General features: G+C 42.3%; 3 protein-coding genes across 5 annotated transcripts in view; 2 read left to right on the forward strand and 1 right to left on the reverse strand.

The window, feature by feature from the left end:
* The window catches only part of WFDC1 (WAP four-disulfide core domain 1), a gene marked incomplete at both ends in the record, with an annotated part of 11,345 nt that extends 11,074 nt beyond the window's left edge, over positions 1-271 (forward strand). Inside the window, one exon of the mRNA XM_080637239.1 lies at positions 213-271. Within this exon, the coding sequence (XP_080493365.1) occupies positions 213-271 (59 nt within the window). The remainder of the gene's footprint in view (positions 1-212) is intronic.
* An 8,531-nt stretch (positions 272-8,802) lies between these two features.
* On the forward strand, positions 8,803-36,217 carry ATP2C2 (ATPase secretory pathway Ca2+ transporting 2; the record flags this gene model as incomplete). Its single annotated transcript, XM_080638758.1, has 27 exons — positions 8,803-8,907; positions 15,540-15,650; positions 16,610-16,726; positions 18,609-18,698; positions 18,780-18,815; positions 18,900-18,961; positions 19,886-19,994; positions 20,071-20,220; positions 20,316-20,384; positions 21,019-21,094; positions 21,323-21,389; positions 22,973-23,097; positions 25,498-25,595; positions 26,348-26,449; positions 27,261-27,350; positions 28,740-28,841; positions 29,416-29,572; positions 30,974-31,144; positions 31,765-31,862; positions 31,942-31,992; positions 32,412-32,578; positions 33,229-33,297; positions 33,380-33,496; positions 34,138-34,285; positions 34,876-34,971; positions 35,276-35,417; positions 36,105-36,217. The coding sequence occupies 27 exons, from the start codon at positions 8,803-8,805 to the stop codon at positions 36,215-36,217; spliced, it is 2,838 nt and encodes a 945-aa protein (XP_080494884.1).
* A 2,130-nt stretch (positions 36,218-38,347) lies between these two features.
* Positions 38,348-51,991, reverse strand: MEAK7 (MTOR associated protein, eak-7 homolog). 3 transcript variants are annotated; one of them, XM_080637781.1, is made up of 9 exons: positions 51,952-51,991; positions 51,466-51,560; positions 50,187-50,363; positions 47,325-47,555; positions 45,670-45,814; positions 42,618-43,058; positions 41,268-41,386; positions 40,994-41,173; positions 38,348-39,941 (listed from the first exon to the last, which is right to left on the reverse strand). In XM_080637781.1, the coding sequence occupies exons 3-9, from the start codon at positions 50,352-50,354 to the stop codon at positions 39,813-39,815; spliced, it is 1,413 nt and encodes a 470-aa protein (XP_080493907.1). In that variant the 5' UTR covers positions 50,355-50,363; positions 51,466-51,560; positions 51,952-51,991; the 3' UTR covers positions 38,348-39,812. The 3 variants fall into 3 exon arrangements, with proteins under 3 accessions (XP_080493907.1, XP_080493905.1, XP_080493906.1); XM_080637779.1 differs by lacking the exons at positions 51,466-51,560; positions 51,952-51,991 and adding an exon at positions 51,561-51,811; XM_080637780.1 differs by lacking the exon at positions 51,952-51,991 and having other exon boundaries at positions 51,466-51,811.
* Positions 51,992-71,673: the final 19,682 nt, after the last annotated feature.

A 71,673-nucleotide genomic window follows, 5' to 3' on the forward strand; every position in this document is an offset into this window, starting at 1 on the left:
GATATAATAAGATTTACAAACAGCCAGATTTGTCCAGTTTAGCTGATAAAGCTATGAAAGGATTTCCTTTCCTCTGTCCAGTGGGCTATCACTTCTATCCTAGAGAACTGCTAAATGATGAGAACAGTAAAACTGTACTGCTTAGGTAATCTTGAGAAAACATTTGCCACAGAACAGCATGAAATCTAACCTTGCTGATATTTGGTTTCCAGGGAGCAGTTCCAACAACGTGGTCAGCTATGTGAAAAACCAGCAGAAGCATTTAGGCTAATCAAAGGTGTGCCAGGGTAAGTGTCCTGTGAATAAAGGGAAAGCTGGGTGAAAATAGTTGGTGGTTAGCATACAATTATTTCAAGAAGCAGTTGTTTGAGGGTGAAATTACATCTCCTCAAAATGCCACTGTAAGGACAGCCCCTTAAAACTACATATAGATGCATACCTTGAGCTCCATGAAACACCTATGCTGATAAACAGACCGTGCTGTAGAAGTATCTTGAGAACCTGTAGCATTGCAGATTGAGCTCTCCAAAACATTCCATGGAGAAGCTAATGTCTTTCCCAAATCCTGCTTTCCCTCCTGCTTTTTATTCTAACTTCACAAGATGCACCTGATTCCTTTGAAGAACCTTCAGGGTCTTTAGAGGATGAAGTGATTTTCAGGATGCTGCAAAACTCTGTCTACCTTAAGATTTTAACATTTCTGTTTAGGGGGCTTCTTCTAATGTAGGTCTAACAGCTCCTGCAGGACAAATTAAAAAGCTCTTTATTTTGGACTGATTGCAATAAGGGCCAGTCTTAAAATACTTAGGCAGATGGGTGATTTTGTGGGATAACTTTACGTGTGTGAACAGTTGCTCTGAGCAGTGTGACCCACTCATGTGGGTAAGTGTACATGCATCTGGCCAGAGCGAAGCCAACTGAAAAAGCTCCAGTCATTTTATCAGGCTTTGAATTAGGTAAGAATGAAAATGTTTATTATACCAAAGGTTCTGTCCCACAGTAGTTTTCTCAACACTTTAAAACTAACTTGAGCTTAACTGACAACTATGGAAACAAAGCAGCTCAGTGTGTCTTCTACGTACCTACGTCAGGCTAACTGTTAGGATTGCACAGCTACATAAGGACAAGTTCTGTGCAAACATCTCAGGAAGGATAAATATTTTAATTCCTCTTTTTGTTTTGTTTGATTTTTATCCAGCTGGACCGCTCTGTTAAGCAGCTGTCAAGGAATGCTTTACCCAACAGTTTTCTAGGTTTTGGAAGAACTCTGGTCCCAAATCTCCATGACCGCATCTCCAGCATTACCCTGATCCCTGCTCATCCATGATAAAAAGACTTCACTATCCAAGGAGCACAATGAATCTAGATTTTAAGCCTACCAGAAGGGGGAGAAATGTGATCCTCTGAAAGAAACCACACTGTTTATGAGCTGCCCTTCTACCAATGAAATGCAAATACCTCCAAGTGGATCCCTACAAACCACAGTGCCATTGTCAGGCTGCAGGAACAGAGCCTGCCCTTTATGTACGTGTTATGTGACCGATTCAGATTTCACGACCACAAACATAACTCAGGATTATAAAACAAAGTGACGTCAGAATTGTACCTAAATATCGTATCTCAGTTGCATTATAATAGGCACGAGTGTAAGACTAAAGGGGATCTCTGGATCCAATCCAGTGCATGCCTATCTTGAACAAGTGCTTTACATGAGCCTTTTCGTAAGCTTAAAGTTTGAAGAAACGTGCAGGTTTCTTCTTTTCCACCCAGGGTTCACCAGGTTTGACACCCAATCCACAAGCCTAAACCTGAAGTCTTAAGAATTTGGGGAACTCTGGGTTAGGAGCAAAACCGGTTTTATAAATTTATATTTAGTTACTTTCCTTTAGCTTCTCAGTCTGGTGAGCTGCAGATCGAGAGCTAATGATGCAATAGATTTCTCTCTACAATGTCTAAGCAGACACACATATGTGCCAGTCTTTTTAAGTTTTCAGCCAGCACAGTTAATACTCACAAAGTGCACATCTGCTCTTTTGTACCCACATAACCTCAGCAAAAGGGCAGAAGTCTGGATTATTTGATGCATATATTAAAAAGGCAAATTGAGGATATGTTTGTATAATTAAAAGGATTGTCTGGCAGATGGGCAGCTGCTCTTTAGAAGTCCTGTACCTTTATGTTGACTTCCATAAATCCTTGAGGTCAAGTTATTTCTATTAGGCCTCACAGCTTCTTTTAGCATTATAAAATGGAAAACACATCTTCTATGGATGTTTTTGTTTCCAGTGGCAGTCCCAAAAGGACACTTGTATTTAATTTCAACTATTCTGTCAGAATTACTAAGCAAAAGAAGCCGTGTTTGCTCCCTTGTTTAGTACATGTCCCTGTCTGCATGCATAAAATTAGCATTTTAATATGCGGAGTAGTAGTGGTAGATATAAATACCCAGTTCACAAATACAAGTGCCTGCTGCCACCCACAAACTAGGGGATTTTTTTTTTCCACTCACCAAATGGTTTAAGCCAAAGCTAAATCACCTATAAAACACTTGATGCTTCTTACATGACATTTGCAGCTGGAGAGAAGAAAGATGCCAAACTGCTCTTCTGTTTTCCATCAGTCATAAGCACGCACACTCCCTGATGATTTATAGAGCAAAGGAACAGACGAAGGGCTCCAGATTTTCCTGAATATCTTGGTTTGTTGAACTCCATTCACTTCTTTGAGCTTTCGCTCCAAGTTCTAGGTATTAAATGCGACACCATATTTGCGGAAAGATATATTTCTATGATTTTATCATATTCAGCTTCATACAATGATATCTCCTGTTGAGATGCAGGAGTCCATCCATATCTTACAGTTCCAGTCTCAGTCTGGGCTAAAAACTTGCCGCTTTGCCACTGACATTACTTGACAACTTAAAGCAACGCAGCTCATAACAAAAGTCCTAATGCGGCCTCACTTCTACATGCTGCTCAGTGAAACAGATTGAGTTTTTTCAGCATTGCTTTTTGCAGAGAAATCAAATTCTGATAAAGTGAGCAAAGCCCTTCGTTGGTTACTGCTGAGACCCAAAGGGGCAAATACCAAATAGTTCTACTTTAAAATTAAGAATTCAGCGTCTAAAAAGCTATGAGGATCTAGATGAAAAACTTTAGCAAGTTTAAGCATTAATAAATTTGCAAGATCAAAACTTCAGATCTCAACCTAATCTTGCAAAGCATCCAAAAACATGCTTTATTTGAGCGTACACACTCACTTCAGTTGCTGCTTTTTTGTAGCTACAAGAGCACATACCTGACCATCTTGCTGGGTGGAATGGTGAGGATATAAGGATATTTTCTACTTGCAAAAGGAAATTTTAAAAAATAAAATTGACAAATTAATACTTTGTTGATTAATTTCAGTTTACTGCGTGTTATCAGAGACATCGCCCTTCCTCATGGTGCTAGAACGGCTGGGGTTTGTTTCAAGTTAATTCTTTTCGAGTTATTCATTGTCAAACTCAGAAGCAAGAGCAACAGAAAAGACTTGCCCAAGTTCTGTGTTTTCAACACTGGCATCCGTTGGATGTTGAAATGAAAACATAGACCAAATGAGTTGTCCTCAGCTTGTCTTCCCTCCAAAGACAAATGGCTTAACAACAGTCCTATGGAGCACAGTAGGAAATCACTGGTGGAGGTTGTTCTTAATGTTTCCATGTACACTTTAAATCACGTCGGGTGCTATAATAAACTTCATGTGTATTACTGTGTGCTAGCAATGCTCATGGCCTTCCAGATCCTTGACCACTGCCAGGGGAGCTGCTCTGCCTTGCAGCAGACCCTTCCTGGTTTGTGTCCTGGTGCTTACACATGTGCAGGTTCTGCCACTTTGGTGCTCAATAAAAAGTGACCAGTATATTTTTGAACTCTGCCTTGTTTCATTTGTCTGTTCTTGACATGGCTTTGAATTATGGGAAAAAGGGAAAAATCTTTCAAATGTTAGTTGGAAGAGCTCAGGAAGAATAGGCACAGGGAGAAAAATGTCATTTTGTCAGCTGGAAGGGAGGTAACAGACCCTCAAAACACATCTACCACCAGTGACCCCTTCCAGAGAGGCCACCTTTGTGGGTCGGACACTCAGTTCTTGGTGCCTTCACTTCTACTGCCCAAGCTGAAGCTGGTGGACAGTAGTGTAAAGAGGACAGTGATGGTGACCTAAGCAGATGGTGACTGATTTATTTGACCAGGCATTTTCCTTGTTGATTCAGAGCTGTTGCTCACTGCCAGATGGCTTTCAGCGGCCATCTCGGGCAGTTTTATGGGAGGCCAAGGCTTGCTCCAAGGATGGATAGGTAAACCAAGTAGAGGTCATCAAGCTGCCCACTGGAGGAAACTAGAGCAGAAAGAGAAGCCTGGTACTGAGTGTTTGGGCTGCTGAGCACTGTTTTGCCAGGAGCAAGCAAGATTTCATCATCCCACCAGCTCCACCCACACTGGTCTTGCTCTACCTGCTCATCAGGAGTGGGCACAAGTCCATCTGCGTTGCTTCCCTTTTGCCCTGCACTGACAGCAGAGAGTGAAACTGCTTGTGATGGAGCCAAGGAGGGAACAGCAATGGGTTTCATTGCTCTGGAAAGGTTTTCATGGGTTGTGTGAAGGCACTGGCTAGCGCTAGGTGTCAGGGTAGCTCTTCAGTCTGTCAGTGAAGTTAGCCTTGGGATCATTTGAACTCCTCATGGCAATGGTCATATGGATTGTTGGGATGAGGAGATCATGGATGTGTGTGCATAACTCATGCCTCCTGCTGTAAAGTAAGAATAAGCAAGACTAGGTACCTTGGCTTGCAAGAGAAGAATCTATTTGGTGAACACAAAATTATGCTTGGATCTCAACTTGTTTCCATGTTAATGCATGCAAGTATAACTGCTGTTGATGTAATTGGCTTACGGTATCCATGCGAAGAACACTGTGTAACCTAAGACATCATCTGCAGATGGCACTGAAGTGCTGTTGGTGCGTCCCTGAAACCAACACCTGGAATCAACAGGAGAACAAACATTATAAGAGACCTTCAAGGAGCCAGAGGTCTGTATTAAAACCCCCGCAGGTCAGCAATCTCCCCAAGTTGTAAATGTGAGAATAATAATAATAAATTACTCTAATTTTGACCTGTTTAGCTCAGAGCTCCCATGAGTTTTATGGTCCAGAAGCATTTTGATTGCCTTCAGGAATAAGTACCATTGTTTTGTAAGCACTGAAGAAGCCTACGACAATCCATAGGAGAGTCTTTGGAAACTGACAGTTTCTCTTTGCTCATTGCATGGCAGGGATTTGTTCATACAGGGGTTGTGTCCCAACTTACTTTGTCTGCACAGGCTGGATCTTTCTCTGGAGGTGGTGTGAGGTGAGCAATGATTGTCTGTCTATGGCAAAAGGATTTACGGCATCATTTGCCATCCTTTAAAGATAAATAAAAAAGACACTTTTGCTGGTGAGTCTACAAAGGTAAATCCTGTTTCTTCCCCTTACTTTCTCTTTCTGGTTACTTTTCTATGTAGACACAGAAGCAAGAACCAAGGCAGAAGCTGTGCTAAACAAAAAAGACCTTTTCCGAGGTTCCAAAAGGTCAGTTTCCAAGACAGAGATGTGGATGTTGGGGCTCATTTCACTCAGCCTGAGCTGCACCATCAGGTGAGACTCTCAGAAAGCCAGAAACCAAGAGATTGAACTAAATCCCCCCTTTCTTCCTGGTGACACACTGAGGGACAGACCTAAGGCTTTTATTGATGCTGTGTCAGTAGCATTGACAAGATAGAAAGAACCATGGCCCAAATCTTTGCTCTTTGTTTTTATAACCAGGGCAGTGGATGTTCTGCCCAGAGGCCTGGGGAAAAAAGCCCCCCTGCAAGCAGAATGTTGGGATTTTTGGGTAACAGCAAACATTAATTTCTACCCATGCACCAGAGGTTTTTTCCCTCAAGGTGGCACAAGAGGAATGAAAGTGTGGCCAGCCCTGGTTATGGTGAGGGAAGCAGATAAAGGAGCTGTGAGTTTTGAACTGAAAGCAGCCCTTTTGGGCTCACATGATCTCAGGTTATGGCTGCTTTACCGTATGTGTCTTCATAACAGATATTTGCTATTTAAAAGAAAAACAAAAGGTTTCCCAAATAACCTGCTTAGAACTAGAGTCTAATGATGCAACTTTTTTATCCAATTGAATAGGAACTACCATGAAAATGCAGTAATTGGGCTGTGTGCTATGTTTTTATAGTGTGAAAATTATGTTTTACGCCAGAATGAAGAAGTAAAACATGTATGAGTGTTATTTTCTTTACAATATAATCTCGATTCAGTTTGTTCCCATCATTTTCTGAGCCACAAGACAGCAAAATGCATGAATTTTCCATTGGATTGCCCAACAGGATTTACCCCAAAGCACCAAGAAAATGAAACTTCAGTCTGCTCAGCAATTCTTTGGAATGCGTGGCAAATAGTCACAACAACTACATTTATTTTCTGCCTTTATTCAGTTTCTTTGGTGCTACAATGTAATTTCATGTTATAGGACTGAATGGACAGAAAGATGACAGGTCCTGAGCCCAAACCACGGTTTCTCTGGAGCTGCAGGTCTGCTGGGTAATAAACCACAATGCATTGATTCTTATGGTGTGTTATATGCTCCTCAACCCATATTTCTCCTATTTAGGTCCTGTTTGTCTGTGTTTTTGCCAAAGCCTTCACTGCACCAGTCCTCATCCCTGTGTGAGGCCGGGAGGGAGCTGGGATGTGGATAAGCCCACACTGCAGACATTCTGGATCTTGTTCCCTGGTTGTGTACACACACCGAGATACACGTGTTTCCACAAGCAGCAGCTTTTGGCCAAGAGGAGGAAGTTAAACAAGGAAAGAGTCAGCGAGAGCCTGTTGCTCAATCAACTGTATGGGAGAGCCATGCACTCCCATATGAGAGAGGCTGCACCACCTCACACAGCACAGAGACCCAGGAGGACTCCCCTTTGCCATGTGCTGGATGATGGGAGAGAGTTTAGGATGAGAAAAGCAGGAATAAACCCAAGGAAATTTCGTGGATTTATGGGTGAGGTTCTGGGGATGAGACAAGGAACACCAAGAACAAGGAAATTCTTTTTCCCACCTCCCTAGAGAGGGGGAAGATGATTTTTTTACCACTTTTCTATCAGAGACACAGGGATCCCAAGGCTATCACTACTGCCAGCACACTCAGAGGAACAGAGGAATGTATTTCCTTGCCAGGCAGTGCCTGTTTTGCCTTATCAAGACCAGGGCAGAGCCAGCTGACTGTGCTCCAGATCCTTGCAATAGTTACAGAAGGAGGGGACCAGTTGGGAAGCGTTTGTGAGCTCAGAGATGTGTAACCATCGAATTCCCACACATTTTGATAAGGTCTAAATCTCTCCATACCCCTGGAGCCTGGGCAGCCTTTAAACACCTTCCCTGAGCCCTGAGAAGGGCCTGGATGGGAGCTGCTTGAAAATCAGTACCCAGTGTTATCCCTGGGTATTTTCCCATGGGAAGGAGGGGTGTTGCAGCAATGCAGGAACTTCCCTCATCCGCCTGACGCATCCAGTTGGGGTCATTAGGAGAGCATTTCTCAACCAGGAGCCGAGGGAGTTAGGAGGCACCAGCTGTGCTTTACGAGAGCCTGGATATTTGCAGGGTGTTTCCCTATTGCTTCATTTTCTCCTCGCTGTGGAAAGAAGCTGCTCCCATGTGTTACCTGCAGCTGCAAGCTCCATTGTGATGGTGAGGTGTCCCACGGGGCTCTTCAGCTTTTCCTAGAGCCAATGGGACCTGGGAGATGCAAATAGGTAACAGTGAAACGCTCCATATTTAGTGGAAGCTGGCCAGGTTTCGGGTACCATGGGCTGTCCCATAGGTGATTGGTCCCGTCATGGTCCAGACGTCACCTCCACATCTCCAGAGCTGTGAAGCCGGCACCTGGGTGTCCCATGAGAAAATTGTTCCCCTGCAGAAAGTTGTTGTTTTCTGACTGGGAATTGCATTTAATTCCCTTGATGCAGTTTTTACAGTCAAAGGAGGACCTTAATCTCATACTTTACACCTTAGAGACAATTTAAGCCTCAGTGAATCCCACAGTCACGATGCCTGCGGGAGGACGTAGGTGTCCCGGTGCAAACCGGAGCACAGCGCTCCCCAAGAGGCAGCTATACATCTTCAGAAAGGATGTCACCGCATCTGTTGCATACTGAGATTCACCATGGAAGAGCTCCCCTCTGGTGAATGAACAAATGAGCACCACCGATTCACACATTATACCCTCTCCCTGATGTGAACACTTCTAAATACCAGCGTTGTGCTGACTGGAGCATTTCTCAAGGAGGATTTGCCCAGCCTGGAAGTTTACAAACAGGCTCTGCAGTGTGTGCAACCTGCCCTGCCTCTGCACGCAGCGGCCTTGGCAAAACACCCTCCCTATCTGCCTGCTGTGCTGGGGCACCTCCCGCATCACTTCTTCAGAGGGTGGGGAGGAAAACACAGAGCTGCAAGCCCTCAATCCGGGTGCCGCACAGGGACACCTCACTCCTGTATCAGCCACGGTGTCAAACACAGCTCCTGGCAGGGTTGGATGGGCGAAGCACCCTGCATCGCTGCCGAAGGGTGCGCAGCCTCCCGCCGGCACCTGCGGCCGAAGGCGTGACTTGGCAGCAGGTAAGCCTGCCTGCTCTCCCTGCCTGTGACCAGAGCCTTGTGCTCACAGGGGAACCAGAGCCAGTGCTGCCGGCAGCGGGTGGCACTGCCCCACCGCTGCGCTGTGAAGATGGTAGAAGGGGGTTTCGCCAAACTCCTCCAGAAGAAGCTGTTTTCCCACCTTGCACAGAAATATCAGCCCCTTGGAAGCGGCGAGCCGGAGGAGGAGGAGGAGGTGAGGATTGGCAGTGCCTCTTGCCTGGACCTGCTGCATAGCTTTTGTGTGATTGGAGTTAATTCTGTCTACTTAGTCTGCTTTGTCCCACCGGTAACTTGAGAGTGGTGCTGCTGCGCTCTGCACCGACCCCTGTACAATGAGGGGTGTGATTGATGATGTTTACCAGGCAATGGGGTGCGATGGGGATTGTCGTTCCTAAGGGATACTCCCAGGACAGACAGTTCAGGCCAGGGTTGCTCAGGAATGTTGTTCTGTGCACTGAGGAGTTTCAAAACGGACAGAACACGTAGGAGAGAGACTGCCATGCGGCTCGTGGGAGCTGTGGGAGGGTTTCGGGAGTGCTGGTGCAAAGCACAAACGCTGTCTCAGCAGAAGAGTAGATGGAGAGCGAGGATGATCCCGTCTCCAGGGGTACCACAGGGGATGTGACCCCTTGGGCTCTCTTCTGTGTGGTCTGTGCAGTCATTACTGTAACGAATGGCTGGGAAGACCTGCAGAGCCCACCTCAAAATAACACTTCCTTTCCTTGAGAAGTGCTGGTGTGTGAACGTTCACTTCCCCCTCGATGCTTTCACTACCTCTCCTCGGTGCGGACGGACCAAGGGGTGGACGGTGGTTTTTAGGTGGCACAGTTGCTGTTCTCCTTGCATTTTCACCCCAAAACCTTCAGCTAAGGGATTTTTATTACCACGTTTGCTCAGCACAGGGATTTCCATTGCTTAAGCCCCGTGTTTTCTCTCACATGAGAGATCGGTTGAGCGCCCTCCCATGTAAGCACAATTCCTTCAGCATGTGGGGTTAGCCCTCAGCCCCATCCCAACAAGCACCATCCACACCCTACTAGGTGTTCATGCTCTCTTCCATGACTGTCAGACTGTTTTCTCAGATGGCATTTCAGCTAATCCTCTGCTCTCGTCTGAGTCTCATCTTTCCAGTATGGGGGTTGGACAGTGCTACAGGGAGAAGAAAATAAGATATTGAAGTCTTACCTTGTGCACAGCACAGCACGTTGTGCAATGCTGCTCTGAGCTAGTCAAACATAGCTCACAATACCAGGAAGGGAAGATCTTGATGAGGTTGCAGGAGGTATCTGTAATCTCATTTTGATGGGAAGCTGAGATTTCTGATAGGCAGGAGGCCACCAGCAATTAGTCTGCCTTGTTCTTTGTCAATACCACTTCTGTTGAAGCACAATAAATAATGATACATATTTAATTCCAAATATAAACCCTTCTTAAATTGTTGTCTAGTCCATGCTGCGTGTGGGATGTTTTGGCCTTAAAGATATGAGTCCAGGTCATCTAATGGGACTGAAGCCAGGAAAAACACACCAATCATAGAATCATAGAATAGTTAGGGTTGGAAAGGACCTGAAGATCATCCAGTTCCAACCCCCTTGCCGTGGGGTTGTGAAGGAAAAGCCCCAGTGCTGATAGCTGCAAGGTGCTGGTGTTATTTGGAGGTGGCAGAAGAGTTAACTTTCACACTGAAGCACAAGTACAGCCTGTGTCTAGACTCTGCTGTATTCAGTTTCAACTCCTTTTCTACAGCGGCCCATCCAGAATAACAGGGAATTTTTGTGGTGCCAGTTCACAGTTTGTGAGAATCATGTGTTTCCTGCAGAAATCTGAAGAACAGCCAAAGATTTTCCTTCCGTGCATCAAAGGATGCATGTGTGTGCTCACATATGTGTGCATATACATGTGTGTGCACATCTTTGAAAGAGAGAAAAAACTATGCATCACAGAGATCACATCACCTCTGCCCTTTGACCATGTACCAAGGTAATCCCCAAGCACTCAGTGGACCCAGTGGGTACCATCAAAAACAGTTTTCCTGAGGGCTGCAACCCTCCGCTCCCAATAGCTTTTAACGTGATGAGCTGGTTGGGTTTTGTCACACCATTCAGGGTAGTTCGTCTGTTTTCGTACAGTGGGGTGGCCTCTGTTTCCACACATGGTGCCACTATGAGAAAAATTCATCATGGAGATCTTCAGCCAACCCAGAAGAGACCTGCTGTGATTTAGGAGCTTTTTCTGTTGTTGGCTCTAGTGGTAGATTTTAGTGCATTACAGTTTTACTCTTTCTTCAGAGCTGCCAGGACTTTTCCTTTGCCATTGTTCCATTTCTCCTCCCCAAAAACCTTTTGGATCCTTTCCCCCACAACACATTCAAGATTCAGCAGCTACAGGATGGAGTTCAGGTATTTCCCTGCTCTGTCCTAAAAAACTACTATTCCAGTTTAGGTTGAGGCTTTTTTTTCATTTGAGGTTTCATACCAATGATCATTTAGATAATGAAGACTTTCATAGGCTCCATATCCTCCTGAATATGCAGACCATCCTTATCAGAACAGTTTTGTTCTCCTGCAGGTACCTGGGGTTTTATATGTCCTTAGACTAAATGGTGCAACTTGCCTTCCAGGTGAAAAAACGAAGGCCATTGGATTGTGTCTGTGCAGCAGTGACAGACTTCTTCCTTTCCCTTCCCTTTCCCTTCGCTTTCCCTTCCCTTTCCCTTTCCTTTTCCTTTCCCTTCCCTTTCCTTTTCCCTTTCTCTTCCCTTCCCTTTCCCTTTCCATTCCCTTTCCCTTTCCATTCCCTTTCCCTTCCCTTTCCCTTCCCTTCCCAACCCTCCCCTTCCCCTTCCCTTTCCCCTTCCCCTTCCCCTTCCCCTTCCCCTTCCCCTTCCCTTTCACTTTCCCTTCCCTTTCCCTTTCCCTTTTCCTTCGCTTTTCTCCAGCTTCCACAGGTTTTTGGGCTCAGGGCTGCAGCACCCTCTTCCCAAAAGAACCCATGTATGAAGTTGACTTAAACTGAGGCTTGGTTTTGGCCTGAGTGGAACTTGTTTGGGAGGGCGAGGAGGTTCCTCAGTTGGATTCACTGTTGGATAAGGGCTTTCCTGCAGCTATGTCAATGCCATCATTCAGTTCAAGGGGTTTTGCTTTAAGGTTAAAGGGAGCTGCAAGATTATTTTTCCTTTAATTAGGAGGGGGAAGAAAAATGTCATGTTTGAAGCAGAGGAACAGAGCAGAGGTGGCAAAGGGAGTGGGATTTGCATCTGGGGCCTTGCTCCCAAGGCCTGTGCACTGCCCACACAGCCTGAGTCAGCCCTCCAGTACCCTCAGCGTGACTTAAAACCCAGGGAATAGTTTAAAAGCAGCTTTTCTGGAAAACCCTTAGCTTTTTTTAACAATTAAAAAGTCTGTTTTGAGGCTTTTATCTGCAAGCAGGGAACCAGAGACTGCATTTCAAGTTAAAAAGCTTCAATGCTGCAATAGACGTGGGTATTAGATGGGGGTGAGGAAACTGTATGAGAGGAGCTTAAACCATGGTTGTGGGTAGGAAACAGCTGGGGGATCATATGAGGAAGCCCAGTCAGGCAGCCCCTCATTTGAAGGGCTGTGATTTGCTCTGGGTTGGATTCGGCATGCTGCCTGTACCTCTCAAATACAGTCTGTTGCCCTCCCTGAGCACCAAGGAGAGCAAGGCAAAGGGCTTTTGAGGGAATTGTTTGATTTATTATATTTAAGGGGGTTTTAGCAAGGATGAAGAATATGCAAGAAAGGGGATTCTATTTAACGTTTTTAAGGGCTTCTTGTAGGGCTAAGTAACCCAGCCCACTTAATACCAGATTGCAATACATCAGCTGCTCCAAAGTAATCTAAGACAGAGGGGAAAGAACCTTTAAGACCTCAGTAAAGGCAGAGGTGGAGGGATATCCCAAGCACTGATCTGTTGGGCTGCTTGCCAGGGTATACAAAAAGGGCTATGTATTCTGCAGAAACCACCATCCTTTCTTCCTTCCCACATGGGCTGCTTGGTGGGACAATTGATGGATTGTTTCGGGATAAGGCATGCAAAAGCAGCAGTACAGGTATTGGCAGCACTGAGCCTGCTCCCAGCCACAAGAAGCTGCTCTCTACATCCTCCAATATCACCTGCTCTTGCAAAGCAATAGGTAAACTAACAATTCAGTTTGTTTTACTTCTTCCTGCCCTGCTGTATGGAGTTGTGAGCTCTTGTGCTTGAGCTATGCCTAATGGACAAAGGTTAAAAATGTAAATTGGGAATGTTGACAGCCCACATCTGTTTTACAGTGTAAATAGAAAGCAGTGAACCAGGAGAGGTTATGTTAAGAGGTTCGCTCAGGGCACTGGCTGGTACCTAACAGACATGGGATGGGATGCGTTTAGGGGCAAAGGGGGTCCGCACCAGCAGCACTTTGTAGAGCAGGAGGGAGATGGTGCTCCCCTGCTGCATTTCCAGATTGTGCATGGCTAAAGCTGTTCATCTGAACACATTCGTCAGGGGAAAATCACAGGCGTAAGCTAATCAATGCAAATTAATGAGTCCCAATAAAGCTGTTCATTTCACAGCAGCCCCTGGCTGTAAGGAGCACAGAGTTGTCAGCATTCCTTTCCATCCACAGCCAGCACTGGCTGCTTATGGCACAGCACATCCATATGATTTTGTCATTCATTTCCTCCACGCCTTTGGGAAGGTAAATATCAGTGAGGTAAATATCAGAGCTGAGCCCTGGCTTTCCCCACTGGCTACAGGCACTGCAGGCATGTTGCTGTTATGCCTGGGTCTCTTGCTATCCTCCAGCTCCTTTAATTACCATTTAAACTCCTTTAAGCAAGGCTGTACCTTGACATCTGCATGTGTCACCAGCAGCACAGAGGAGCCTGTAAAAGCTGTGCTAATCAAACCAACACAGTAATGAGTGCAAGGTGTGTGTCTGTATGTGACAGCCAAATGTTTTCCTTCCCAGCGAGTCCTTCCATCTCCTCAGGTTCATGATTGGCTCTCGGTCTTGCAGCATCTGGGTGTCAACAAAGTTATGGGAAACTAATGAATTTGCACAAGTAAGATGTACAAGTAGGAGTAAATCATCAGTTTTAAGCATGTAGGGACTTTTTTTGTCCCTTCTAGGGATGTCTGTTAAGGAAACGTTGAAATAAGGGTGATGTCTGGAGGCAGTGTGCTTCAAAACAGCAGAGAAATACTGCAGCTTCTGTGGGCAAAACGTGGTCACTGGTGTGAGAAAGCAGGAAAATCCTTGGAAATCTTGGACATCAGGCTGGGATTTTGGAAGGACAGGTTGTTCCTGGGGCAAAATGGCTCCTCAACGAGACAGGGAGCCAACTCTTTTGTCTTTCTGCTGGGAGTGGGCTGGTGCTGGTATCCCATGTGTTAGCAGCATTAGCAGCTATGCTGTAGACTAGGAAACAGCAATGAAAAGAGGGTTGTAATATATGGAAGTGGCAAAAGCCCATTTAAGAAGCAAGGCTTAGAGATACTCATATCTCACATACTACAAGCTCTCCAGAAGGCATCAGACAAAAACCAATTCAATGTACCAGCATAAACAAACAGCCAAAGAGGTTTTCTTCATTTATCTCCGGTTTTAGATTGAGAACACTGGATCCTTCTAGAAACTTCCTGAATATTCAGAGACAGGCTAATTTTCCAAATATCACTACAGGCACTTCTGAAGTCCTCCAGACCCTTGCTCAAGTGCTGATGAGCCGTATCTGAATGCTTTCCTCAGCAAACACCCCAGGGTGCTGGTAGCTGGTGCCAAATTCCTCCCATGCGGCAGAGCTGAGCTCTGCTAGGGGCTGACAACTACATGCTCTTGGGATCTTTTTCTTAATGAGCACACTGTCTTGTGCTTTATGAATGAAGGTAGATGGGAATGGATTTTCCTGTCCCTTGGGAAGGGTGAGATTTCTCCTTTGTACTCCGCAATAGTGGTCACCCTGCTTCCGTTCAAGTGCCTGGCTAAGATTTCAGGGGATGCTGCTGGTCTGGGAAGAGTGGTTTGGAAAAGGAGAGAAGGGATCTCAAAAGCTAAGAGAGGACAGCGCAGGTGCTGAGGCACCAACTGGAATGGGTTGCCCAGGGAAGTTGTGAATGCTCCATCCCTGGCAGTGTTCAAGGCCAGGTTGAACAGAGCCTTGGGTGGCATGGTTTAGTGTGAGGTGTCCCTGCCCATGGCAGGGGGGTTGGAACTGAATGACGTTAAGGTCCTTTCCAACCCTAACTATTCTATGATTCTATGACAGGGTACGGGGAGCTAGGCACAGACCTTGGGCTGCCTGGATGGAGCAGGAAGGGTTTGTCCTGTTCACAGGTGTTTGCCCCAAAGGAAAACAGCCATGGAGATGGGAGAGGAGACTTGCTTTTTCTGTCTCAGAGAATTTTCTGCTCACTTTTTCTGTTCATTTATGATGTCTTCAACAAGTGAAAAAGGTTTTTTTTCCTGCTCTGAGCACTTGGCTGTGAGACACTGGCATGGTAAAATGCCCATTTTAAGCAGATGCCAGCAGAACTCGGCACACTTTTCTGACCATGGCTGTGGTACGTGCTTTTCTTTTTGGTAATCAGTTCCTTACAGCCTTTCTTCCACTACAGGACTGTGCACCTGGCTTTGAGGCTGTAATAAGGATTAATTAGTGAATGGTATAAAGTGCTGTGGTTTAGGAAGTGTTTTAGCTAACTGTGAAATACAGCTGGCAACGTGAGGGAAAGGAATGGGATTAAGGGAAGAAGCAAAAAGATGCTAAAACGTTGTCATAGACTGTGCTCTCACCTAACGATTGCTTTATCTCGTTTGTTCAGACCCATGAGGAGTATGAGCTGAAAATAATTGAGCAGGAGAAGGAGGTGGCGGTTCTGCCCCCGAAAGACGCATGCAAGTGCCATAAAGAAGACTTGGCTAAAGCTTTAAATGTAAGGGGGGTTATTGTCTCTTTGTGAACATAGCAGCTCCGTCTGTCATCTGACTGAGCAGCAGGATTGGTCTTTGGTTTCACTGCTGCAGTGCCCAGTTCCTCTGCCTTAACCTGGGATGAATCCTCACGTTGGCTGCGTTCGAAGCTTAGCTCTGGGTACAGCGCTTTGTCCCAGGCAAGGATTTCATTGCAATGAATGGCTCTGTGAGCTGAAGGGAAAGGAGTTCAATTGTCCAGCCTGGAAAACAAAGCACTGATAGAGGATCCTTGGGCACAGGCTGCAGAGCTCGAACACTCCAGTTATCAGCAGGTCCCAAAAGTGTTGTGCGAATGCAGCCCTTTTTCCCCTTTACTTCATAGCAGATTCTATTTCAGAGGCAAAACTTATTATATTTATTGTCCTAGATGACTTCTCAAAGGCTTTTCATTGAAAGGCCTTTAGCAGCTTGAATTAAAGGCCTTTAACATCTTGAATTGTGAAGGAAAGCTATAATGATTAGTGATATTTTGGTGCCTGACCTTGCTATTTTTTAAAATCCAGGCAAAATAGACCTTATTCTTTCTCCATTTGTTCTCTTTGAATTTTGTCAGGGTATTTTTATTGTTATTTTTGCTTTAAATGTACAATGAAACCAGAAATCAATTTTTTACTATTTTAGATTTTTCTCATCTATTATATGGATTCTCATTTACAGATTTTTTTTGTCTTGAATTATTAACTTGTGCTTACTTTGTGGTTTTTTTGTGATGGCTGATGGTAAAGATTTACCTGAAAAAGTAAATACCTGAACTGAAAAGCAACAGATAGGTTCATTTGGGGGGGGGGGGGGGGCACTGAGCCAGGAGCGCCTTACCTACCTCAGTTACAGGTTCTAAACATAACTTTGCCTTAAGAAGCTTCCTATATCTATTCTGTAATATGTAATGTTTGGTTGTTTTGTTTTAATTTCCCTACAGGTTGATTTGCAAACTGGACTCTCTGAGTGTTCTGTGCTGCAGCGCAGATTAAAGCATGGCTGGAATGAGTTTTCAGTAGAGAATACAGAGCCGATATGGAAGAAGTACCTGGACCAGGTAAGGTTTTTCTGCACAGATCCTCATTTCCTGGCAAAGACCCCTGTCTGGATTAGCCTGAGCGTGTCTCTGCATTGAAGTATTCAGGGTTTCTGCTTCCACAGATTTAGCCTTGGAACAGGCTGTGCCCCTGGTACAGAAGCTGTCCATTCATTCCTCCAGGGAAAGCCATTGTGAGACTCAGATGCAGGGTCATTTAATGCAAAGATAACATCTTAAAATAAGAAGAAACCTTTTTATCTTCACACAGCCCACAAATCAAAAGCTGTAGAGCAATGACCCAATTTCTGGAGCGTTCTTATTCCCTTTAAGGTACATGATAAAATCATGAAGGCTTGGGCAACATGATCTTGGGTGAGGTCTTGGGTTCCAGCAATGGGGTTGGAACTGAATGATCTTAAGGTCCTTTACAACCGTAACCATTCCGTGAGTTTGTGAAAGGCTTGAGGAAAATCAGTAGCAGCTGAAAGCCGCTCTGATTTCTGTTACCCCAGTGAAGGAAAGCCCAAAACTCAGCAAAAACAGAGACAAGTAGAGAGCTCAGGGGGGTGTTGGTGTCTCTAAGAGCAATGCATCAGTAACAGATACATTCATACACGGTGCCATGCGCAGTGGAGAACCACAGTTTCAAACCAGCTGCCCCAAAAGGCCAAGCACAAGGTGGTATTTGCTGTCTTGTTTCTCCACAGCTGAGTTATCCCTGAGTTTTGCTTTTGTTAACTGTTCCTTACCAGTATTTAATGTATCTTTTATTTCTCTTTTAGAACTTTCATTTTGTTTGCTTGTTTTCAACCATCAACTTGACTGATTTTCTTCTTGCTTAGCTGGATCGTGAAGATTTTAGTTGCTTTGAAAGGCTTTATTTTTATTTCATGGCACATCCCTTTTTGTTCTATGTGATCAATATTCTTTAAGCACTTTGCAATCATCACTAAATCTCTTTGAGCATAAGAAGTGAGATAGTGGGGTTTTTTCTGTTCATCCTTAACAAGCTGTTTCTCCTATGGGGAAACAACATAAACTCTCTAGTGCATCTCTAATCCTTTCACAGCCTGTTGGTCTCTCTGGAAGAGCTGTTTGCAGTCCCACACCATTCACACCTCTGCCTTTGAGCATCATTCCTCAGCAGACACTTGACAGGGCTTCTTTCGGCTGCTATTTCTGTAAAACATCCCCTTTTGTGCAGTGTTTCTAAAGAAAAATGAAGGGACTTTCACCTTTGTCTTCCTCATGGAATAAACTTAAACCGTGGCTTTCCTACCATGCATCACCACAGATGCGTTAGCTAAAACAGTCTTGCCTTTGCCTGACTTAATTCTCTTATGCCAATTCCCACGTTAGCTAAATGAAGCTAAGGAGCAGGTAGAATGATCCTTAATATCTGTGCTTCAAAGTGAAAATAGTGAGGATCTGACTCTCACAGCCCTGGGACCAGCACGGAGTTTAGAGGATTAATCCAGGAGGAGGGTAAGGAGAGAAATAAAAGAAAGGATTTCTGGTTTCAGATTCTAAGAAGACAATAAGAATTTTGTTTGTCCCTCTCATGCCTCCAAGCAGCTCTTAGAATCAGCCCTGTACTGTATGACTGCAGAGGTAAGGCTTGCCTGTGCAAGCAGCTGGAAAGAGAGAAAACTTGTGTCTTTTGATGTGAGCCTTGATCTGCCGGTCTCTGATGCCATCCATGTCCTGTACAGGGACATGATCGAGCATCAGCCTGAGTACAGGTGCTGCACCCACTCTGTCCAGGTAGAGGCTGCTGTCACAAGCAAGGAGGGTCCATGAAATCAAACCATGTTAATACTTTCCGATGAGATTTGAGGCCAGCTCAGCTTCAACAGCTCCACATTTAATTTTATATTGCATTTTTTTTCCCTTTTTTCAGTTTAAAAATCCCCTCATTCTCTTGTTGCTGGCTTCTGCTCTAGTAAGTGTCATCACGAAAGAATATGAGGATGCTGCGAGCATCGCCATGGTACGTGGTACCTCTCCTTCACCCCAACCCTTGGCTCTTTGGAGCTTGTGAGCCCATCCTGTAATGCCTCTTTGTTCACAGGCGGTGCTCATTGTGGTCACCGTGGCATTCATCCAGGTATGTTAACCTCTTCTCCATGGCCAGGGCTGTCATGAGTGAGCCCTCTCGTGTAACTTGGCTTTCTCCTTTCTTATTTAAAAGGAATATCGCTCGGAAAAATCTCTGGAAGAGCTTAACAAGTTGGTGCCCCCTGAGTGCAACTGGTGAGTCATGCCTGCTTCAGTGGGGGCTAACAGGGTTTGGGTTATGAGGGTAGAACAAAACAGAGAACAAAGCTACTCCAGGCTGTCATTCACACAAGGAGAACCCATTCTCCGGAGGTGGCACCGTGTGTGGGTGCAGCTCTGAGTCACAGCAGAAGTGGATGTAAACTCCGGTTGTTAAAGTAGGCACCCAGAGGAGCTGAATAAATGCTGGGAAACAGGGGGGTCACAGCAATGTCCCTCACAAGGGTCCGTGCATGCTCCTGGGTGCCTCCCATAGCCTGGGGAGCAGCTGTAGGGTCTATCAGACACCACTTTCCAGACTGCTTTGATGTTTGGTATCAGTGCTGTAGGTTACAGGAAACACTTTTCCTGTTTATGTCTTGGCATAAGACATGCCATGGACAACATAAATAATCTGTAGGGCTCAGAGAAACTTTGCACCGCAAAAGAGTAATGAGGTTCTCTTCTGGTCCGAAGTTCACCCAGGTTTGGATTTTATAAACACCACTGTATGTTCCTTCTTTCTGTATGATATGACACCATAAGAATCTAGCCACTTGAAAGTCTGTACTTTTAATACAATAGTGAAATGTCAGAGGTAGTTCTAGCTTTAAAGAGCTTCTTTATAGGTTACAGAATCTGTATTTCATCATCTAAAGCATGAGCCATGTCACTCCTATGTACTGTAAGAGACCTGTTGAAGTCACTTATTGCTGAAATGCAAGTCTTCCATCAGTTATTTATGAGCCCAAACTGAACATAATCAGCTCTCGTCTTCATAAAGGTTTTATGTTCTTTTTACATTGGAAGCTGTTTTGGGCAGGGTTCTTGCTTTCTTGCCAGTTGCATTCCCAACCCTGAGAAGGAATACAAACCTCACAGCCTGGTTTCCATTCTTCTTTTTCCATTTGTCTCATGTAGCCTAAGGGAAGGGAAGCTGCAGCACCTTCTAGCACGAGAGCTTGTGCCTGGAGATATCATTTATCTGTCTGTTGGCGACAGGGTTCCTGCAGACCTCAGGCTGATAGAGGTAAATACAGCTATGCATACAAGAGCCTGCTTTGGCAATTTCTTGTCTTAACAGTGCCAGAAACATGCCTTTTTAGGTTACAGATCTGCTGGTAGATGAATCCAGTTTTACTGGAGAAGCTGAGCCTTGTAACAAGACTGACAGTGTATTAATGGAAGCTGGAGACATAACCACGCTGAGCAATGTTGTTTTCATGGGGACACTGGTGCGATATGGGAAGGGAAAAGTGAGTCCTGTTATCTCTGACCTTTTCCTCGAGGTTAGTTACAGAATCTCCAGATTTTTCATCTCCATCTCTCTTTTTTAACTTTTTTTTTTTAGGGTGTAGTTATTGGGACTGGTGAAAATTCACAGTTTGGAGAGGTGTTCAAAATGATGCAAGCTGAAGAGGTAAAGAAGTGTGTGTGTGGAAATGGTGGGTGTTCTGAATGCAACTTTGTGAGCAGGAGTGGTCCCAAGAGTTAATTCACTCTCTTAATTTCTGTTTCTGCTACAAAATGCCTGTGTCACTGAGGGAAACCAAAGTGCTCTGTCCAGAAAAGGTTATAAGCAGGATTTAGGCTGCTAAATCCAGACATGATATTTAGCTGGAATCTAACCTTGTAGTCACCTAAACCTCGTGTTTTCTTCTTCTTTATTTCACACACACATAATTTCCACGAGGTACATATTATTTTCACTTTTACAGATGTCAAACATGCATTATCCAGTGCTGGACTCGATCACTAAGGTCTTTTCCAGATTTAGGCCTTGGTTTGCCTCTTCCTTGGCTCCCCAGCTGTAAACAAATACAATTTGTCCCTTCTCCCACTTTTTTGCCCATCTTGAGTGCGTTAAGGCAGAGACTCTCTCCCTGTGCTAGGGCCAATGCCCGTCAGACTTTGTTGAGGGTTTGGGGTGGGTAAGCACCAGGGTATATCAGGCAGCTGTAGGGACCCACTGTGTGGGTCAGTTGTTCTGGGCTGACCATTACCTCATCTCACATAACCAGCAAAGAAAAGCAGCTATTCTCTAATGTTTCCAGACTCCCAAAACGCCTCTCCAGAAGAGCATGGACAGGCTGGGGAAGCAACTCACTCTCTTCTCCTTTGGCATAATCGGTGAGTTGGACACAATGCTCACACTTGCAGGATCTCTCTGCTCCAGCCATTCTTACAAAAGTACTTGTTGAAGTGGTTTACTTGGACTTTTGGCGTTGAAGCAGAGGCACCTCTGCAGGAGAGATTTGGGGAACTCATTGCATGCTCAGTTCTCCAACAACAGCTAAAGCAGGTTAGAGATTTATGAATTTCTTGAAGTATTTTAATCGTCTGGTTTTTCCCCATCAGGTTTAATAATGCTCATTGGCTGGTTACAAGGGAAGCATCTCCTTGGCATGTTCACAATTGGAGTTAGGTGAGGACTGGAGAGCACCTTTCCCTTTGATTTCTAATGAAACGTGTCCCAGGGAATTCCCTGTTCAAAACAATGGTCATTTCACAAAAGAGAACTTGAGAAAGACCCTTCATAAATATATATTGGTCTTGAACTGGTGAAATTAATGTGAGTTTTAAAACAGAGTTTGGGAGAAAAAAAAGAACAAGTTTAAGGTTTATTTAGTTTTGAAAATCTTCAATGGCATTTCTAACTCATCCTGCTGTGAATGTCCTTTTCTATCTGTGTTAAGAATTTAGTGGGAGTGTAGCAACAGCAAATATTGCTCTTCTTTCTGGATTTACATCTCAAGACAGGAATGAACATTTTACGCAGCACAGAAAGCACAACCTCTTAATCAAACACAATAAATCATGTATTTTTAGTAGTACTCATAAAACCTGTTGTTTGGTGTTGTCATGGCTCTAAAATCATTCTTTTAAAGTATTCTGTGGACATAAAACCAAAACCACAAATGAGGAGATAACAGAGATACCAAACTGGCTCAGTGCTCTCCTTCCTGTATCCTTGTGGGATGTGGTGGCAGAGTGATTACACCTGAGTTTTGGAGAGCAGCCTGTGGTTTTGAAACCCTCTTTGATCACTTTTTGCACATACCTAGAAGTGTTGAGAGTTACCCAAGGAATAATTAGAATCATAGAATAGTTTGGGTTGGAAAGGACCTTAAGATCATCCAGTTCCAACCCCCCTGCCATGGGCAGGGGCACCTCACACTAAACCATGTCACCCAAGGCCTCATCCAACCTGGCCTTGAACACTGCCAAGGATGGAGCATTCACAACCTCCCTGGGCAACCCATTCCAGTGCCCCACCACCCTCACAGTAAAGAATTTCTTCCTTAGATCCAATCTAAACTTCCCCTGTTTCAGTTTGAACCCGTTACCCCTTGTCCTGTCCCTACAGTCCCTGATGAAGAGTCCATCCCCCTTCAGACACTGGAAGCTGCTCTGAGGTCTCCACGCAGCCTTCTCTTCTCCAGGCTGAACAGCCCCAACTTTCTCAGCCTGTTTCTATACGGGAGGCGCTCTAGTCCCCTGATCATCATTAATTAAGGGGCAGATACAGATAATCTGGATTCTTTTAGCATGTCAGGTGCTGCAGGTTTTGATGTTGCTTTGATTTAGTGTATGCTGTCCTGCCTTAGCTGTATCCACATGTAAAGAGAGGAGATGAGGGACTGTATGTGGCCAGGAGCCAATAGCTAACGTATGAGCTGTGATGCCAAAGAACGTTCGACTTCCATCCTCAAAAAGTTAAATAAATGAAATTAAATCCAACCCCTAAATCCCTAATTAGCCAGAAATTAAAGCTCTTTTGCAATATAAAGAAGAAAAGCTATTGCTTTGTCAAAAATATCCAAGAAAATGTCAAAGGGTTGTAAATATCATAGCATGGGGAGTCCCAGTTGTTAACACTGCACGCTCCCATTCAGATACACAAATACAAGCAGGAGAACTCACCCCATGGAATGTCCCTTTGGCACATTTTGGTTGGTACTTGGTGTGACCCCTGTGTTGAAGCTGTTGTGTCTCTGCCATCCCCAGCCTGGCAGTGGCTGCCATCCCAGAGGGCCTCCCCATCGTGGTCACTGTCACACTGGTGCTCGGCGTTCTCCGGATGGCGAAGAAAAGGGTGATTGTGAAGAAGCTGCCCATAGTAGAAACCTTAGGTAAGGCTGTAAGACAAGCCACGCAGCTTGGTCATCTGCCAGCCCTCAAAATCTGAGCTGGATAGCAACGGGCTGGCCAAGTGAGGTTTGGTCTGATCATAAGAATATAAAATTGGAGTGCTGCTTACTGGGCCAGAGCAACCCACTCAGACTTAAATACACTTTATGCTCTGTGTTTCACATCTTTTTCCCTTATTTCAATGATATTAACACAGGCAGGCGATAGGAATGGCGCACCCTAACCAATGGCATTAGCCTATGGGGAGCAGAGCCCCTCTGCAGATATGCATGTCCTGCTGGGGTTGAAAGGCTTTATTTTTCCTTCCTCCTCATTCTGTGGTATCATCCTTCAGATCCATCCTGTCTGGATGAAAAACCTCAAGTCAAGCCTGGTGGCATAAATAGAACCATTTATCCTTCTGCCTGTGTGGCTCTGATAGCTTGTGTGGCTATCTGCCTGATCTCCAGTCACAGAAAACAGGGACCCTGAGCACACGAAAAAGAGGACCTTGAGCAGACATTAAGGCCATCTTCATAATTGCAGGGCAGAATGAACTATAATGAAATTATCCTTCTACCTCCCTTTATCTTCACATTGGCCCTTATTCATAGGCCGCTGTTTTCCAGGCTTTGATGCTCTGACCTTGGTCAGTATGGCAGTTATATGAAGGAGAAGACACGCTGTGTATTTCGTACCACTCATTAAAAAGTACACTAAGTGCCAAGCCTGTCCCATGCAGTCGCAAAGAACTGCTGCACAGCCGGATCCTTTAGCTAAAACCTGTCTTCCTTGGAAATGCTGCTATTGTTTGAACTGCCCTTGTTTGTTCTGCGGTTAAAGAATCTTATTACCCTTGCTTTATTGTAGCTGCCCTCACCCAGGACATCTGAAACGGCTTCTTATCTCATGAAGAATTTCATGCTGGTAGGGCTGCGCCCAAGTAGGTGTAACTGCCAGATGCCTGGTGTTCTGCAGGACAGGCTGAGCACGGCAAAAACCGCGCTCTCCCTGTTAAACCTCTGAAAAGGAGAAGAATAATCTTCTTGATCTGACTCTTTTGTTGTCAGTAACTGAAAATGAAATACTGGAGGTGACAGCTTTGCTCTGAGATAATCCTTTAAACTGCAATGAATTTAATTGCATCCCAGTCTGCTTTATCCCGTCCAGGTTTTTAGCTGGTGGCCATCATAGAATCATAGAATCATGGAATAGTTAGGGTTGGAAAGGACCTTAAGATCATCTAGTTCCAACCCCCCTGCCATGGGCAGGGACATCTCACACTAAACCATGTCACCCAAGGCCTCATCCAACCTGGCCGTGAACACCGCCAAGGATGGAGCATTCACAACATCCCTGGGCAACCCATTCCAGTGCCTCACCACCCTCTCAGTAAAGAATTTCTTCCTTAGATCCAATCTAAACTTCCCCTGTTTCAGTTTGAACCCGTTACCCCTTGTCCTGTCACTGCAGTCCCTGATGAAGAGTCCCTCCCCAGCATCCTTGTAGGCCCCCTTCAGATACTGGAAGGCTGCTCTGAGGTCTCCACGCAGCCTTCTCTTCTCCAGGCTGAACAGCCCCTACTTTCTCAGCCTGTCTCCATACGGGAGGTGCTCCAGTCCCCTGATCATCCTCGTGGCCTCCTCTGGACTTGTTCCAACAGTCCCATGTCCTTTTTATGTTGAAGACACCAGAACAAACATCATGCACATGGGGTCTGTGCCTAAGCACTGTGGTCATCTCTAGGGCCATGGGAGGTGTTCAGGCTTAGAAGGGAACTGGAATCTGATTCATTTTTTTTCCTTTAAAGTAATTTTTTTGACTTCTTGCAAGTGGAAATGAGCCTTAATGTGGTGACTGTTGTATTGTGGTGTAAATGGGCCCTGAAAGAAAAGTGCTTTACTGAAGCAGGATTGTCACAAAGAAGAGCTCAAGTGGGGCAGCTCCTGCTCTTAGCTGCGGACTTTAAAGTATTTTTAAGACAGTATTAAACACATCTACCCTCACAATCCCTTGGTGAGACAGGGAAGGTGTGTTATTCCTGATTTAGGGAAGCAAGGGTTAAATGATCCTTTAATAGCTGATATTGCATCTTGAAAACACTGATAACTCCCCAGAGATGAGTGGCTTCTCTGATTGCCCACCATACGATGCTCAAGACAACATGGCCCTCTTTAGATGTCTCCTACCACATCTCACATCCCAATTGTATGGACAATATGACATGCACTCAGATCCTTTCCTTAAAACACCTTACTGAGAAACATCCATTTCTTGGTATTTTCTCCCTTTTCCCACTGGTGCAGTTTAAGGGCCTTTAGGGAACCATGTTCTCCCTCTGCTGAATCTCATTGTTCAGTTGCATTATTTATTAGTTCTGATTAAAAACTTTCCTGCATCAGGTTGCTGCAATGTCATCTGCTCAGATAAGACAGGCACTCTGACTGCCAATGAGATGACAGTGACTCGGCTTGTGACTTCGGATGGGTTCCAGGCAGAGGTATGGATGAGATGGTGATACGGGCTTTCCTGGTTTGGTTTTAGTTCAACTAGGCCCAAGTGAGGGATGCTAATCAGCCCCAAAACAAGCAGTTTCTTGCACGTCACCAGTTCCATTCTCATTTTGCAGTGCTGGAGACAGGCAGAGGTGGGGCTGAGTGTACAAAAGCTGCTCAGATACCATAAACAAACATGTTCATTGACATAATCTGCTGCTCTTTGCAATTATTGTCAATATTGAAACCTGCCACTGACCTTTGTGGGTCCATCTTCAGTAGGAATATTTATTATACAATTGGCTTGATTCTTCTGCTTGGTCCGTTTACCTGCATGCAAAGTGGGTGAAAATTCAGGTATATAGAATATGGAGACACAGAGCTGTCATCAGTAGGGTTGGGTTTGAACAAAACTGGTGAACCCACTGCTACCAAAGCACTGGATCTCTCAACTGAGCTGCAAGAGAATTCTGAAATCACGGCAAACAAGTTCTGTATAAGACAAGCTGATTTTTTTCTGTTCCTATACAGCTATCGTAATATTATGCTTTCACTGTCTGCAGCCTTTCCTCTAAGCATTACCTTGAGCTAGAAAGAAGAATCCCAGAAAGAATCCTTCAAAATCATAAATCTGCTCAAGTATATTTTTTTGTATACACGTTTTGTATACAATCTGTATACAGATTATTGTATGCAGACGTAGTATAGTCCTGTCTGGCACTGGGAAATCTGGTCAGTCTGTCTCTCCCTTCCTCAGGTCACTGGGGTGGGCTACAATGGAGAAGGAAATGTTTATCTTCTGCCATCGAAAGAGATTCTTAAAGAATTTTCCAATGTCTCAGTTGGGAAACTTGTGGAGGTAAGTATAAACTATGAAACATTTCCTATTTGCATTCAATTTTCATTTGCAACAAATCACTTTTGTTAATGAGTGAGAGGAAAAAAACCCACATTCATAACTGAAAAATGGTGTTGCTGGAGCATGCATTTGGAAAGGCTCTGAGTAATTATGGTATATGAAGCTTATGGATGAACAGCAGCAATCATAACACATGCAGAGTGAGACTGGAGTCATCAGCTTAAAATGTCAATGATATTTTGGATAAAAAGACAATTCTGGCGAAGGAGATACAAATTCATTTTACCACGCTCAGGTTTTTAATGTGGGCATATTCTAGACTTTAGCCAGCTACATAGTTAATTTATAAATGCACTGTGGTGGTCTCTGGGTTTTGTGTTAGCATTAAGTAAAATCTTGCACACTCAACTGTAAGCTAAAGTGGAGTGTTTGGGCAGTGAAATGATCTTAGCTGGAATCTTAAATGGAGGTTAGGTTTATTATATCCATTCTGCACATCAAAAGCAATAGTGGGAAAGACTAAGTTTTCATTTTCATGACTTACCGAGCTCATTAGACATATATCATGTTTTGATTCATATTATTCTATCCAAAACATAACATTTTACCAAATATTGGTGTATCCTACAGATTAAGTGGGTTTAGAAAGCACAAGAACTCACATCAAGAGACGTTGCTGTGAGGAATAACACATCTTTTGGGATGTGGCTGCTTTCATTCTCCAATCTTTCATTAGTTCGTTTAAAGAAATGAAAAAGCTACGAATTTGGTTCTGAAAAAAATAAACATGTAAATATGTCCCTTTCTCTAGGCTGGCTGTGTAGTCAATAATGCCATTATCAGGAAAAACAGCGTGATGGGACAGCCCACAGAAGGAGCTCTCATTGCCCTTGCAATGAAGGTAAGGTTTAAAGGAGCTGGAATTGTTAGGTCTGACAGCAGTGATCACACTTCTTTAAAGTCCCCAGACTGGTTTTTGTCTTTCCTTGTCTCCTCTCCCTAGGGTCATAGACTTACACCTCTCCCATGTAAACCTCTTGTCACAGACAAACACCTTCCCTGGCCTTCTGTGCTAACAGCAATAATTGTTTTGCTTGGTTAATCTCTGCAATTAAGCTGCATGATGGATTTCTTTTGGACTCAGACTGGACTGCATTTTCTATATTTTCTTCACCTGCAATTAAGAGCTCAGGAGGACAACAAGAGAGTGAAAAATTATTAAGAACTGGCTGTACTAGAAATAATGGCAGAAGGTCATCCTCGATTCAGGTCATCTGCCAGCTTTTACTTTTTTCTAGTTGTGATTATGTAAAACAAGGGGGTTTATGAATATTACATTCATGCTTATAGGCAGAGGGCTGTAAAATGCCTCAAAGTATCATCTAATCAACGTTTCACAGCCTGTGGTCCATAGACCTCAGGTGGGCTGTAAAGCACAGAAGGTCCCTGATGAAATAATGCGCCAGCAAACATCTGCTCTTACCTCCTGTTTTAAAAGCTTGGAACGGACAATGAAACCATGATTATTTATTTTTTAACAATGAAATTTTATTTCATTATTATTTTATATGCTAATTAAAATCTTCCTTTTGCACCACCATTCAGTAGCCAAGCAATAGCAGAATACAAGGGACGTTGTCTCTTTTTCTTCTTTATTCTGTTTCTAGTTTAGTGGGAGCTACAAGAGAGAAAAGCTGTTTCTGATCTCTACCTCTTCACCTAGAGCACCCATGCATGCTGCTAAAGCAGGCGTGTATTGATTTGAACTGTTGCACTTTAGAGCTGAAGGGTCTTCTTGTAGTGAATTGCTTTTTGAGTTTAATCCATCAGGAAATAATTTGAAACTACATTCATGATTGACCATTCAGCTATTTGCACATTTCCTTTTTTCTTTCAAGTTAGGTGGCTTGGAAATAACTGAGGTGGGGGAGCATGAGCTTGGGCTGGAAGAAATCTGCTCTGCCCTTTTCTTTGCCTTTAGTTTAGGGAAAGGACTTGAGCCTCCTTTGACCCAAAGCTCCACGAAGACAGCAGTGCAGCTCCCCAATACTTGCAAAAGTCAACAGGGACCAAGCTTCAAACTCCACTTTAATTTATCACACATCAGGCACCAAAAGGAAAAGATGGATTTAAAATACGAGTTTTACTCTCCCCGCACTTCCTCTTGAGCTCTGTGGTGTATGACCACTGGAAGCACATGGTCAATAGTCATGCTTGTAATATGGAAAATGTATATAAGCTTTGGTATTGTTCAGCATTACAGTGCTCTTTTTGTTTTACCTTATTTTAGATGGAATTGGCTGACATTAAAGATATTTATGTAAGAAATAAGGAAATTCCGTTTAGCTCTGAACAGAAGTGGATGGCTGTGAAATGCACACTGAAAAATCAGGTAAAGCAAACAGTAGTGTTGCTTAGTTTCATGTTTTTAATTGTGCCTGTACAATGGGCATGAAATGGTACCTCTTCAGCAAATAATGTTTTCAGAACTTAACTGTGTCAAGAGAAAACTGAACAAACCTGAAAATTCCCAACTTGGGTGTAATTTTAGCTTGTAAAAGCTGTGTTTGAATGGGAGAAGATAATACTTTTCATATAGTGGTTTGAGCAGGAAAACAAAAGCTTTTCAGATAGGGGAAGAAAGATAGGATGTTTGGAGGAAAATGTTGGTTGTTTTTCCTTCATGGGGTTAAGGAATTTATTTTGACTGATACTATATTGAGGTTTAAAAACTCACCAATCTTTTTATTACCATTCTGTCTATGATAGCTGAACATGAAAAATGGCTAGAGCAAAAATATCACATCCTATAGATAATGCCTGCACCTGTGCATTTTACAAATAGGTAAAAGAGCAACAAAGATCTTTTTTACTGAGGATATAAAGCTTTATACATTATCAGTATTTTTAAAGTGTGCTCTTTTCTTTCTTTTTTCGATAAAGTATATTATCTCCTTACTTTAAAGGATCAGGATGATATTTACTTTATGAAAGGAGCATTTGAAGAAGTGATTCGATACTGCTCTCTGTACAACAGCGGTGGCATCTCGTTATCACTTACACCCCAGCAGAAAGCCTTCTACCAGCAGGAAGAAAAACGAATGGGCTCCTCAGGTCTAAGGGGTCAGTCATTACTGTCTATGTCCCTTATCCTTATAGGTTACTTGCCCCTATGCTTTCCTGCTCTGTTTTGGTCAGTATGGACAGAGGCTCAGTCCTTAGCATCAATTGCATGATCTCTTCATCATGCTTGTCAGAGTTTGCCAATGGCCATGTCTTAAGTCTGCTGGCTGCTTGCTTTCCACTGATCTATTTGTCTTCTGAGTTTAAATTAGTGAGATTGAAAGGAGCTGAAAGTAAGCACTGAAAATGGTGAACGTTTTTCTTCCACAGAGCACTGTGATTGCCTGGGATACAGTCTGAATGGTGCATTGAAAATCTATGTGCTGAACCTGATCTAAGCACTGCTCTGCCAAGTTTTGCTTTGGAGAAGCTGTTTCAAAAGCAACAAAAAGGCAACTTTGAAAAGGATTCAAAACATGGATTTGGGCACAGAGAGTTTTATTTGAAGCTTGGTTCAATTCTCTATTAGGACCAAATCTAACAATCTCCTCTTGATCTTGACTACATGTCATTGCAGCCCACAGAAGTTTTTATATGTGTGTCGTTTCCTTCATTGCTAGAAACATCCTTTCAGAAATGTCTTAGACTTTCACACAATTACAAAGACCCCGTCTCCTGTGCACATTCCCAGTGTGTAATAGATGAGAACAAGTCTTGGCAGACGGTCTGGAAGATGGAATAGTTAATGTACATATTCTCTAGCCTTCTGTCTTGTGGTTAGTAAATCATATACAGAGCTTGCTTTGCAATATCTGAATCATCTACCACTGTGAATGGCAAATTACCGCTCTGAAGAAAAGTGATTAGCTCAGGCAGCTGCTGCGAGCTGATGATTCAATCATCAAAGCAACACTGACGTGAACCCCTGGCACAATATCCTTGAGTGATTTAAGAGTGATTGAATGATACGGTTAGGCACCGAGAACAAAACAAAATGTGCGGAGCCTTGACGTTTGCACGATGGAAGTTTCTCTGGTTTAATTGAATTTACATTTTGTATTTTTAGATTAAAACAAACCAAACTAAAAGTTTAAGTTTATACAGGAATGCTATTGTTTAACATAGTAATTTGATAGTGTCTAGTCTAACACGGCACTGTCCCAATTTAATCCATCTGCATTTAAGGAAGACTTGATGGACAGCTTTAAATTAGAAAGAAATAAATCCTAAGACAAACATGTGGAACAGAAATGCTCCAATTCAGAGGAATTCTATTAATAGAGTGGACCAAATTTTTGTGTCTATGCAAGATCTGAATATAATGACTAAAGACCTGGTTTTAATTACTTCCTCCACTGGAAAACTGGCAATTTAATATCTCATCTAAATGTTCATTTTAATGTATGGAGATGTATTATTAGTAATTTAGTCTTGCCTTCTTTTTTTCCCCTCTATTTCTAGTACTTGCTTTGGCTTCAGGTCCAGAACTTGGCAAACTAACATTTTTAGGTCTGGTTGGAATAATTGATCCCCCAAGGGCTGGAGTGAGAGAAGCTGTTCAAGTCCTTCTGGATTCTGGTGTATCAGTAAAGATGATAACAGGAGATGCCCTGGAAACTGCTGTGGCTATAGGTAGCAAACTTAGCTTCCTTCCTGTGGGTCGCCAATATGGCTGTTAGATCAGTCAAATGTTATGTTCCTTAATAATCAACTGGTTCCTTCTTTGCGTGTACAGCTGAGGTTTTAAATGCCACTAAGTTCTTGCATTTCTATTGAAACAAATCCTATGAAGTGCAGTAATAGAGCAGCTATGAACTACGGGACAAATTCCAGTAACTTAATTCCACTATTTTAGCACCAGAAATGGAGAAATCTCAGCATAAGACCCTTAAATGGGACAGATGGCATTGCTGGGATTTTACACCCCACTAATATTAGGAGCATGAGTATCTCTGTGTTTCCCACTTTCGTTTTTTGCCATTAGAAATAGACAGAGCAAGCAGCAGAGACTGACAGATTAAGTATCAGCTTTAGTTCTGGGTATTTGACTGCTTCCGTAACTCCAGCTGAGCAAGGGCAAGGTGACTGACCCAGCTCAGGGCCCAGAGAACTATGGGCCCTGTCAGATGCCCCAGGATCAGATATATTTCCCAGTAAATTCTTTTAACTGCTGCCGCTGTTCTTTGAGTCAGAAAATAGCTGGCTTTTCGCAGAGCTGATGGGCAGATCTCATTTTGGGCTTTTCTTTCCAGGGCAGAATATTGGTCTCTGCAATGGAAAGCTGAAAGCCATGTCTGGGGAAGAGCTGGACCAATTGGCAGAGGCAGAACTATCATCCACTGTCAAAAACGTAATGGTTTTGATTACAAAACCCAGGCCTATTTCCAATAGTAACTGCCTAATACAAGATCATATTTTTTGTTTTTCAGGTTTCCATTTTCTTCAGAACAAGTCCAAAGCACAAACTGAAAATAATAAAGGTACTAAGCACCTCTTAAATCCATTGTATGTCTCACTAAAACAAGATATAAGGGGAGGGAGGGAGGAAGGAGGCCAGCTCAGTTCCAGCATCAGTTGTCATTGAACTCAACATTTTTCTTGCACATCTGGCCTGAAATATTTGAAAGACACTAGTGAGATATTAGCAAGCATAATATCAAGAGAATTATTTTTGAGGACTTTATTCCCCTCTTCTAACTCCTGCTGGAGTTTTATACTCCTGAAAATCCAGTCTCTTAATTCTTGGTCCAAGTCTCATCCTAGTAGGCTGCTGAGTCTGCTTTACCCTCAAAAGTCACATAACACTTCTATTATTTCACTATTACATTCAAATCTTGCTATTGCCAACAGGCCTTATCTCCTCCTGGCTTCAGAGCCTCTCATCTCTCCACTCTCACAGGCTTTGCAGAGGGCTGGTGATATTGTGTCAATGACAGGAGATGGTGTTAATGACGCTGTGGCCCTTAAATCTGCTGATATCGGGATTGCAATGGGACAAGCTGGTACAGATGTCAGCAAAGAGGCTGCCAACATGATTCTTGTGGACGATGACTTCTCAACAGTAATGTAGGTTCAGTGACTTTCTTACTGTCAGACACTTTATTACTTCAGATACTTTCTGGCTATCCACTGCAATAAGTCTGCTGTGTGACTAGCCCTGGAAATAACACAAGACACAGGACATGCAAGTAACAGGCAGTAAGTGGAGACACCTAGTGTGTGTCTGGCTCATTTTCAGTCACGTACACGCAATGACTTTTGTTTCAAGTGGTGGTGACAAAGCTACCTTTCATCTGAAAGCCCTGGTTTCTCATTGCTGTAACTAACTGGGGATTTGAAAGCGTCTGGAAGTCTAGGGAGATCATGACTTGTGTTCTCTGCCTCGTCCAGGAAACTCAGAGTAAAGACATAATTCACAATGCTCTGTTGGTTCACAACGACAGAGGGAGTAAACAGGGTAGAGTGAGGCTATAAATAAGTCACAAGCCTGCTTAATGATCCAAGACCAGGCCGTATGAACCAGGTTTTCAGATCCAGTAGTTCTAATAAAGTAATTTTAACCAAGAACCTGTACTGATACCCTCCTCCTGAGCCAGGGTCTGAATTTCAACTGAACTTAGTGCTGCAGAAGGCAACTTGCATTTTGAGTGTCACAGGAAGCTAGTGTAAAATAACGTGAGTACTGGCAATTTAGTAAACTCTTCTCTCCCTTCCAGGAACGCAATAGAAGAGGGAAAGGGAATATTTTACAACATAAAGAATTTTGTCCGGTTCCAGCTGAGCACGTAAGTTCCTGTTTGCTTCAATTCCAGTGAAAGCACCTTTTTGGTGAGGCCATGCAGATTAATGTTCTCCTGTGTTTTGCAGGAGTATTTCAGCTTTGAGCCTAATTACTCTGTCAACTGTGCTCAACCTACCAAATCCACTCAATGCTATGCAGATCTTATGGATCAACATCATCATGGATGGGCCACCAGCCCAGAGGTACGGAAGACTGAAATGAGCAAAATGTTCTTGGTTTTAGTATGCCTGAATTTGGCTTAGAAACACAAGCTGTTATGATTTCTTATCAATGTGCCAATCTTTCAGTAGTTAGATAAGACAAGTTGTAATTTCGCTCCCTCCTGGTCTCTCCAAAAGCATTTACTTCACATTTACTTGAGGTTTTACCTGTACATGTTCAGTGGTGGAATCAATTATTCCCCTTTTTGACTAGGAATGGTCTGTTATCCCAAGCACATCACCTGCTTAGTAGTCCTGCAGGTCTGACTGGCAAGGGAATACTGGCTACATGCTGGGGTATATGCCCCAAAATCACAAGACATGGGAACCTCATCCAACTGCTAATTACAATTACTACTTCCACAACATGGAAGAGATTTTTTTGCCTCAATTTCACACTAGTTCTCCTTCTGGGATACTGATGTGATGCATGCCTTGGTCTAATATAAAGACTTTTGGCACAGGTGTTGCAGACAAATTTGGGATATTATCTAACCCTCTCAGAACACTCCCGCTGTGTTCTGAAGTATCACATCCTCCAGATCCATTTTGTTTTATCAGCAGTAGTAGTTTGGGATAATCTGCCTTAACTAAACACACCCCTCTGCTTCTCTTTGTGGCAGCCTGGGAGTGGAGCCAGTTGATAGGGATACCATCAAACAGCCACCCCGGCGTATTACAGACACTATACTCAGCAAATCACTGATCCTGAAAATCTTCATGTCAGCTGTAATTATCATCAGTGGAACTCTCTTTGTCTTCTGGAAGGAGGTGAGGAAAATCTGCAAGAAGATCTTGTTTTCATCAGGGTGAAGGACAAAATGAAGGGCAATTTCTGAAGTACATGTGAAGGACTTTCCAGTGGGGAAGGATCAGAATGGGCAGAGGGTTAAGAACCCAGGGTAAGCTCCTGGTTCTGCTTCTGCCTTCCTGCATTGCCTCTAATTTGGAGGTTCCTATCTAGAATGGGAAAACTATTACTTGGTACAATATCAGTGCTTTAAGGTATTTTTCACCTCCAGCTTCCCATGTACGTAGAAAACGCCAAGTACATGATTACCATGGATTGCTGTTAGTAAATACTGGCTGTCACTATAACAGTTCAAATAATACAATTTAGAATATTCTTTACGGAAATTCCACATCAGTTTAAGAATTTAAAACAAGGCTGATAAGATCATAACCTCAACAATTGGCAGACAGAAATTAGTCCTACCTATAATAGCTAGAAATATATTTATTCCTTTTTAACTACCCTTTGATTTGACTAGGATCTTTAAAGGGAATATTTAATTCATCTATTGAATTGGCATATTTTTATAAGGCTTAACTGACCCCTGAATTTATACATGTTCTTTCAGAATCCAAAAGGTGGCATAAATCCTCGAACCACAACAATGACTTTTACCTGTTTTGTATTTTTTGACCTCTTCAATGCCCTGACATGCCGCTCCCAGGTAAGATTGCTCTGTCAGCAATAATTCCTTGTTTCAAAACACTAACATAAACATTAGAACACTAGTATTTTGCATAGGAAGGCGGTTTTTAATGTCATTTGAAGCAGCATGATTTTTATCATTTCTATAAATAAAGGTATCCATTATAGTTCAACTGCAACTACGCTTTCAACTATGTAGCTCTGCCTAAGTTAGCATGTAACTTCCGAAGGTAATGCAGTTTACATGCACAGAAACAGGGTGACATTCAAGTACCAATAGGAGATTCGGAAATGTTACTCATCTTTTTTCCCCCCTTCTCTAGACAAAGTTGATATTTGAAATAGGCTTTTTTCGAAACCGCATGTTCTTGTATTCTGTGCTGGGATCGTTTCTGGGACAGCTGGCTGTTATATACATCCCTCCACTACAGAAGATCTTCCAGACAGAGAATTTAGGAGTGTTAGGTAAGTTACAAAATAAATAATGTGTTTTACCCATTAAAGCTATTTTTAAAAGCAGATGTGATTGATTGCCAAACTGTTACATGACAGCTCTCAAAAGACTGCTGGTATGGGAACCCAATCAACAGCTCCTATGCCTACATACATACACATAGCTAAACACAAATCCAGTAGTATTTAGCAATACTATCCCTGCCCAGGTTTTGAATCTTCATTTACTGCACATAAATGCATGTAAATAGAGGCCTGTGAAGATTTTTCATGAGCTGTCTATGATGGTATTTCCCTACATAATTCTACCTAGGATCATGATGCAGCCACTCCATTTTGAAAAATCAGTGGGAATGTTTTCTAGCTGAAAAGCAAAAAATATTTTACCATTTGAATCAGTCTGAGCAAACTCTACAAACACTGTTTTCCATCTGCTTTAGGTATGTATTTAGAAGCAGGGTTCAATGATCCTAAATGATTAATGCAGAGGCTTCCCCCTTCAAGTGGACTACACCACCTACTTGTCTAACACTGCCATATAATTCTAAAGCTAGCAAAAGCATAGAGAGGGTATCTATGCTGGTATAACTATGGAGTTATACCAGCACAAATGTCTGCTGCAGGAAAGCTCTTACCTGGGGATCCCTGCCCAGCACTAAATCCAGCTGTGTTCATCTCTGCTCTGTTTCCTCTCGGCAGACCTGCTGTTTCTCACTGTACTGGCTTCCTCCGTTTTCATCGTGTCCGAGTTCATCAAACTCTGTGAGAAACACTGCTGCCAGCCAAAGCACACAAAGGGATGTCATAACTGATGCAAACTTCCTCTAAAGATACACTTGGGACCAAGCTGTGATGCTGGATAATTGAAATGCAACGCTTTCTGATACCACACATCCTTTCTGAAGATACTCCAAGTGAATCTGTACCAACAACCCTTCTACACCACAGTCTGTTCCTTCTACATGCTTTACCTAAACTGTTTGAGCCATCTACAGAACCTCCAGAGCAGCTCATGTTTTAAACCAAGATCAGGTATACTTTTATAACACTGATCTGTATCTCAAGAACACTGTGACAGTCCTAGACAAAATAACACCTCTCCTATGAGAAAAAGCTGAGAGAGTCAGGGTTGTTCCACCTGGAGAAGACTCTGGGGATATCTTATTGCAGCCTTCCAGTCCTTAAGGGCCTATAATAAAGATGGGGATAGATTTTTTAGCAGGGCCTGTTGCAATAGGATGAAGGGCAATAGTTTTAAACTAAAAGAGGGAGATTCAGGCTGGATGTGAAGAAAAAATTCTTTACAATGAGGGTGGTAAAACACTGGCCCAGGTTTGCCCAGAGAGGTGGTGGATGCACCATCCCTGGGGACATTCAAGGCCAGGCTGGTGATGGTTCTGAGCAACCTGATCTAGTTGAAGATGTGCCTGCTCATTGCAGAGGTGGTTGGACTACATGAACTTTGAAGGTCCCTTCCAACCGAAACCCTACGATTCTATGATTCACACCTGTACAGAAAAATCCATGGTGCATAAACTGCAATTTTATTTATTTAAATCCAAATGATTTTTATTAATAAAACCTACATTTTAAAATGTTCCTGACAAGTATCTGAGACTCTTGATTCAGATCCATTCTTTTATATAAAACTAGAAGAATGGAGAAGTCCTGCTTTCAGTAGCATTTCCTTTCCTCTAGACAGTGCTTCTAGATTCCCAGATGCCTGGCCTTGATTGAGAAAGATTCTCATGGAAACTATGGGGAGACGTCAAAGAGTAGAGAGAGACAGTAGAGAGCTGAAGTAGATAGCTACAGTGCCAGCCCTGGGCTGACAGCTTTTGCTACGCACTGCAGTGATGTGACTAATAGGAGGAGGGTGGAAGGCTGATCTGATGCACAGTAGTGGATGGATTTAATGGGGAAGGGACTCACTTCAGAAGCACATTAGAATAAAGATGACTCATGTACGTAACAGGGACGTTAATCTTTGCAGCTGGATCAGCAGCTGCATAAAAGTGATTGAGAGATGTTTAGATCATAGCTAAGCCTACTGCTGGCAAATGCTTTCTGGATGTTTTTAGATGCATAAACATGAAACACATTGTAATGATTAAACATTCAGGAGGGAGAGGAGGAAGAAAAGAAAAGAAATATTGGGTGTCTTCTGAGCCATTTTTTTTTATATTTAAGTAACAATTTTGAATAATCCCATCTGCTAGTTCGATCAGTAGTGTCCTAGTAAATAATGCTTCACAGATATATTTGCTAAAAGTGCCATTAGTGTCAGTTTTCTTCTTGCCCGATGTTAACACCTTCACTTCAAAGTGAAGAGAGTTAGATAAAAACTTGTCTAAAAAGCACAGCTTTAGAGCTCAAAATGCTATGCTGATCATCACAAAATGTTTAAACAGGATGATTTTGGATTCACAACCTAGAAAGAACTAACTATGCTAATACTCACTTTAAATGCAAGAAAACCTGGTCACTAAAATATTTTGGTGAAGAAGAGCTTTGTGCATTCAAACTCCTCAGATACAGTCTCCAAAGGTGCCTGCTCACTAATTTCTTTTAAATCCTTGCAAATGGTTTCAGTCTCTGCCTTGCAATGGAAGGAAAAAATGTCCAGTTGTTTATATTTCATGTGTTACTGCAGAAATTCAATTACATCTCATTCCTGTATGCCCTCACTTCAAGTATTCAGTATGTTTAGTCAGTGCTTGAGTGAAGAATACCTCTGAGACTTATGGTGAGAGTTTGAAAAGGTTAGATTTGTTTTAAGTCAGCATCACCACCCTTACAGAGATCATTGTGTACTTACTTGCTGTCTATATAGCACTCCCTACTTTGTACCATTTGAAATTCTAATTAAAATATACAGACAAGAAAAAAATATGAAAGTATCTGTAATTATTTTAATACTTACATTTTTCTATGTGTTACAAACTTGGGAGACCATCTGGTTTATTTAAGCAAATACAAGATTAAAGAACATTAACTCAGGCCTTCCACAGCATACTCTGTACTAGAACAAATAGCATATATGCCCCAATCATTAGTTCAGGTAGCATACAAAATGCATGGTTGAGTTCTAGGATGTCTGGCTGGATTGATTTCCTCATGCTCTCCTTTCAAGGTTAAATTCATATTGTTTTGTAGAAGTTTTAAAAATAGGATCTCCATTAAGGCACAACTACAGGTTATTCAGAACATTACAATTTGGCTCCCTATGAAAAACATCAGGTGGAAAAAAAGGAATTGCAGTATTTTATAGACAGTTAAAACAAATTTTTTCTCTTAAGCTGCACTGAAAACTCATGCTAGGACAAAGGAGATTCTGTAAGGTCCTTTTCCTTAGGAGGAGAAAGACTGACAGACATACAAACTAATAAGCAAACACAATCTGCAGGGTTAGAAATGACAGTCCCTGGTAGAAATTAAGGCTATTTTTCACAAGTTAATTATACATAGTATTCGCAAGTTCAAACTAATTAATTACTGGTAGATGTGAACAGATTCAAGCAGAAAAAGCTCTGAGTACAAGAGACATGACAGCACTGGTTGCTGACTGGTGAAGAGTCAACAAAACAGCAAAAACCCCAAACAAGTACATTTTACATGTGCATTTTTTTTCCATAATGAAGTAATGATTAATTATGTGGAAATAAAGTTTTCTTTAAACATGTTACAAACATAATGGTGATTTTAAAAAATTCTTACAAGGTATCTGCAGCTACTCTTCCCAACTACCTGTGGATGCTTCTCAATTAATCCTTTCTACAGCCTGATCTTTTACTCCAGTCCCAAGTGAGGCTACTAAAGAATGTACCTTCTCTAGACAATTTCTGCTGGAGGTGTGGCCCATTCTTAGGATGAATACGGCTGAATTACTTCAATGATTCTGTTCTATTAAGTTTAAAAAGCAATAGGAAAATTTCTTAACTGCACTACTGTGTCATGTAGTATTACAAAACTAAATACCGCATACATACAATTTCCGACATCTTGCAGCCCATTGTTGAAAATCTGACTTGGAAAACACGAAATTTAATGTTCTAACTGAAGCAATACACCCTTCATATGGAAACATGTGGCCTAATCTGTGTCTACCAAAGTAAGACATCATTATAGTTTGCATGCAAATAAATAAGTGCAGTTGAGGTATAAGAGACCTAATCAGTGTCTTGAACAGTCTTTATATATATATATATATATACACATATATACATAAATCTTGAAGCTAGTAATTGCATAGGATATTGTATGGGACCTAAATATTATATGAGACTTAAGCTTTGTGCCAGATAATTAGCTAAATATAAGGAAAAAAAAAATAGGAAAAAATATCCTGTCCAAGGAACATTAACAGTCAGGAGTTAAATAAAGGATTTTCATGTTACTGTGATTCTTTCAGTTATCATCCTCATCATCCTCTTCAACAGTTTCTCGTAGACCTTCACTCAGACGACTTTTTCCAGCCATTTCTAATAAGGCCTGAGTCTCAGGATCTACATCCAGGATACTCTTCTTACCCTTTTTCTTCAAAACAAAAAAACATAAAGTCAGTTTAAAATGTCATTATGAATGAATTGATATCAGGCTACAAGAAACAGACATACTCAAAAGTCCGCAAGTAATCTGGTTTGCTAACTTGTCACAATGAAGCACAGATACTATGTAAGTAAGGCATTTAAGATTCACTGTATTATATCATGTAATTTTTATTGCTGCAGTTCTATAAAACAGTCATAAACTTTTCTGAAGATGACAGTGAACTATTTCAAGGTTATTCAGGTTACATGCCAGCCAGAACATCCTGGTTAACCCGACTTCAGTTTAAAGTGCAGATGTGAACTTTTTTTAAAGAAGAGATTGAAGCACAGTTCAACATTTTTTGTAAGGAATTTGTTCTGTTTCTATTTAGAGCTAAGTGTACAGCAAACAGACAGGGCACATTAATCCAGTTTGAAACGAAATAAAAATAAAATAAGAAAACAACCAAAAGCAACACCAAACTGTGCAGACTAGACAGTTCAATAACATAATAAATTACACAGACAGCGGAGATTGGAAAGTGGTTGCCTACCCATTCCCAGCAATAATCCAAGTGCAGAAAGACTAGCATAAATCTATTCACATGAATTTTCTGTAAACCAACAGTAAACTCAAAGTTAATGATAAACAAATCTTTTGGGTTCTCTTCCTGAACTATAGATTAGGCTTTACTAATTGTGAGCTTCCAATGCTTGCTTTCTGGTTTACAAACAGTGGGTTTTATTGAACCCCTCCAAGGAGGTTCATCCAGGACACCATTCCTCAATAGCAGAAAGGTCTTTCGAAATTCAGAATAAAATACTGCCCTGCTGACTCTATCGCCTCATGGCTCGTGATGTTCTTTCTTGCTGGCACCCTCAGTAATTCCACCAGTGTTCTGCCATTTGCTTGCTACAAAATATATGGTACCATAACGGCCAGTTAAAGAAAACATTTTTCATTACAACAGAGAGACAGTGGTTAATCAGAAAACTGTAACAGTAGGTTTTGTACTCATATCCATTCCAATCAGGACACAATTTCACAGGTTCACCTACCCCTGCACTTTCAGGAAGGTCTCCCACTGCCCAAACTTCCATGGCATCCAGTGTAAAATCCTCTTTTGCTGACAGCTGGGGACTGTTGTAGGTTGTGCATCGAGGCTTTGCTTTACTGTGTCCCTTCCCATAGTCACTGTCTATCCAGAGTCCAAAGTACCCATGTTGTCCACCCATACCCTGTGAACCAGAGCAGTACACTAAGCACTTGGTACACATGTAAACCAGACTGGGCAAGTTATGAAACCCGCAGTATAAATTGCTTAATACTTACAAGTCCATTTGGCATTGTTTGTTGGCCATGGTTCAGATACATGTAGTGGTCATTATAGGCTGTGTATGTGTAAACAGCAAGAGAGGGGAAAACAGAGAACAGGAAGCACCTGTCATCACCTGTAAACAGAAAAGCATCTGTAGTCAGACAACTAGCCAAGCAATAATGTGCCTACCAATAGGGTAGGAAAAAAATATTGAAGTGCAGCTGAATAAATCAAAGACAGCAGCTGCAATTTCAGAAAGCCAATACCAATCTCCCATCAAGATCCAGACCTATTGTTTATTTTCAGTTAACTCTGTGCAGGGTCACAGAAATCAATGTGATTATATGGCTGTGACCAAGGGCAGAGTCAGAGGCATGACTAGTACGTTACATTACTGTGCAAGGGTACATCTATCACAGGCCTGCATTGTGTCATCTAAAACTGGCCAGCTGCTAGACCTGAATAAACCGATATGAGTGCAGACTCCCTTAGTTGTGACTATACCGATATATAGATCAGTTGAGGGTCAGTGACTTAGAGCACAATTTTCATTATGCCCAGTTTGGTATTCAGAAGGACCTATGGTATCATTGTCTAGTACACTACACATTAGTCTATCAGGAAAAGACACAAAGCAAATGGGTAATCAACATAACATTGTATTAACTGACTAAAGTGGTAGTTATCAAATACTAATTAAGTACAGGAATTTAGCTTTTAATGTTGCAAAAGTGAGGATTCCCAACAGGACAGATTACCCAGAGTCCGTAATTTTCTTTTTTTTTTTTTGGAAAGCCATCACAAAAGTTCTTTCCAAAGAGTTACAAAAAAACCCTCTCTTCTCCCCAGAGGTTTCAAGGGAACAAGAAGTTTAGCTTGTCCAAAGGATCCTTTTGCTGCTGGAAGAACAAAGACAAGTGCACAAATGGCAACAGGAGGCTTAACCTGGCTCAGCTCTTCTGAGATGGAAGATTGCCATCTGCTGGGCATCTTATATAAACTCTAACTCATGGTCTATGCTGTGTTTCCCTCATTTTCACTTCATTTCCAACCTATGCAGCCACAGGGGTTGGAAAGATTTTACTTAAAAGAAAACTTGGTTTATGATCAATACCAAATAACAGACAAACACTAATCAATAATATGCCTGACTGGGTACAAAGCAAGAATAACTTAACATGTATTTTATGTTGTTCAAAAATGAGTGTTATTTTTGCCAAAGGAAAATACACTTGGAAGTGTAAGAAATACTTCATGTCATAAAAGTAAAACAATAGTATCCATTAAGTGGACAGGATTCCTGTACAGATTGGACAACATTTAACAGAGCCATGAGATAATAGAAAAAGAAAAGTGAGTTTTACCTTGAAACTGTGGCTTCACCTCCCAGGAGTGAGATGCAAACCCACCAAAGATATAACCATCTAAGTCCTTTAAGACCATTATGCAAGGACCCTTGTTCACTATATGCGCACATAACTGTGAAAAGCTTTCTCCATGAAGCCTAGAAGAAAATAAAAGCTGCCACTTGTGCTGTAGCTCTGCAGGCAAGTGGGAGTTGATGTATATGATGGATGGGATGTCAAAGAGACTGACAAATCCTCTTCCCTTGATGCCTTTGCAGCTTGGAACCAGGTTGAGTATGTCTTTGGTTTGGTCTGTGAGAGAATGCAGAACATGGAGGCCTTGCCTGGTAATAACACTGAGGAAAATTGAGATCTGGGGAACTCGGTACACCCAATCCTCAATGCCACTTCGATCAAAATTTGTCTCCATCAGCTGAGGACCCACAGGTTTTGTCCCATCTAAACAATAAGACACACAGGAACAATAGTAAGTCTCCCAGTCTGGAAAATAATCTGTTGATTTTCAAGTGTAAATACAATATAGCATTATTTTAAAGGACATGAAACCACATGTGAAGAGAGTCAGTGACAATAAAGTGTCACCTATGTTAAGCAGATGCATCCACAGAGCTGAGAAAAAACTGCCTGTGACATCCACTGTTTGGGCTGTCATGACTAAGAAACGTGGATTCTAGTTACAACTTCTGAGATGTTCTTCGCAAGACAGCAAAATCAATTATTACAACAGTGTAAAGATAAACCTATACTTTGTAAAAGGACATACAGATAAAAAGTATAGATAAAGTATAGATAAACCTATACTTTGTAAAATGCCTGCCACCTGCAAGTCACATATTTGCAAAATAGGTATGTTCCATAACAAATAGTTTTGTACATCCACTTAAAACTGGGACTTCAAACCAAAGCTCTCCTGAATTTCATAGAATCATAGAATAGTTAGAGTTGGAAAGGACCTTAAGGTCATCTAGTTCCAACCTCCCTGCCATGGACAGGGACACCTCACACTAAACCATGTCACCCAAGGCCTCATCCAACCTGGCCTTGAACACTGCCAGGGATGGAGCATTCACAACTTCCTTGGGCAACCCATTCCAGTGCCTCACCACCCTAATGTTAAAGAACTTCCTCTTTATAGCCAATCTAAACATCCCCTGTTTAAGTTTGAAGCCATCACCCTTGTCCTATAACTAGTCCCTAATGAAGAGTCCCTCCCCAGCATCTTTACAGGCTCCCTTCAGATACTGGAAGGCTGCTCTGAGGTCTCCACGCAGCCTTCTCTTCTCCAGGCTGAACAGCCCCAACTCTCTCAGCCTATCTTCATACAGGAGGTGCTCCAGTCCCCTGATCATCCTCGTGGCCTCCTCTGGACTTGTTCCAACAGTTCCATGTCCTTCTCGTGGTGAGGACACCAGAACTGCACACAATACTCCAAGTGAGGTCTCACAAGAGCAGAGTAGAGGGGCAGGATCACCTCCTTCGACCTGCTGGTCACGCTCCTCTTGATGCAGCCCAGGATACGGTTGCTTTCTGGGCTGCAAGCGCACACTGCAGCCGGCTCATGTTCATTTTCTCATCGACCAACACCCCCAAGTCCTTCTCTGCAGGGCTGCTCTGAATCTCTTCTCTGCCCAACCCGTAGCTGTGCCTGGGATTGCTCCGACCCAGGTGTAGGACCTTGCACTTGGCATGGTTAAACTTCATCAGGTTGGCATCAGCCCACCTCACAAGCGTGTCGAGGTCCCTCTGGATCCCATCCCTTCCCTCTGGCGTATCAACCATACCACACAGCTTGGTGTCATTGGCAAACTTGCTGAGGGCGCACTCAATCCCACTGTCCATGTCACCGACAAAGATGCTGAACAAGACCGGTCCCAACACTGATCCCTGAGGGACACCACTCGTTACTGGTCTTCAGCCGGACATTGAGCCATTGACCACAACTCTTTGCGTGTGGCCATCCAGCCAGTTCTTTATCCACCGAGTGGTCCACCCATCAAATTGATGTCTCTCCAGTTTAGAGACAAGGATGTCATGTGGGACAGTGTTGGATGCTTTGCACAAGTCCAGGTGGATGACACCAACTGCTCTGCCCCTGTCCATCAGTTCCATAGCCCCATCATAGAAGGCCACCAAATTGGTCAGGCAGGATTCCCCCTTAGTGAAGCCATGCTGGCTGTCACCAAGCATCTTGTTAGTTTTCATGTGCCTTAGCATGCCTTCCAGGAGAATCTGCTCCAAGATTTTGCCAGGCACAGAGGTGAGACTGACTGGTCTGTAATTCCCCGGGTCATCCATTTTCCCTTTCTTGAAAATGGGGTTTATATTTCCCTTGTTCCAGTCATCAGGAACTTCACCTGACTGCCATGATTTTTCATATACGATGGACAGTGGCTTAGCAACTTTATTTGCCAGCTCCTTCAGGACCCACAGATGGATTTAATCAGGTTCCATGGACTTGTTCACGTTCAGGTTCTTAAGATGGTCTCTAACCAGATCCTCTCCTACAGTGCGTCTAGGGTCTTCATCCTCACAGTCCCTGTGTCTGCCTTCTAAGACTTGGGTGGTGTTTGTTCAATTCGTTAGGGACTGTAGTGATAGGACAAGGGGTAACGGGTTAAAACTTAAACAGTGGAAGTTTAGATTGGATATAAGGAGGAAGTTTTTTACTGTGAAGGTGATGAGGCACTGGAAGGGGTTGCCCAAGGAATTTGTGAATCCTCCACCCTGGTGGTTTTCAGGACCGGGCTGGACAGAGCCTTGGGTGACATGGTTTAGCGTCAGGTGTCCCTGCCCATGGCAGGGAGGTTGGAACTGGATGATCTTAAGGTCCTTTCCAACCCTAACTATTCTATGATTCTATAAATTCAGGGGAGAAAGATGGTAAGGTAAAACAAATAAAATTCCCAAGTCATTTACAAAGCACTAGGTTTGAAATACTGATCTCACCATTTCAATTCAAAGATGTAACCTTAAGAGAAAAACTCTTGTAAGATCAATGAGTAGCCGAGCTCTGTGCCATTCTAGGATATACTGTATCAGTGCCACTTACCTGGAAGCTTCAATTCTGATAGCAGCTGAGAAGCCAGAGCCTTTACTCCACTTGCAGAATCCCTAGTATTCCCCAAATTCCAACCTTTCAGTTCCTTCCTGTAGCTCAGTACACGGACTACAGACATGATCAGATCCTCTGTGAACTTAAAAAGTTAAAACATCACCATTTTGGCATTTCTTAAGTAAAATCACCAAGAGATTGCAAGGTCCTACACCTGGGTCGGAGCAACCCCAGGCACAGCTACAGGTTGGGCAGTGAAGAGATTCAGAGCAGCCCTGCAGAGAAGGACTTGGGGGTGTTGGTCGATGAGAAAATGAACATGAGCCAGCTTCAGTGTGCGCTCGCAGCCCAGAAACCAACCGTATCCTGGGCTGCACCAAAAGGAGCGTGACCAGCAGGTCGAAGGAGGTGATCCTGCCCCTCTACTCTGCTCTCGTGAGACCTCACTTGCAGTATTGTGTGCAGTTCTGGTGTCCTCACCACGAGAAGGACATGGAACTGTTGGAACAAGTCCAGAGGAGGGCCACGAGGATGGTCAGGGGACTGGAGTATCTCCCGTGTGAAGATAGGCTGAGAGAGTTGGGGCTGTTCAGCCTGGAGAAGAGAAGGCTGCGTGGAGACCTCAGAGCAGCCTTCCAGTGTCTGAAGGGGGCCTACAAGGATGCTGGGGAGGGACTCTTCATCAGGGACTGTAGTGACAGGACAAGGGGTAACGGGTTCAAACTGAAACAGGGGAAGTTTAGATTGGATATAAGGAAGAAATTCTTTACTGTGAGGGTGGTGAGGCACTGGAATGGGTTGCCCAGGGAGGTTGTGAGTGCTCCATCCCTGGCGGTGTTCAAGGCCAGGTTGGATGAGGCCTTGGGCGGCATGGTTTAGTGTGAGGTGTCCCTGCCCACGGCAGGGGGCTTGGAACTGTCATGATCTTAAGGTCCTTTCCAACCCTAACTATTCTGTGATTCTATGATTCTATGACTTTCTAATAGTAAAGTCATGTAGTATTGATGCTGGCAAAAACATCTCATTGTAAGTCAGAAATAACAGAAATGCTATTTCAGTTTCATAAGTCTTGAAAAGTATCCTTTTTCAAGACATTCTGTAAATGTTTATTTCACAAATCATCTCCATAAAGTATGGCATGAAAGTGGGGAGTGAAAGTCCAATTTTTGCTGTGGTAGGAGTGAGTTACTTTTGCGAGATGCCACCCTTTCACCTTGCAAGTTACGTATTTGATTCACACATCTATCCTGCAACTAAAGCTCTAGAAAACAAATTCTCAGTTCCCAGATGAACCAGCCACACCATAACCCTTGCTGGCTGTTCCATATAGCCAGTCTCAGCACTCTTCAAAGAGAGTTTGTGAAATATCACACAAAACAGCGTATGACACAAAATCCAGATCCTGTTTCTCAAAGTAGACAATTCAGCAGAGGAAAGCTTGCAGCTAAAACAGTCACCCGATATAACATGGTTTGCCTACACTGTTTGTCACAGATCAGCAAGTTAGTAGTATACAGAGACTGAAAAAAAAAATAATACAAAAGTCAGGAACCCTTGTTTTGAATCTTGTGCTCTAAAGATTACCTTCAAATTACCTACCCATTTCTGTCCTCTTAATATCCCCCCCACAACACATTAAAATGCCAGTTTACCTCTTGAATTTGCTTGCCTTTCACAGGCCCTTCTGTATTGGAGATCATTTTCATTATTATGGTAATCTTCTCATCTGCATTCCCTTTTAAGAGGTTTGACATAAAAATTACAAACTGCTCCTTAGCAATCTGTTCATTCAGCCCAGATGATTTCCCAGTCAGGTCAATACTTTTCATTCCATTGTATAACCTAACAGTCATTTGCTCTGGTAATGGCTCCCGTGTATACGCCTACAATGAGAAAAACAGCAAAGAACATCTTTTACAAATAAAAAATAACTCATATTTTCCAGCTAATCTGTGCTGACACGTACCACTGTGAATGAAAGATTTCCGTACCAAGTACCTACTACCAGCAGCAAACTTTTGTCAAAGGACTGGTTTTCCAAGAGAAAAAAAAAAAAAAAAACAACATTCTATTTTTATATAGCATCTCCTTTTCAATACTATTTAGTGATTTAAGTTGACAACGTTTTTCTACAAAGGCCATGGCCTTCAAGGAAACCCCAAAACTGTGAAGTGTTAACAGGGTTTCTATATGATAACTACATTTTAAAGGCTTACAACTCTGCCAGGCCAACATCTAAAATTTAAACTTTTATTAGTGAAGCTCAAGAATACTTAAAAAAAAAAAAAAAAAAAAAGAGAAAGTAAAGTCTTTTCCATATCTCAGTTTTGGCCTTAAAACAATGCAGGCAGTGTGTTTAGCTGTCATGCACACATAGAAACAATTCAGAGAAGTTTCCGTCCGCATAGCAACATCTAATTCAAGCATGGAACAAAACTAAGATTGCCTGATTATTATAAGGCATTCCTAATGTTAAGACAGTCGAAATCAAAACTTATTCATCTGAACTGCATAACTGATGCTTTGAATTGAATCTAACTGGTATACTTCATCATGAATCACAACACTGTGGGAAAGATCTGACTGGATTCAAGAAACTTTCAGTGTGTTCAAGATAATTACATGGTTTAAAAATAAATCATCTAAAATACATCCGTACACTAGGACACGATTGCACAGTGTCTTCACTGCACGAAGCGCTGTGCATAACATACCAATCTGACTTGACTTATGTACCAGGTGTAGCCCAGTGGGGACTATGTTGAAATCAATGGAACTCCAGCTGCATAAAAGCACTCCAGCTGCTGTCACTGATCTATTGCTGGCTCAAAACCACTCCTATTGAAGCCACCGGGGCTGTTAATGGCTGGTAATGTGCATATAGGGCAATATTCAATACGCCAACCTCTACCCTGCTTTTCTTGACGTCAGTGGTAAAACTCCCATTGATTTAAGCAGAGGCAGAATTAGCAGCCACAGTCTTGCACATTAGAGTGCTTCATATTGAGGGAGGGACGGTCACAAGGGTACAGCTGTCTTTAAGAGGCTTTCTGAAAGTGCTATATAAGCCTGAAGTGGGACAAGCAGCAGGGAACATAGAAACCCTATATTGAAGGGCTTTTTACTTCACAGTGCAATAGTACCCACCTACTCCCTACCCTTTCCTACCCACCATTTTGTTGCTTTGTTTTGTTATGCTTACAGCTATTCCAATGAGTAGACCAGGGTGCAAAAAAGGACTGTAAAAGTTAATCTTCAGTAAGCATCTAAAAAACACCTATGACAGTTTAGAATCCTTGTCTGAAATGGCTTCAAGAAAGTATCTGGAGATACTTGCTTTACCTGTTTTCCAAGCTCTGCAGTGCAGCCTGCTCCGGTTCAGAGTATATGTAGTTTCCTTCTGTAAAGCACTGAGCCTAAGCAGAGTGGTACCTACATGAGGTAATGCTTGAGGCCTCGTCAATATGACCAGACTATTGTTAGATCAATCTAGCTGAGGCATGAGCACAAACACCTCAAACAGCTGCCACAATCAACCTAGCTGAGGCATGAGCACAGACACCTTTGAGGTAGGCATTCCACTGCAGTAGGCCTGCACTGAGGAATTAGGCACCCATAGTCTTTCAAAAGAAAGACAGAAAGACAGGCAAACAGAAAAGCAGGAAAAGAAAAACATTCATTGAACATCATATTGATCGAGGGGCAAAACTAGAAAAGGAACTTCTTCCAGGCCCCAAATAACAGACACCAAGAACCAGACTGTTGGATGTACTAGGGCTGAAAAGCTGTGCAGCAGCAACAACACTATTTCCAAACTGGTGGTGGTCCATAAACAGCCAGGCTGGAAGAAGGCTAAAGCTGGGCTGCATGCAGACGCACTGCTAACTATCTTAAAATAATCTGCTTCTTTCACCAAGTTTTAATTTGATTCCATTAACTGTGCAACATATATGAAAATGCACTTATACGATTACACTCATTTGGCCACTTGATTCCTGCCTAACTGAAGTTATCAAGTATTGCAACAAATCATTTTCCTCTTCCTTCTTGATTAGAAAATGAATGCAAAGTTAATCAGAAAGCATAATGCATGTTAATCATCTAAACCAAAGAGACACAGCTTAATCAAGCAAAACTGAATTCTCCCCTTTTAATGCAAGTTAAAAGATTAGAGACAGTGATGCAACTGAGGAAAACGCAACCAAATACAAACCAACTATGTGACAGCTTCTCAAGAAGACTCCAGGGGGAAGAATATTAATTTTCATACATCCCAACTTACTTCAGAATCAGGAAAGCTCCAAATTGACCCAACAGTGTAATTTAAAAGAATCAATACAAACCTGAAAGTCACTACTCATGTTAAACTGTAAGAAAAAGTTTAATATTCATCCTGCCTCAAAACATAGTATTAAATTGAAAAAAGCAATCCTTAAAAAGTAACTATTGCCATGTCTTTAGCTCTTTCTGGAATTATGTTCAATGCAGATATATCAGGAATAATATTGTCTTGCCTGTAGTGCTGCCAGAGTCACAGTTTTCTTTGCAGCTTTGCTATTTTTTGGTTCAGCTGAACCACTCAATCCTGATAAGGTGTCAAATACTCCATCAATGTCGGACTGCTCCTCAGGAAGGAATCTGGAAAGGTAATTCTGATACACGTTGCTTTCTGTATTTCCCATCTTCTCAACCTGTAGCAAAGGAAAAGGAATAAAAAAGCAGTAAACAGACAGGTATTGCAATGGCCATATCAAACAGACTAACATACCAGTGCAAGTTTTACAACAGGAAATCACCAGCCTTCTAGAAAACTATAAACTACTGTTTATTCTCTGTATCCACTGAGACTTAATGAACTTGAGGAACACCAGCAGCTGTACTTTAAAAATTTCCAATCTCCCAGCTCTTTGCTAAACCCACCCTGTTTACCAATTCAAACCTCATTCAGGTCTTATCAAATGGAAAAAACGATATGATCTAATGATTAAATTAGCTTGTAAAAAGTGACCGCGAGTCTGTCAACTGGAATACATCAGTAATGTGAAGGGAATAGCCTGATTATGGATTATTTATGACAGGTTATGCTACATCTTTCTGATGCACTAATGGACTAAAGCTAGTAAGATGTGGCACTAAAACACCATCAACTGCAAAGCCTCTAAAAGATGAAATTAGAATATTTTCTCTAAGTATGCAATACAAAACTCATTGAAAAAGCTGACAAGAAACACAGTAATAAAAACATTTAGGATCACGACTCAAGACCCATGAAAAACACACAGCTTCATAAGCAGTCAGTTGTTGAAAGCTTGTACACACAGAATTAAGGGTGGCAGGGGTTTTGATTTGGGTTTTTTTGTTAGCTTTTAGACATTTAATGGTACAACTGTGATTTCCCTCACTGTTCCAGGATTCACCTGCATCATGGAGACTGCTTCTATAGGCCTGAAAATTAGTAGGGCCTGAAATCCCAAATTCCACCATCACTGTAAATAGCCTTCCCATCTATCTAGGGTAGACGCACTCTTGGGGTGGCAAAATAAAAAATATGGGAAACAGAATAAAACACCCTGTAATGGTTTCTTTTCCATATATTCTGCGTCCTTTCTGACACCTCACTTTTGGTTCAGGATTCCCAGTTCCACAGAAACCTCTTTTTGCAGACAAGCCCATCACACAGCCCTTCAGCAGCCTCAGAAGGACTTTGTCCAGCCTAATCCAGCCTTTCTGTCCTTAACTGATGCTGACTTTGACAAACTACTGCACGGAAGAGGCAGCGCAGGGGCCCTTTACCTTCGCTGACCGGCACAGGCGCAGAACGCTTGTTTGCCTGCCAGGAAGATACCGATCGTGGGGTAAACGCCAAAGTCAGTGAAGACGACTGTAACCTGGAAGACGAACCAAGGTGCCATCCACTCAAGGAGCGATCCGCTGCAGAAAAGGGGTCCCCGACCCCTCTCCCCCAGTCCGGGGATGCTCAAGTGGGGAAGCTCCGCCGCGGCCCAGGCGCTGTCCCCGCAGCGGGGCCGAGGCCCGGCGCTCACACACGGCGCTTCCCACACCGGGATCGGTACAAGGCCGGGCAAAAGGCTGCGCGGCTCGCCCTTCTGCCGCTTTATTTCCCGGTACGCTCAGCTCATCCCTCCCACACGGCTGGCAGCAGGCCCGGCGTGTTCCCTCTCCGTCCCCGCCATCCCGGCGACAACGCAGAGCGGGAGGCGAGGGACCCCCGTTCCGGGACGGCGTGAGGCGGCACGGCGAGACCACCCCTTTGCTTACCAGCAGCACTGCCTACCGCTCTCCGCCCCCGGGCTGGGCCTCTACCCTTTAACACACGCCCCGGCAGCCGGGGCCGGAGCGGGCCCGCGCCTGCAGGCCGCACGGCTGGGGCGGAGCGCGGTGGGGCGGGCGCTGGGACGCTTCAGAGGGTGGTGCCGTGCGGTGCCGCCCCTCAGGAGGCGGTGGCGGGTAGGGATCGAGACCGATGCTGGGACCGGGACCGGGACCGATGGCGCTGGGAGAGGCAGCGATGCCGGAGCCCGCTGTGGAAAGCTGTGAGGCAGTAATAGGAGCACAAATCAGGGCTGTCACAGCCTTCTCACACAGAGCCTTCTGCCTCGGCCCTTGTCAAAGCTGCCTCAGTGCTGGTCACTAGGGCACTTTACACCTCTCTGACGGGGCTGCGTGGGGTGGTCATGGAACCACAAAACAGTTTGGGTTGGAAGGGACCTTCAATGGTCACCTCCCTGAGGGGACTCTTCACCCTGAGCGGGCTCTTCTACCTGAGGAACTCTTCTACCTGAAGCAGAGCCCTAAACCATGGGGTTTTTCAACAAAAAGAAGGTGAAAATTCAGTGTTATAAGGGTGGCAGACCAACTGACTTCTAGAGGAAAGGCTGAGAGAGTTGGGGTTGTTCAGCCTGGGGAAAAGAAGGCTCTGCGGAGACCTTATTGAAGCCTTTCAGCTCTTAAAAGGGCCTATAAGAAGGATGGGAAAGAGCTTTTAGCAGGGCCTGTTGTGACAGGATGAGTGGCGATGGTTTTAAGCTAAAAGAGGGAGATTCAAGCTGGATGTGAGGAAAAATTCTTTACACTAGGGGTGGTAACACTGGCAAAGGTTGCCCAGAGAGGTGGTGGATGCCCCATCACTGGAGACATGCAAGGCCAGGCTGGAGGTGGTTCTGAGCAACCTGATCTAGTTGAAGATGTCCCTGCTTATTGCACGGGGTAGGACTAGATGAGCTTTGAAGGTCCCTTCCTGCCCAAACTGTTCTCTAATCTTATGACCATCACCCGTGGCTCCTGTCAGAGAGAGGTAAAGTGCTCTGATGCCTGCTATTGAAGTGGCCTTGAAAAGGTCCAGAAGGGTCTATGGCAGAAGGCATTGCCAGCTCTGATTTGTGTGCAAACACCTCCTGGCTTTTTGGAATCAAAGAGACCTGTGTGCCTGTGTGTAATATTCACACGCATGTCTCAAGGTGTACAGTCAGGCTCTGGTGAATTTCTGTGGCAATAGAGAGTGGAGAGAAAACACAAAACTTTCTCAATAAGTAGTTTAAGCTTCTACCTTGTGGCTAGCAAAATCACCCCAGTTTGCAGGCTGAACATGGAAAGACTGTGCAAGGGCTAAGGGGCAAATGCAATGCTATGAGGACAATGCTTAGGGACTGGTCAGAGACTGAACACTTAGGAGAAAAATTATAGCCTCAGTGGTTGCAAAACTGGTCCCAGAACTCACCTGTTTTCAGATCAATGGCCTTCCATCTCAGTTACATTACTTCAGCAGCTCTGCCCTTGTACTTTCAGCCACAGGGTTTGTAATATATCAAGGCCTTCGCCTTCATAGCTGTAATGCCTCGTTGAGCCTTGGTTTGTCTGACTCTGATTGGTTTGTCTGCAGCCAGAGCTCAATGTGAAGCCTCCTTCCAGACAGCGGAAAGATGTCTGCAGATTTCTACAAAGCTGGTGTTTGCATTCCTGCAACCAGATACCACGGAACAGGTTAGCAGCCTTGGCATTTAACTTTCAATTATAGTCTGATCAGTGTGTTGTCAACAGAAAGCATCAATGTTCCTTTATACATAAGAAAGAAAATTATCTGTACTAGCCATGGCAGAGCTCTCTTTTATTTGTTCTTTTGCACCAAGTAAAAGTTGATAAGTTCCAAAAATACCCGTTTGGGGATTTTGTGGGTTTTTAATCTTCATGGTATGCAAAACTTCATAAACCTCTGTAAAATATTCTTGATGCCAGCTCTGACTTAGAAAACATTGACCACAATTTCAAGACAGTCACTTTTGAATAAATGGATGCCGATTCAGGTTCATAATGATCATCACTATAGTCACGGAAGTTAACCAGCTTGAGTCATCAGGATCGGGATATAACAAGTCAAACCTGAGGAAAATTATGAGATGTTCATGTAATGTGCGCATAAATTAAGCAAAGCTCGTTTGTGCTTGAGACTTATTCGTCCACACGGTGGCATTGCATGTTTAGAATGTTAGCTGGGTAGCCTGCACTGAGGTCTTCAACACTGTTCAAAGCGTGTCTAGATGCATGTGTGTAGAAGTAAAAGCCCATATAAGAAATTAGTTTCATCCCTTTCCCATTAATTCTGCAAACATAATATGAACCAGGAGGACAAAAATCTATTCCTGGTGAAGCTCCCTCCCTGGGCCACATAAGCAGTTCCTGGGAAAAGCCTGCTCTGATGGTTTGGTTTCTGTCAATAATGAATTTCCAGTTGATACGTGAGGAGAAAAATGAAGCATACAGCATAACAAAGGTTTTGAATTCAAGTTAGCTTTTTCTTCTTTAATTTATTTTTAAAGGCTATTATTTCTGTGGATGTGTTTCTCATGCAGTTGAATCAATTGGATGATTTTATTTTAAGAGTTGTGTTTCATATTGCAGTTCTGTCTGATACCTTTTCAGCCTGAAGATACAGGACAGGAGATTCTAGTATAACTGACCTTGCGCTAAGACAACCAATGGCCAGCCAGCCAACTAAGACTGACTGACAGACGCACTGACCAGTATTATCTTCATAAACACATGTTCACTTCATGACCTCTCTTCTCTCATTATTGAGCTCAGAACCAGTCAAATGATAAGTAGCCTTCCTTAGCTCCAAGCAGATGCTTTTGCAAAGATATGTGCTGCTTTGCCCTCTTTCATTCAAGTCTTGCTAATTTGTAAGAGAGATGACTCTAGGAACTGTGGGTTTATTTGCCCTGCCTGTCAATCCAAACGGAGCTTCCTGCTGCTACTGGATGGCATTTTGTCACTTGCCTGTGACACTAGGCTGTAATCTGCAGGGTAAACGTACTCTTAAAGCCACAAGACACTAAATCGCATCGATTATGCTCCTACTAGGGGGAATTTCCGGGTCACAGGCTAGCAGCCTTTCATAGCCTTTTTGCGCTAAAAGTGTATAAAGTTATAAAGTCAAACTAATAACCTGGTCCATAACAGTAATAATTTGCTGTAATAGCATAAGGGTAATAATTTAAAGACAGTAATAATAACTGTCTTTAAATGACTAATCACTTCTTCACATGTATTTTCAGATGCTTTCACTGAGCTAGTTAGGTGTCTCAAGTCAGTTTGTTTCTGCCAGTAAGAACGGGAGAATACACTAAGAAGCCTTTTAAGGACATATGAGAATATACTGGTATGTAAAAAAAGAGGAAGAAGACACAAGAGGGTTCTGGGAAACAATTGTGGTTAATTTTGTGAACTAGTGATAGAAGTTTATTTGTTTGCAAATTAAAAAATAAACCCACAAGCTGTTTTATTTTAAACACTGTATGGTTTTGACTTGCATAAAATGGAGTAGGTTTGGTTTTATCAGTTTGCCAAGGCTATAGAAAATCTAAGTGGCCTTAGTTCCAGGTAATTCTAATAATACTTTCAGTTAAAGAAAATTGTTATGAGGTAGCAACCTAGAGTGCAAATTTTGAGTTGAGCAGCTGTGGTTTTATATCAAGCATGACTATTTTACTTAGATTATCTTTTAGTTTCTTTAATTTTAATTTATTTTTTTTTTTTTTTTTTATCTTGTGGTAGAACAAATGGAAATTTTGCTGCTCATTGGTTTTGTGTACATATGTTAAGGCTGTTACCCTCCGGTGGTAGTGATGCAGAGGATCCATTCAATTCACCTTTGACAAGAAACATACTTTCACTGTGTTCTTATTAAAGGCCAGCTGAAAATAGGACCACACTGTGCCAGACTATACAGAGATAGAGAGATACAGAGGAGCTCTGTTCCAAATACACCTTTGGCTAGTTTGGGTCAGGTGTCCTGTCTCTGCTTCCTCCAGCTTCTTGTGCTCCTCCTCACTAGCAGAGCATGAGCGACTGAGAAGTCCTTAATCAGAGTAAGCATTAGTTAGCAACAACTAAATCACTGGTGTGTTATCAGCATTGTTCTCAGGCTAAAGTTGAAACACAGCACTATACGAGCTACTAAGAAGGAGAAAAATAACTGTTACAACCGAACCCAGGACAGAGTATATTCCCCTTTTGGGATATATTACCCTTTTGGGAAGGGGAGATTGGGAATATACTCCCAAACAAGCCATAGGGCTTTCAAACTCTCTTCCACCCTATAATCCAGATAAGCAGCATTTTAAGTCACATGGGGGAAACACATTTCATACTTTTAACTTCGCAATTATTACTCAGCATTTTAATTTCATTATATTGCAAAACTGTTCCGTGCAAAAGAGGTCAGCCTTGACCTCTTGAAAACAGTGGAGTTAAATCATTAAAGACCCTTGTTCATGTTTTGCAGTCCAATGAACACAAAAGTCATTGTACCTCTTTTTAATGCCATTAGGCTCTGTTTCCTGTTTTGATGTAGACTACAAGCCACCTACAGTCACAGTAAGTCAAATCATTCAAAAATGTTACTAATTGGTAAAAACAGTTGTCAGATCAGCCCACTGAGGTCCTGTGACCTCACCTCAAAATTCCTTTGACTTTAAAAGGTATAGTCCAAACCTACACACCGATGCCCTTTTCTATATGTATTACTCAGCCCTGCATTTGCTTGGCTGCTGTGACAGCCATACCCTTGCAGTTGCTTACCTGATTTGTTTTCTGGTTTTTATGGGTTTGCCATATATGGCTAAAAGAAAGAGTCTGCCTGTAACCAGAACTGCGCCCGTAAGTAGTCAGAAAGGAAATTCTGGGTTTTGCAAGTTTTGCTCTTTCCTCTACAAAAACCTCTGCCTGCTAGTAGCCAACTCCCTTCTATAAAAGGAGAAAGAAAGAGTGCAGTGAAGAGGTGAATCAGATTACGGGTAAAGACAGTAATATGCAGTATCTTTGAAAATGTACTTCCAGTGGGATAAAAGCCTCCTGTCGTAGCCTGTTAACTGAGAGGAAGCATGTTGTTGCCAAGAGGCAGCCTCTATATTTACAGCAAAACTGCAATGCCTAACTTTATTAGATTAAATTGTAGGGGGTCAGACTAGATGATCTCCAGAGGTCCCTTCCAACTGTAATAATTCTATGATTCTGTGAAACTATAGTGTGTCTTGCATGTATATAGATCATAATGATTACCCTGGGCTGTGGACTAGATCCTGGTGACTGGAAGAAATACATGACCCATAGTAAGGGGACGATATGGATATGAAGTTCTCTTAGGCTGCCCTAGCCTTATCTTCCTCAGAATACTGCAGCCCATGTTTTGAGGGGGGTTGAATAGATCCTTTCCATTGTGTATGATTCAGAACTGTTTCATGGGAAGATCAAGGTGGAATTATTATGTGGCTGGACTAAATAGTTGAAAGGTGGGATAATTAATGTATGAAAATGTTGTAAGGCTTATTGGAGCAAGAATTAAGATGTGAGATGTTGACCATGCAGTCTTCTGGACTCTACAGAACTGAACAAAAAACCAAAATACAAGCTATCTGAAGTGAGGAGAAAAGATACTTTTGTACTCCATTTTGGGAGAATGTAGAGGAAGACATTACTCTCATTATCCAGATTTTCTTTATGAAAAACACTTCAAACTGTCAGTGAGACTAAATAAATAAGTAGTTTACTATTCAAAAATGTTAACTAGGAATTACCTTAAAAAAAAAAGGCTTATTCCAATGTCTTTCACAAGGCAGCTTGCTTTCAGTTTATTGAATATATGAAATGCAAGGCAGCCGAAAGGTGAGAGAGTATAATTGTATGAAATAATACTTAACAAGGGAACCTTCATTAAATATGCAACCTGTGATGCTTAGAAACTGTACACAACCACTTCTGTTTATTTTCTGGTTAGCCCAGGCCTAGATAGAATTAAATAATTACTGCATAACCTAATTCTTTTGTATTGTTTGCCAAGGTTTGTCATCTCTATTTAGTAAGAACTGTAGAGGAGGAGAGCAAGTCTATAACTGAATAAAGGAGTCAAAGGGGAGAATTCTTTCTCTCACTGTATAGCAACAGTTGTTTTCATTTCTTTTTTGTTGTTTTTTGTTTCATTTTGTTTTTTAAAAGGCTGCTTTCCATAAAGGAATTTTAGAATTTTTTCTAATAAGGAAGTTTCACAGAGAGTCTGACTATTCACAACTTTAGCTGTTTCCATATATAGTACTTCAGGATGAAAAGTAGAGGATCTTTTTACTCCGGATGGAAGAAGAAGGTCTCATTTCCTCAGAGCACAGCCTGCATTTAATCTATTTCAGTTGTAATATGGGCAACACTACACAGTAACAGTGCTGTGGCACAGATTTTTTAAACTGAATATGAACATACATAGCCCCACAGCATGCTACCATCACAATTGTGTTCTTGTGGTCAGGCTGTTTGGTCTGCTGATCCAAACCCCTAGAAGTGTTAACACCAGCAAAGACAATATATGGAAATACAGTGATAAAAAATCAAAGAATTTTAGAGAATTGTGTCTTCAGTAGGAGACAGGAAAATCTCAGTAACATTCCTGAACTGATTTTCACCCTCTTTCACCTCTTTAACGCATACAGACTCTCTCTCTTTTGCCAATCAGTAGGAGAAAGGCCCTTACAAACATCTTACATTTGTAGTTACTAGTGAAGGAAGTCTTTTTCAGCAGGACAGCTGTGTTTCTTGGCAGTGTACAGTATTTACACCCACCATGTAAAGAGAAACCAGCATTTGTTTTCTGTTCTATGGAGAACTCAGGTTTTGAAAAGAAGTGATGGAAACATGATCAGGACTTGTGTGATTTTCAGAGCCATTAAGTACACTAGCAAATTTCATGCAATTTTAGGTGTTTGTGCTGCTAACGTTGCACTGCTTTCATTGTTACTTGCGGCTTCTTCCCTACCACCTGGGCTGGATCTTATTTATTAAATTTCTTTTTGTGCAGTGCAGTTTATTTTCCACTGTAGCTCATCTCCTTGTCTGCTTCCCATATTTTTGTACAGGTTAAATGGAGTGTGTCTATTGGAGTCCAAAGTCCTTGGCCTACCTTTCCCTGAGTAAATAAGTGCCCATGATGGGATGGTTATTAGCCAAAGCAACACTTGCCAAACCAGTGCAGATTATGGGAGCACACTGTTGCTGATTGCTCAGTGCTGGGATCTCTGCTCCAAGAGTATCTGGTAAAAGGTGAGACAGCAGATTAAAGTGCGAGAGATGAAAGTGTTCCTGGCTCATGCCTTTCCCAGAGGTTGCTTCCTTTATGGCTGCAACACAGGTATGGATCCACATCCCTGTACATTTCAGCATGGCCAGATTGCTCCAATGAGTTACAGCTAAAACCTGCAGCTAAAATATCCAGTTCTGGAGCAGCTTCCTACATGGTCCAGCTGTCCTGCCTACTGGAGGCATAAGATCTGGAAGAAAGGCAGGGCAGTTAGTTTTTACTGTCTCTGTGTTTATCTCATGTGGGGGCAGTCCAGCACCTTTACAAAGCAAGTGTGGCAGATCTCACAGATGCTGACCAGAGCAGAACATACCAGCTTTTCCTTGATTTTCTGTTTTCCAGTTGTACTTTATTACATTACAGTGAAACCATCATTAGCAACAAATGGCCTTAAACTGTAAATCCCTATTCTCCGCAGTATAATAAGCTGTCTTGAAGGTCAGACTGGTGTTTTACAGCTTGGACCCTATTACATGTTACACAAGCAAGAGGATAATGTGCATTTATACTGAGTAAGGTACCAGTGAGATCAAGATCATAACAAAGAGCTGTGATAGCTTTGAAGGGCTAAGTGTAAGCCATCTGCTGCTAGAGGTGACTCAGAGCGTGTGTGTCCCCAGACAGGATTGAAGTTGCTGTTTTAAGACTGTGATTTCCACTGTTAAACAGGAGGTATGTCACAGGTCAGAGTCCGAAACAACAAGCTCTGCTGGGCCTTTAGGTTGGGCTCTCTGCTGGCAGCTGATGATGAGGCTCAAAAGGAAGAAAGCAAAGCTGTGAAACACTGGGAGAGAAAAATAAACCCTGAACTAAGAGGTGGGGAAAATCTGAGTGAAAAATGAAAAAAAAACTTTTTTTCCAAATGTTTTGCTCTTGCTCGAAGGCCTCAGGAAGTGTAGTTGTTCTCTTGTACCTCTCTCTAGCTAGCTGGAGTCATGCTGCAAGCATGCTGTTGCAGAGATTGTCCATAGAAGTACTGAAAGAGTACAGGGCACAAGGACCCTGATTTTACTGAAGTGCTGTTGCAATACACTTCCTAACAACATAGATAAAACAGCATTTTTGGCACAAGTAGCCCTGGAATCACCCTTTATTCTCATCCAACAGAAGGAACCCCTTGTCCTTAGGCACCTTCTGTCAGAGCCAGCACACCCGTCAAAAGCAGTGGAGTTGTGCCGTTTCCAGTGGCTTGAGGAGCACCAAAACACCTCTTGCACTCAAAAGCAGCCACACAGCTGGCAGGAATGTCAGGCCACCACCAAAACTGTGTTACATGATACCTTATGCTGCTCAGGAAGATCAGGCTGTTTCTATGGCTACTACTGCCTTTCTCTCAAACACATGTACTTATTGGTTCCAATGAGATTGTATTCTATTATAGAAAATAATTGCTTACTTACTGCATTATACTGCAGCATTTGTTGAGCTAGTAAATATCTGAATTCCGGTAATAAACACATTTTCCGCCCAATATATTCTTATAAATGGGTAGGATTTTCCTCATCTCTGATTTATAAATGCATCGAATATGGCCTTGAAAGTCCTTGTTCTGGTTTCCATGACAACAGGCCTGATATTTGAGACTATTTCTTTCCTTACTTCATCTTGGGTGGGAAAGAGTTGCTGTCCCCTTCCAGAATAGTGTGATGGGCAAGTAAAATGATTGTCTTGAAGGAAAACCAGAAACTTCAGACGGTTTTCTGAAACACAAGTGAGAAATGCATGAGAAGAATGGCACCACAAATCTGGCATGGGCTTGAGTCAGGATTTTTGTACACAGAAATTCAAATGCATATATATCCCAGGAAAATGCAGTCATATACCACACTGTTATGTACCTAGCAAACTGATCCTGTAGCCCTGAATAACACTGTGTTGGCATGTAGGACAATAACCAAAGAGGATCTAGCAAGTCTGCTCATACTGTAACTTTATAGATGAATTAGTACTGAGAGCATTTTATTGTTTAAAACAGACTCTCACTATTTTTTCCCTCAATAGTTCCCATTTTCAGGAACAGACTGCTTGGACTGTCTCCTTCACAGATCATTCATGGGTCAAACATATCCCTTCAATGTGAAACGGTGCATTTGAGACTGTGGGTAGTAAAGGTATCATAAATAATCAACAGCTGCTTTGCAAAGACCTTTCTAGGGGTTTTTTTGCACTTTAAAAGTTTCCAGAAAAAATGAAGATAGACAGCTACTGGTACTCCTTGGCCAAAGTAGTTTAGTAACTGCTGTTCTAAAATGATAAAGAGGTTTTGCAGACTTCTGAAAATCCTTGGAAAGTGTCTTGATTCCCTTTTCCTGCAGAGGAGAATCATAATGTACCTACATTTTTGTGGGCAATAAGAACCTTCAAATGTGCAGTACACTAAGGTTGCAGATGAAATGTTTGTCTTTTGCTTACCATAGAGTTGGTAATGTATGTGAGTAGAAGACATTATGGAACCATAATGTCTAAGGTGTCATTGTATTAAGGCATTTTTATCTCATTTTCATTTGAGATGGAAGCAACATAATAAATCGTCTAGCTGTTCTTGAAACTAGTACAGGATTGTTCCCAGTGTTTGATCTGAATGCTGGAATTTCCAGCTCATCTTTTGCAGCAAAAGATCCAAGCGTAGGTTAGACATTCTCCATAAAGACAGAATGCAGGAAAATCTCATTTAGGCATGTTTTATCCATTCTGCTTTAGTCTGTGCAAAGAGAGATCGTATCTGTAATTTACATTAGCAGCTAATCTCTGAATCCTAAACAAAGAACAGGCAGTCCCCCACTATGCAATACCTAATGCATCTCATGGAAGGATGAGATTGCTGACCCTTTATCACTGAAAACCAAGCACCGTAATGACAGAATCAGCATAAGACACAGCACAAAAGTGATTTAGTGATTGCCTTAAATATCCATGCACAGGTTTTTCCTTTTGTCATGATTAAACCGCGATGATCAGCTTGCCGAAACAGCAAGTCCCTTGGTGAGTATGAAGTCATAGCAGTACAATTTCTAGCTGCACAGCGAACTAGAAACAATATAAATGAACTTGTTTTCTGTGCCCTACTGTTACATGTAGGGGATTAAAAAAGTGAGTCATTTGCTGGAAAAATTACTGATCCTGTGGCAGGAGGATGACTGTTAAGAAAGCTCTTGCATTCTGTAAAGGCTAATTATAAGAGTGGTGAGTGGTTTTGCTTTATTCAAGGCAAAACTAAAGCAAGGACATGGCAAGTAGTCCCAATTGAAAATAGAGAAACCTACGCAATAGCATATTGCAGTTTTAGCTTTCAGATAACTTTTGCTCCTGTAAATTGCTATCACACTTAGAACACTTTTGTGGTTTTATAACCCAGGGCATTGGAAAAGACATGATTTTTCTATGTTTGAGCTTGTCTTCATTTCTTGTGGTACAACTTCATGCTATATTGCACCCTGCAGAAGTATTGTGTTGAATTTCTAAGTTTTGTTTGTGGCACTGTCTGAAAGTTTCTGCAAATAATCAACTGACTCCTGCTTTTCATGTAGCTCAGGGCAAGTTTTGAAGAAATAAATGTAACATGACTTAGTCATCCTTAAACAATCTTAACATTAGCAGCAGGCTGATAATAAGCTCTGCAGTGCTATCTCCAGTAACGCTATTTTCATTACTTTGAATAAATTTATGAGCTGTCATTTATTTGTTTGTTTGCTTTTTCTCAGCAGGAGAGTTTACTATCTGGTTGCTGAAGCATCATTATTCTTGTAAAATTGAATAGTACTGTCTTAGGATCATGTACATAGAAACTGTTTTGGGACACAGAATCATCGAATAGTAGAATGTTTTCAGTTGGAAAGGGACCTTAAGGTCATCCAGTTCCAACCCACTGCCATGGACAGGGACACCTCACCCTAGACCTTTCCCAAGGCTCTGTACAACCTGGCCTTGAACACTGCCAAGGATGGAGCGTTTACCACTTCTTTGGGCAAACCCTGCCAGCATCTCACCACACTTACAATAAAGAATTTCTTCGTTATATCTAACCTGAACTTTCCCTGTTTCAGTTTGAACACACATTCCCCCTTGCCCTGTCGCTACAGTTCCTGATGAATAGTCCCTCTCCAGCATCCCTGTAGTCCCCTTCAGATACTGGAAGGCTGCTCTGAGGTCTCCACGCAGCCTTCTCTTCTCCAGGCTGAACAGCCCCAACTCTCTCAGCCTATCTTCATACGGGAGGTGCTCCAGTCCCCTGATCATCCTCGTGGCCCTCCTCTGGCCCTGTTCCAACAGTTCCATGTCCTTTTTATATTGAGGACACCAGAACTGCACACAATACTGCAAGTGAGGTCTCACGAGAGCAGAGTAGAGGGGCAGGATCACCTCCTTCGACCTGCTGGTCACGCTCCTCTTGATGCAGCCCAGGATACGGTTGCTTTCTGGGGTGCGAGCGCACACTGAAGCCGGCTCATGTTCATTTTCTCTTCGACCAACACTCCCAAGTCCTTCTCCGCAGGGCTGCTCTGAATCTCTTCTCTGCCCAACCTGTAGCTGTGCCTGATAGTGTCAAATGCTCTCCACAAGTCCAGGTAGATGACGTCAACAGCTCTGCCCCTGTCCATCAGTTCTATAGCCCCATCATAGAAGGCCACCAAATTGGTCAGGCAGGATTTCCCCTTAGTGAAGCCATGCTGGCTGCCACCAACCATCTCCTTGTTTTCCATCTGCCTTAGCATGCCTTCCAGGAGAATCTGCTCCAAGAGTTTGCCAGGCACAGAGGTGAGACTGACTGGTCTGTAATTCCCTGGGTCATCCATTTTCCCCTTCTTGAAAATGGGGCTTATATTTCCCTTGTTCCAGTAGTCGGGAACTTCACCTGACTGCCATGATTTTTCAAATACGATGGACAGTGGCTTAGCAACTTCACTCGCCAGCTCTTTCAGGACCTGCTACCAATCCTGTTATTACATCTGTGACAGGTACTTTTTTTTTGTACTAGAGGATAGCTTTTATATTAGAAGAACAGCAAAGAATGAAGTTAAAAAGAACCATCAGACTTGATCTAACCCTGTAATTTTTTATTTTTGCAGGCTTCTGCTGTCAGACCATCTGTGGCTGTTGTCAGTCGACCATTTATCTGACCTCTGAGAGGTAGAAACCCATTCTGTTCCCTAGCCAGTTGTTCATGTCTTTTTATTCTAGCATTTAAATAGGATTTTATTCAATTTTATTTAAATCCATTGTATCAACACTTAAGGAACCAAAGTCCTCCCACTCTGCTCTGTGGCATCCCATTGTATACCAGCATATTATTCTTCTTTGTGTCCTATACATATTCATTTCCCTTAATCTTTCATGCTAATTTATGTTCCCTTTTCCCATTCTTTTTCCCTTCTTGATTGTTATTAAATGCCTGGATGATACTTAAATGTCAGAAAAGCCCCAAGAAATGTCATATACTGGGGGAAAACACAATAGTTTATGTTTTAAAAGCTCTGAGCATGGTAATATCTGCTTTCATGCTGTGGGGCTGTTCCCGCCACCTCTCAGAAAAAATAGATCTCTTGAGAGAAATAGATTTAGGTTGTTGATGGTGTTTTGGTTTTGAACTTTGATACTGAAATTGGATGTTCAGAAATGAATCCTATCTTCTCTCTGGTTCAACTCTGCTCTGATAATGGAACAATCAGCTGGTTTCATTAATTATTAATGCTAACACATGGCAAAAACAATTTAGAGATTCACGAGATGTGTGTGGGTCTGCTAATGGAAATGTAAAGGGGGCAATTATCAGCCTGACAACAAATGAGAGTGGCAAATGCCAAAGAGAAGGGGGAATCAGCAGAAAGCTTAGGTAGAGCTAGAAGAATAAAAAGATATTCTATTTTACATTCAGATGCATATCTTAAGTTACATTACAGTGAAAATTCCTAAAGCAGGGCATGTGGTTCACATGAGTATTAGGTTACTTGGCTGAACTGTGGTCTGTGCAAATACGCATTTATAAATCTTTACAAGAATTTTGATACTTGCTGAATGCATAGAAAAAGTAGTAAGCTATTCACTATTAAGGAACTATATACCTAGAGAAACAAGAATATAACTCTTATCCATGCATTTTAGTAGCTTTCTTGTGTATTTATGCTGGGGGAGGAAAGCAGAAGTCTTGAGACCATGGAATAAGAGAATGCTAAATAAAATGAGTGCTATTTGAAGGTGAATTTTTATCTACACCAGCCTACATAGTCTAATGAACAATAATACTGCCACTGTAGAAATTAACTATATGAATTCACCCCAAAGGGTGATACAATGGAAGGGGTTGCTGCTATCATCTCCCTCTGCTTGCTGCATAGACGCTGCTCTGTAACAAGAGCTCATGTTCTGGTAGTTTCAAAATGCTGAAAAAATCAAGAACAGAAGGATTTTTCCGTATGTTTTCTTCTATTTCCCTAAAGAAAAAGACTGCATTGACAAGCTTGTGCACAACAATAACATCTTATTTGAATATCTAGAACAGTTCCTAAGTGAGTGGTGTGTTCAAAACCCCTACCCTAGTATGTTATGTACGGCCAAATCTCCTGGCCTCTAGATGTTGTCTGCATTCGGTTTCCAGGAAAGCTTTCCCTCCCAGAGCCACAGGCCCCAGCGGCAGCAGAGCCATCTGTGACAGATATGTCAGCCCAGTTTTATTTTGTGTTTCCTAACCACAGCACCACTGGAAAGCAAAACTTAGAAAGGTTAACAACTCCCCCTGCCCCCAGATTTCTAATGAGGGTTGGCACATGGGAGAATAAAATATGAAGCAGCTTTCTTTTGCTTAGGCTGCTGCAGCTCATGCAGTGCCATGGATTAATCAAACTCCAGACTGTCTGATGGAGTTTTTCCCACAGAGCAAAACATTAACCAAGTCAATTGACTGCATTTTCATTTCTTGAGGGAGTGCTCAGCCCACACACCCTATTGTGTGTCTGATCACAGCGACATGTCTGCTGTAGCAATATTGTGTTATCTCAGAGATGCTTTGTGCTATATCTTGAGCTGTTGCCTCCAATGTAAAAGGAAATGGAAATTCTTGCTCAGACCTACTCAACAAAGAAATAAATTCTTGCAAATTCAGTGCCCCAAACTTAGGAAATTAAAGTAGCTGCTGTTGAAAAATACTGTGATAAATCCCCATCCATCTGGAATGTTTCATAATCCACTACAGATTGCCAGTTAACTGCATACTTAGTTCTACGTAATAAGGACAGATAATAGGCCGTATTAGTGTAAGTCCCCCAGAGGCAGTGGAAGTACATCACAATATTCCTAAATAGCATATTTTTATTAAAGCATGCCTGCAAGCTTCTGTCTGGTACTAGAAACCTATTGTGCTAGGAATGAAAGGCCTGATTTACAGCACATAGTCCTATTAAATGAAGCACTTAATTGCTTACTTCAAGTACCAGTTTAAATAAACTGATATTTTCTAATTAAATATGGGAAATTACAATGTGGCTGGTTGAGAGACAAGGTTTTTAAATCCTCTTCTAGAGCAGGAAGAGCTGTAAATAGTCTGTCTTAGCTTTTCAGATTAAAGTGAATCTTATATCACAGAAAGATACCTTTGAGCAATAGTGTGTGACATATTTAAGATTTTGCACATATAAACGAATCACAGATTTTTTTGCTAATTTATAGAGAACCTATTGAGGCAGGTTTGGATTTAGACTAAAATTCCCATTCATCAAATAATGGGAAGATGCAGTTTTCAAAAACACGTTTAATTAATTTTATTTGGATAAATCAAGATTTTCCGTGCTCTACTGAACATAATGTAACTGATGACCTATTCCTGCTTACATTAATTTTAGTATTTTTCTACACTGTTTCTGAGAAGCAACTCAGTAAAGAGTAACTGCTTTCCAGAGGTTAAAAAAAGGGAAATCAAGTCAGATTGTCACAGGATTGTTACAGTCTAAGGAAATTATGCATCTTCACATTTTATTTCATTTACTCGGCAGTGAGTGGTTAGTTCCTGCATACCTGTGACAGGTTGTGTCATTTTTTCAGTTTAAAATTTTTCTCAACATTTTGTGTTTGTTGTATAACTGGCAGCATTTCCATATACAAAGTCAAACATACTTATAGGTATAACTCTGCAGGTGTATGTAAAAATCAGCAGTGTAGTACCTGAGGTGGCTGCACTGCTACAGAGAAGTCATTTAAACTTGAATTGCTCTCAGAAAAGTTTTGGATTGATCCAGAATGCCTTGGAGGGCTTCCACTGAAATGCCTCCACCTGTAGTCATAAGGTGTCCCAAAAAACAGCTGATTCTTTACTTTCTGAACATGTTGCTTCTGTGGGTGGTTTTCACAGAAGGGAGAAAGCTGACTGCTTAGAACAGTTTGCTGCTATCAAGAAGAACCAATTTTCATTGCTGTTACCTTCTTTTCCTGAGGTAGCCACATGACTGATGAGGCAAAAATTCTATCATGAGCTGCTACGTATAAGAAAAGCTATACTGAGCCCGGACCTCCCCACCTCCTCATGTATTATACATCTGAAACTCATGATAATTTCATAGGATTTCACCCTCTAAGAATAGTGCCTTCATGACCTAGAGCCTCTGGGTCTTCCTCATAGCAGGCACCACATGAATTAAGCATTCAGCTCCACCTTCACTTTTCTGCTACAGACTCAGCTTAGCGTAATTCCCCGGAGTGCTAAGCACCAGTTACAGCAAGGGATACTTTATTTATTACCCATGAAAGCATGAAGCACTTGTGTCCACTGGGAGACTCATCTTGCATTTAGCTTCCCACAAGCCTGTGTGAAAAAGACATTATTATTTTAGAAAAAAATTAGCTTTTCTATGTTTATATAGATTACAATTACATCGGTGAGGTTTCCTCTCTCTTAGATGCAAGGGAGTTGCTGTTCTCACGTTTTTGTTATACCATCAAACTAGAGAATCTGATTCTTGTAATCCAATCAAAGATGTCAGTAGCAAGAACAGTGGTTACTAACCAAACAGAACACTGGCACTGCCTCTTTTCAATCCTGATGAGACTCTTTCCTTTATAGCTGTCTCTGAAATCTGCCAGTCTGGGAAGTGTCAGCATCACTCGTAGGCACATGCCTGCCTTGATAGTAGGTTGTGAAAATGCCAATGAGAGCCATTTGATCTGGACTGGTATTAAAGTGCCTAGAGGAACTCACTCCCAAAGGGCAAGATAACTACTGGTTTCTCACATGTGGCAAATTTCAGGAGGTTTCTTACACCTTCAAATATGAGGGGAAGGCTTTCAGAATCTAAAATCTTTTGGATTGTACAACAGAATTCCATCAAAGTTTCTCTTCGATAGAGATATCTTGCTCCTATCTAGTCTTTTTTTCCTTTGTCATTAACAAAAAAAAACCACAACCACTTCTGAATCTAGACTGGTTTTCCCTCTAACTTTAAGATATCTTCTCACTAAGTAGGTGGCATATTACCAGCACCTTTCTTACATCCAGCTTCAAAGTATTTTAACGTCTGATTATTGTGTTATAGGAACACCTGATAGATAACAAATTAATGCCTACTGGCAGAAAAGAAAAAAAGGAAAAAGCATGCCATCCAGTTAGGTACACGTATGTGCACATGTCTGTAAGATAAATATACACGCTATAAGCACACATCTACACATGTGTGCATGCCATGATAGCTGGGTACACTTATACATTGGATAGATATAATTTTCAGGGGTTTTTTTTCCTTTGTCAATGGATTTATTTCAGAACAGATATACCAAGTTCTCAGCCATACAAATGGTTTGACTTGTATTAAAATCCTGGCCATTTATACCACCCATACAGGTAAGAGCCTGTGTTCTCCTAACTATATAACCAGCTGTTTGTGTTTCTTATGTACATTTGTTGAAAGGTGTTGTTTTGAAGTAACTTCTCTGTTTTGATGTCACAACTGAGTGACAAGAACTTTTGTGTTTGTTTGTGTGTGTGTGTGTACCTGCTATATATTTAACAAACAGCATTCTTTCTCCCCCACCTCCACAAACACACTCTTGTAAATCTAAATTAAACCCCATCAGGACATTTGATTGTAAGTGGTTTCATCTTACTGTAATTACCAAGTCATGTGAGGAGTAGCTAAACAATTGTCTGCACAACAATGAAGATGAAATAAAGATAGCCTCTAATTAATTCCATCTAGGTTATAACTAATTTTGACTGAGTTGCTCAGGACAATATCCTTAAGTCTCACAGACTTCTATAAAGAGGACTGATCACCAGCTGCTGCTCTTTGATTTTTAAAGCAGACGGGGCCATTTCCAGCTATTGCTCAAAAGGAAATGATGAGGATGAGGGTAGAGAGTGATTGATAGGCTTTGGATGGGCCCTTGGATTAGATTGCTACAAGGACTGCTCTGTCAGCAAGTTAGTCTGTGACAGAGTCTTTTAAAGATTATAGAGCTATTTTGTTATAATTTGTCTTTAAATTTGTAAGAACCTGGTTTTGCTTTATTAGAGATAAGTAAAAATCTGTGATTCAATGCTATGTCCATAAATATTTCATCATATGCTGTATGTTTAATCTGCTTTGAGTCATAGTGGTTCTAAAAGCAATAATGAAGGATACAAATATGAATGTTTCTAGTCTTTGTCATTTTGCAGAAACAACAGATGAAAAATATCTGTTGGATTGTTCTCCTGCTTCTGTCTGTCAGTGTCGAATTGTTCTCTACTTCATTATACAGGAAGCTTTGGTGAATAATTCATTAAAACTAATTTATATGAGAAGTTCTGCCACTTTCTTTGTTTGCTGACAAATTTCAAAATTCTCAGATGGATTTTTTTTGTTAGAAATGATTCATAAATTTCTAGAACAAATAAGTCCCAGATTGCTGGTAGGCTGTGCTCATTGGGAGTAATGGATATATAAACTGATAGTGTAGCAGTTCCTCAAATACCACGGTATTTAGATTTCTTGATTGGGTAGCTTCTGGAACTAGCTAATACATGGCATGTTCTTAATTATGCCTTTAAATGCAAAAGGCATAAATCAGGGTTAGAAATTAGCTGTGTCTGATTATCTCTAGTGAAACACTCATTTAAAATGAGAGCAGGTATGTGACAACTTTTGAGATAAAACTTTCCAAGCTGAGAACCACCACCTGAAGTTGTGAGTGGGGAGGGAAAACTCAAAATGTTTTCCGCATCATGATACACATGAGAAATGGAAAGCCTGTAGATTTAAGTGTGAAATAATGGTGTGTCAAATACTTTTTTCAAGAATTTCTTGTTCAGTCTACATTTTCCTGTACTAAATTTTCTTATCTTTCTTATCATTTTGTTTGGCTGCCTTTTCATTGCAGTAACCTACACACCATCTTACTAATCCTTGAAGACCCAGTGCCATGTGCTTTTGAAGGTGAAATTCCCACTGAAAGCAATGTTTAAAAGCTTATATGAAAGACCTACTAATATACAAGGAACAAAATTGCCAAAGAAATTAGATGAGCAACTTCTGTATCATACTGGGGTTCTGAGATTGGTACAAAAAGCATTCACCAGTATAATCTTAGAATCATAGAATCATAGAATAGTTAGGGTTGGAAAGGACCTTAAGATCATCTAGTTCCAACCTGCCTGCCATAGACAGGGACACCTCACACTAAACCATGTCACCCAAGGCCTCATCCAACCTGGCCTTGAACACTGCCAAGGATGGAGCACTCACAGCTTCCCCGGGCAACCCATTCCAGTGCCTCACCACCCTCACGTTAAAGAACCTCCTACTTATATCCAATCTAAACTTACCCTGTTTCAGTTTGAACCCATCACCCTTGTCCTGTCACTGTAGTCCTGTCACTACAGTCCCTAATGAAGAGTCCATCCCCAGCATCCTTATAGGCCCCCTTCAGATACTGGAAGGCTGCTCTGAGGTCTCCATGCAGCCTTCTCTTCTCCAGGCTGAACAGCCCCAACTTTCTCAGCCTATCTTCATACTGGAGGTGCTCCAGTCCCCTGATCATCCTCGCGGCCTCCTCTGGACTTGTTCCAACAGTTCCATGTCCTTTTTATGTTGAGGACACCAGAACTGCACACAATACTGCAAGTGAGGTCTCACGAGAGCAGAGTAGAGGGGCAGGATCACCTCCTTCGACCTGCTGGTCACGCTCTTCTTCACAGTATCACAGTATCACAGTATGTTAGAGATTGGAAGGGACCTCAAAAGATCATCTAGTCCAATCCCCCTGCCAGAGCAGGAACACCTAAATAAGGTTACATAGGAATGTGTCCAGGAGGGTTTTGAATGTCTCCAGAGAAGGAGACTCCACAACCTCCCTGGGCAGCCTGTTCCAGTGTTCTGTCACCCTCACTGAGAAGAAGTTTCTTC

This window comes from Psittacula echo, assembly GCF_963264785.1.
Source record: "Psittacula echo genome assembly, chromosome: Z".
Classification (NCBI taxonomy): Eukaryota; Metazoa; Chordata; class Aves; order Psittaciformes; family Psittacidae; genus Psittacula; species Psittacula echo.

What these genes read in the sequence shown, in the direction of transcription:
- MEAK7 (XM_080637779.1), bottom strand. Translation starts at nt 51,584, where the DNA reads ATGGCACCTTGGTTCGTCTTCCAG. An exon ending in GGTGAAGCCACAGTTTCAAG is followed by an intron (nt 41,387 to 42,617) that starts GTAAAACTCACT and finishes TTCTGTTTACAG; the next exon opens with GTGATGACAGGTGCTTCCTG. An exon ending in ACCTTCCTGAAAGTGCAGGG is followed by an intron (nt 39,942 to 40,993) that starts GTAGGTGAACCT and finishes TTTGTTTTGAAG; the next exon opens with AAAAAGGGTAAGAAGAGTAT.